General features: G+C 35.5%; 3 protein-coding genes and 2 non-coding genes across 7 annotated transcripts in view; 2 read left to right on the plus strand and 3 right to left on the minus strand.

Moving 5' to 3' along the window:
• Nucleotides 1-34,947: 34,947 nt before the first annotated feature.
• On the plus strand, nt 34,948-40,692 carry LOC113348252 (tocopherol cyclase, chloroplastic-like). Its single transcript, XM_026591959.1, has 10 exons — nt 34,948-35,438; nt 35,584-35,828; nt 35,939-36,018; nt 36,459-36,535; nt 37,354-37,523; nt 37,904-38,001; nt 38,846-38,950; nt 39,265-39,381; nt 39,626-39,775; nt 40,243-40,692. The coding sequence occupies exons 1-10, from the start codon at nt 35,134-35,136 to the stop codon at nt 40,417-40,419; spliced, it is 1,524 nt and encodes a 507-aa protein (XP_026447744.1). The 5' UTR covers nt 34,948-35,133; the 3' UTR covers nt 40,420-40,692.
• Nucleotides 40,693-41,112: 420 nt separating this feature from the next.
• On the minus strand, nt 41,113-41,185 carry TRNAF-GAA. Its single transcript has one exon. It is a non-coding gene; the product is annotated as a tRNA-Phe (tRNA).
• A 409-nt stretch (nt 41,186-41,594) lies between these two features.
• LOC113348253 (bark storage protein A-like) lies at nt 41,595-44,226 on the plus strand. Its single transcript, XM_026591960.1, has 5 exons — nt 41,595-41,939; nt 42,264-42,331; nt 42,420-42,575; nt 42,667-42,921; nt 43,314-44,226. The coding sequence occupies exons 1-5, from the start codon at nt 41,702-41,704 to the stop codon at nt 43,974-43,976; spliced, it is 1,380 nt and encodes a 459-aa protein (XP_026447745.1). The 5' UTR covers nt 41,595-41,701; the 3' UTR covers nt 43,977-44,226.
• TRNAV-CAC lies at nt 42,034-42,107 on the minus strand. The gene has a single exon. It is a non-coding gene; the product is annotated as a tRNA-Val (tRNA).
• A 23,192-nt stretch (nt 44,227-67,418) lies between the features above and the next one.
• LOC113353649 overlaps nt 67,419-72,089 on the minus strand; it is a 7,064-nt gene continuing 2,393 nt past the window's right edge. The window contains exons 1-8 of one of the 3 annotated variants that reach the window (XM_026597181.1): nt 70,554-71,340; nt 70,308-70,367; nt 70,103-70,195; nt 69,473-69,976; nt 69,213-69,365; nt 68,961-69,134; nt 68,369-68,820; nt 67,419-68,244 (exon numbers count right to left, since the gene is read on the minus strand). In XM_026597181.1, the coding sequence (XP_026452966.1) occupies nt 67,549-68,244; nt 68,369-68,820; nt 68,961-69,134; nt 69,213-69,365; nt 69,473-69,976; nt 70,103-70,195; nt 70,308-70,367; nt 70,554-70,785 (2,364 nt within the window). In that variant the 5' untranslated portion in view covers nt 70,786-71,340 and the 3' untranslated portion in view covers nt 67,419-67,548. Of the gene's footprint in view, nt 68,245-68,368; nt 68,821-68,960; nt 69,135-69,212; nt 69,366-69,472; nt 69,977-70,102; nt 70,196-70,307; nt 70,368-70,553; nt 71,341-72,089 lie in introns of those variants that run through there. The other 2 variants (XM_026597182.1, XM_026597184.1) reach the window with 2 other exon arrangements.

Here is a 72,089-nt window from a genome sequence, read left to right on the forward strand (position 1 = left end):
GTATTATTACAAAGCATCAAAGTTCAATTGTATCACAACTATGGTGATATGTATCACTCCCCCTTAGTCAATACTTCATCTCACATGAAAACCACTCCCCCTTACACAATGATCCGTAAACCATATGTATTTGTAGTGTGAACTACACATTAATTCTCCCCCTTTTTGTCAATAAAATTGACAAAGGTACGAAAGCTAGTGGGATCCTAATGAAATTTTCTTGGATATACTTCATGACAAAATTAAAAGCACATATCAACTTTTTGATGCAATCATATAGCCGAGGCTAAATGCATTCATCAAAGAGTTTATAATGATACAAGATAACCGCTATAATATTCCACAGTCGCACTCTCCACAAAGATTTGGCAATTAAGCACAAGATCAATTAAAAAGTCTTCCCCATATAATGTCATTACCGAAAGAACAACAAGAGCGACCTTACTTTCACAAGAAAATAAGGATTTCTTTGGACATTAACAAAACACATAAAAATATGAGTTTGTATCGAAAAAACTCAATTAAATTAACCACAAGAGAACCCATGATTAATTTAATCGGAATACTCAACCAAATTAACCACAAAAGAATTCATGATTAATCTAATCAAAATGCTCACATAAGAAAGAATTACGGGGACACACAATATTCGCATAAAAATGGATCAGGGAAGATAAATACTGCGGAATAAACAAAGATTGATTCTATTTTCATCACTGTTTTCACAATGACATATAATAGACTTAATCTTTGTAAACAAAAATTCATCTTATCTTTCATCAATATTTTCATAATGACATAATAGGCTTAATTTTTGTTTGTCAAAAGTTCATTCAATCTTTTATCACTACTCGCATATCGACATATGAAAGAGATAAATTTTAACCATGTATGGGACAATCATAGTTCACGGACACAAACACACATATCCCATAACACTATGCAATATATAAAACCATAAAGCTTAATACTACAAAATCATCTTCCAAATAAACTTTAGAATTTAAATAAATAAATCTAAAAACATTGCAAGATGAAAATCGTTGAAAATAGCTATGTGTACTCATAATAACGGCTATTCCAAACCCTAGTTATCCTTCTTAAAAACACAAGAATAAAATTCTCATAAGAAGTTTCCTAGACATTAAGACCTTTGAAAAATTCTTTATCCTCCCCGAACTCCTTTGTCGTCAATAGCCATTGGGACATAAGGTTTATGAAGATATGAGTTGATGTCAATAAACCTTCTTGACTGATGTCGAACCAGGGCTTTCTGAATTTCAAGCGTCTTAAACACAAAAGTTTTTATTTGCTGAATATCCTTCCTTGTTTCCTTCAACTCTTCAAGAGCATCAAAAAACTTCTGAGAATTTGAAGGAACAACTCTTGGTTTCCTCACATTCCTTCTTTTTTTCTTCAAAGTTGGAGGTAACGGAGATCTTTCTTTTTCCTTCATGATTGATGGCTTAACAATCATGTTGACATCTTTTCCATCCGAAGACATGATGCTTGGAGTATCCATATGCATATGGGTTTGTGAGAGGAATTCACAATCTAAACTCAACAAGTTGTCTAAGATATAAAGAGTTTTAGAGAAGGAAAAAGGAATGTAGGGTTACGAAACCTTTAAACACAGGTTCCTGCACGCACAACTCACAATCCTATGAAGGGTGGAATTGTCGAGAATAACCCTCTTTTATTGAAAGACCAGGTAAGTCCTTTCCAACATCAATTAGATATGGAAGAATTCCAAACTTGCAAAACACGGCAAAGCTAATTTTTTTTCTTTAAAGCCTGAGGTGTGCACGATCTTGTCTCTTTTGATCAGGCACATGAGGCAAGATGAACCAATCAACACAATCAAGTTGTGCTGTGGTGAAAAACAATCTGTCCACCATAATCTATTTTAAAGGAATTCATAGAATACTGTCTCTCAGAATGTTTAGACCATACTTTCTTCTATAGTTGTCTAGTCTTATCCTTGGAAACTAAAAAATCTTACATACCTCAGAGGTTTTTGAACAAGTTTAAGCTTGTTTGCTAGTCGATTCGCTCTTCGTTGAAGTTTGTTGACATACATCATCTTGTGTTTGTACTTGAAACACTTTGAAAGTTCATGACCCTTGAGTGAAAAATAAGAGCATGTCAATGTGTAAGATGATTCAGAAGCCCGAGATGTGCAATCTTCTAAGCACATAGTGGAACCTGAAAAATTAGACAGAGAGTTTCCAACAAAAAGGTCAATTGTTTCTTCCATATTGGTTGGGTTGTCTTCTGAAAGTATATCAAGATTGATGTATGTATTGCTACAATTATAAAAATCAATATTTTCACAAAGAAGTGCAACACTTGATTTTTCGTCTTCATTAGAATCATAGTTCTCAGACATTTCATCAAAGGTTGCAACAAGACCTTTGTTCCCAGTGTATTTTTTCCGATTTGGACACTCATTTGCAAAATGACGAAAACCTTTACACTTAAAGCACTGAGGTATATTCTCATCATCAGTATCATCATTATCCCTGTTTTTAGGAGGAACACGATTATGGGGTTAAACTGATGAAGTGGGATCATCTCTGGAGAACCGTTTACTTCTCTTCAAAAGAAGATCGCTAAACTGTCTCGTGATCAAGGAGACTGACTTGTCAATATCTTAATCTGATGAATTAGTCTCAGAAAGATCATCTTCAGAGATACAAACACTTTTATTTTTGTCAAGTAACTTAATGTTATTTTGTGCTTTGAAGGCAACACCCTTCCCGGATTTGGATGTATGCTCATGATCAAAGATCTTTAATTTCCCAACCAGAGTATTTCTGGACAGAGTTGCGAGATTATTTCCCTCAATTATGGCATGCTTCTTGGAGTCGTATCTAGATGGCAGCGATCTGAGAATTTTCATCACAATGTCCTTTTCAGGAATAATCTTACCCAATGCAAAAGATGCATTAACAATTTCAGACACTTTGTGACTAAGCTCATCAAATGAATCTTCCTCTACCATGCGAAGGTATTCCTAATCAGAATTTAGGTTTTGAAGCCTAGCTTCTTTCTCACAGGTATTCCCTTCAAATACGGTTTCTAAGATATCCCAGGCTTCTTTAGACTTTGTGCACGTAGTCACATGATGCTGAAGATCTGGGGTAATGACATGTATGATAGCATTTAAGCCGTCAGAATTCTGCATTGCAACAAGGATCTCTTCTGGAAAAGGTACAAAAACTAGTGGGATCTTAATGAAATTTCCACGGAGATGCTTCAAGACCAAAGAAAAGTGCATATCAAATTTGTTTAGATGCAATCATATAGCCGAGGCTAAATGCATTCATCAAGGAGTTTATAAATATACAAGATAACTCCTAAAATATTCCACAGCCGCACTCCCCACAAAGATATGGAAATTAAGCGCAAGTTCAAAAGAACTCTCCCCCATAAAATGTCATTCCTGAAAGAACAACAAGCGCGACCTTACTTTCACAAGAAAATAAGGATTTCTTTGGACACCAAAAATCACAAAGGAAGTGATTTCGTATCCAAAAATATCAACTAAACTAACCACAAGAGAACCCATGATTAATTTAATCGGAATACACAACCAAATTAATCACAAAAGAGTTCATGATTAATCTAGTTGGACATGCTTTCATAAGAGGACTTACGAACCAACACAGTGTATTCAAAAAGAATGGATCAGGGAAGACAAATACTGCGGAATAAACAAAGATTCATTCTATTTTCATCACTATTTTCACAATGACATATAATAGATATAATCTTTGTAAACAAAAATTCATCCTATTTTACATCAATTATTTTCATAACTACATAATAGGTTCAGTTTTTGTATGTCAAAAGTTCATCGATCTTTTATCAATACTTCCATATTGACATACAAATGAGATAAATTTTGACCATGTATGGGACAATCAAAGTTCACGGACGCAAACACACATATCCCATAACACACTGAAATATATAAAATCATAAAGATTAATACTGCAAAATTATCTTCCAAGTAAACTTTAGAATTTAAATAAATCTAAAAACATTGCAAGATGAAAACCGTTGGAAAATAGCTATGTGTAATCACAATAATGGCTATTCCAAACTCTAGTTAACCTTATTAAAATTACAAGAATAAATTCTCATAAGAAGTTTCCTAGATATCAAGACAAACTCGTAATGCACATACCAGATGAATTGTCTTTAGAGGGTAGAATTAATCTTTTTCGCCCGGATTTACACTAAAAATATCTACCAAAGGCGTATAAAAAGATTTTCTTAACAAAGGAGAACATACAAAGTCATTAACGACCATGCACCATAGTTCACATAAGATTATTGTGAACATTCAAGAATTTCATAGCAATGTGTACTACTACCCATTCTCGAACTTCCTTATTTGTGATTCACCAACATCACTCTTGTAAAATCTAAAAATGATCTTAGAATAGGATTACTCCAAAAATCCAAGTGCCCAAGTCCAAGAGAATAGAACAAGTGCAACGAAACGGAGCAAAACACTCAAAAACAAGAGACAGGACAATGAACAATATTAAGTCATAAAAATTTATAAATTCTCATCTCCATTTTGAATAGAATTCAAAGAGGAAGAGAACGCAAAAAGAATGAGGTTATTCCGGGTTCGGACGAAGATGTTACGGCAAAAACAAATTTACCGAATATCGACGTCAAGTATGCATACGGGTTTGCAAACGACTTTCCGTATCCTGGAGCAGTATGCAAAAAGGTATGCGTACTTAAACCCCTGGATTTTGATTTTAAATGATGCTATTCATAACTAGTATGTGTACCATATAGTCCAAACATCCCGAACTACTATTTTCAAACCTAAACATTTAAGAACCTTAAACACAGATCAAGTTAGGTAGAAATGAACGATAAGAAAGGTACGTGGATCATTATATAACTCTCTAAGAAAATAAATAATAGAAACAAATCTTTCTCAAGTTTATAGACATACATTTTTAGATGAATCCAATTGAATTCCACAGCCTTACCAAACGTAATCTGTGCGCCCCAATTTTTGTGCTTCCCTCACCGTATACATAACAGGGCCTTCCTTGGTGAGGATGCACTTACAACACACTCAAGTTGTGTTGAGGTGAAAAATGTCTTGCTCACCACAAGTGACTTTTGAATTATCATGAAAGAGATCACTTTTAGAACCTTTCACATCTAAATCCATCTTTCCAAAGAAATCTTTAAGTTCCAACATCATGGATACTACCTTCTCCATGGTCATGGAATTTTTTGGAAGATCATTCCTTTTCACACTCAAAGCATCGTTCACTTTCTTTGGTATCCACTTCTGAGTGCGTTTAGGAACAACCGGAACCTTCTTCCCGTTACCCTCTTTTAGATTTCTCAAAAGAGAATGGGATTGACTATTCTATTGCAAGTTTGTCTTTTTCCAATTGGGAACATCGGATCTTGTCTTTGTCTTTACGAAGTTATCCTTTTGATAACCATTATGATTGTGAAAAGGATTCATATAACTTTTATAGGAAAATCTAGGTTTATCACAACACTTATTTCTTTGCCTAAAGGTTGGACAATTACAACCTGTAACGTTAAGGGGATTAGCCTTAACATATGATCTTGGTTTCAAAACTTTTTGTGATTCCCAAACAAGAAAATCATGAAGTTTCTCATTCCTTATACGGAAATGACATCTCCATTCCTAGTGACCTTTATTTCCCCAATAGTGGGAAACATGAGGAATGTTCTTACCTCGATATGTGTGTGCTGACTTTGGAGGTTGATATACTTTGCTCTTTTGAACGTTAACTGCATGTGCAGGTATATCACTTTTGCCATTAGTGGAAACCTTTTGTTGAGAAGAATCACCAGCCTTGACAAATTTTACCTATTTGCTAATATTTGGAGCATCTATTCCCTTATAGCCAATCCTCGTGTATCACAATGATTTTTACTTGCTCCTAGCATAGTGGATAACTAGTATTGAACTTTTTAAAGTCATCTTCCAACATCTTGATTTTATCAAGAGCAACAGCTAAATCATCCTCAAGGCATTTTTCACGAGCGAGATACACGCCTTCTTTGCCATCAAAACTTGCTTGCTGAGACTTAATACTTCCTTCAGTTTCTGCAAGTTTCTTTTCCAACAAGAAGTATTTTGGATAACACGATCACATTCAAGTGACTTTATACTCAGGTTTTCTTCGGTATCTTTGAGGACCGATTTGCAAGAGCGATTCTGACTATAAAGACCTACGTAAATCCTTTTCAATTTCTTGTTTTCTCGACAAAGAGGAGTCAGAAGAGGTATGACATGAGAAGTTGTAATATTCTTTATTTTCCACGAATCCAAAAACTTAACATACTCTGAGACTTCCTCATCAACATCTCTATCAATATCTGAATCACCTTCATCAGAAAGTTCATCCAACTGTTCTTATAGGAGTGTTTCCCAGTCAACATTTTTTACATCAGGAGAATGTTTAGATATTGACTTAGATATGACAGTTGTCTCAGGTGAATCCAAGCTTTCAGAATCATCTGGTAGTTTATGAACTGGTACGTTATTATAGATAGACTCGTCCATATTCAGATCGCTACAAACACAGACTTATAAGGTCTTAAACGTGTTTGCCTTCTCTGATACCAATTGAAAATGCGGGGGGTCTAACAACCTCACCCAATATTTCGATTAAAAATCTGTATGGACTAACTCCAATATACTTTTAAGAGAATCAAATAGACAGTCAGACTCAATCTTAATAAAAAGTATATCAAGGAGTTAATATCTCGATCTCTTGAATTAATCTTTACTAAAGCAAATAGATATCTGCGAGTCTTTATTAAATACAAGAGAAATAAACTTGGATGGTACCTGGTAGACACAATTTTTTGCCTAAATTGTCCTCAGTATCTCTATTGCTAGTGCTTGATTTTGTACTTATTATGGTGTTTTTATGTTTGTGTAGGTGTTTTTGGAGAAATACACTTGTGTGGAAAAAATTGCTCAAAAAGTGCTATTTGGACCCCTAGAGGACATTTGCTATACGGATCCCAGATTTGGCTAAGGGGCACTCAAGGTTATGCGTATCCCAAATTCATCCTCAGCACCCATCTGCTATTCGCACCCCAGAACAGGATAGGGGCACTTCATCTTCAACATTTCAAAACTGAATTTTGGCGGGAAAATAAAAACAGAACTGTGTAATTTTTCGATCGATATTTGAAGGAGTTATGGGTCGATTAAAGGGCTGAAATTTGTTGGGTAGTTGTGATATGTCCCAACAAAACTATCATGAGTGATTTAATTGGCTAAATTTGGCTAGATAATTCACGAGAAGAAAACAGGGGAGTTTATTCTCGGAAGAGGATATCACGGGATTTGCACGAGCAGCAGAGGAGTTTGCACGTGTTTGGAAGACCCTAACAACTATTTGGAGTGTGAAGGAGTTAAATATGGCAATTTGGAAGCTTCAGAACGCGTGTAGAGATCAAAAATCTGAATTATTTCCTAAACTGGCCGTGAAGAATAATGGAGAATTATATGAAGTTATTACGTGAGATTTTGCTGTTGCTGGGTTATAAATAGGTGCTGGAATATCATAGAAGGTTTACGAAGAGTTTGGGAGATTATAGAACATCACAGAGTCGAAAAAATCAAGTTCCAGAAATATTCTTCTGCTGCTGCTCATCCGAAGAACACGAAGAACAGACCATCCAAGACAATCGTTTTTCAACAGTGGAAACGACACATCAGCGACAGTACTGTTCTATCGTTCTTTTCAGTTTGTAACACTTATAACTGTTACAAACCCGGTTTTTAATAGTTTTTTCTCCATTTCATCTTTGTAAACACCCTTTGAGCAATAAAAATGAACTTTGAGTGTGTTTCCAACATGATGATGAGCTAATTCTCTCATAACCAAGGAAATAAGGAAGTTATTCACGCATGAATAATGGGTAACTATTTCATTCTCTCTAATTTTTAATTATAATTCACTCAATCACTGCTTTTGCAGAGTTTTAAATTGTTTACATAATGTTCTTAATTACTTGTGATTCAAGTTGATAGATTATACTTTGTTGTATCAATTGATAGTCTATGCTTGGGGAATACAATTAATATTTGAGAATATGTTTGATTAATTGTGAATTAAGAAATAAGGGACTTCAAAGATAATTAGAGTTTTGGATTATTTGCCATAATTTATTCATGTGTGATAGTGGAATCAGTGTCTTGGTTATTCCTAATAATCTTGAATTAATTCTTGTTTGTTTTTAAATTTCATTAAATCTAAAATCTTTTGCTTTCACAAGTCTCAACGAACTTTTTACTACAACAACAACTTGAAATCACATCAGTACCAAAGACCAATATCCAAGGATCAATCAATTTCCAATCAACAACCAAAGGTTGGATTTCACAATTCATGATCGATACAATGCATAACATGTGATACTTCGATTACATAACAATATATAATGTGGAATAGAAATAACACAGACACCAGAAATTTTGTTAAGGAGGAAACCGCAAATGCAGAAAAACCCTGGGACCTAGTCCAGATTGAACACCACACTGTATTAAGACGCTACAAACACTAGCCTACTACAAAATAACTTCGGTCTGGAATGTAGTTCAACCCCAATCAATATCACATTGATTCAAGGTACAATTGTGTTCCTTACGTCTCTGATCCGAGCAGGATGCTTCGCACTTGATTCCTTTTGCTGATCTCACCCACAACCAAGAGTTGCTACGACCCAAAGTCGAAGACTTGAATAAACAAATCTGTATCACACAGAAAAGTCTATGATAATAGGTAAATATGTCTCCCACAGATAAACCTATGAGTTTGTTCTGTCTTTTAATAAAGTCAAGGTAAACAGGAACCAATCGATAACCAGACTTATATTCTCAAAGAACAACCTAGAATTATCAATCACCTCATAATAATATTAATTGTATGGTAGCGAAACAAGATATTGCAGAATCACAAATGATGAGACGAAGATGTTTGTGATTTCTTTTTATCTTTCCTATCGGAGATATAATCTCAAGCAAATCTTACAATTGTACTCCTACGATGGAAACGGCAAGATCAGATCACTAAACTACAGAGAAGTAGTTCGGTCTGGCTTCACAATCCCAATGAAGTCGTTAACCTACAGGGTCTCGAGAAGAAACCTAAGGTTAAAGGAGAATCGATTCTAGATTAACACAACTAGTATCACACAGGATGTGTGGGGAATAAGTTTCCAAGTTGCTAGAGTTCTCCTTTATATAGTTTTCAAATCAGGGTTTGCAATAAATGTTAGCTTAGTTACAAAGCATTCAATATTCACCGTCAGATGAAAACCTGATTAAATACAAGCTAATATCTTTCAACCGTTAGATCAAAACTTAGCTTCTTATACACAAATGAAATCTATTTCATTTAGGTTTGAGTAACCGTACCTAAACGTGTACACTTAGTTGGTTCAACAATAGTTAACCAATGGTTAGCCATATGAGCACTTTCATATCAACCGTATTCATCTTTATCACAACTAGTTCAAATGACTTCAAAATAACTAGTTGAAGAGTTTTTAAATTGCTTAGGTCTTTATGAATAGACACAATTGAAACAAAATCGGTTTAATTCATTTAAATCAATTCATGGACACAATATATCCACGGTTTGCAAAGATTTCATTCCTTATAATTTATTTGTTTTAAGTTCATGAACCACCGGTTTGAGAAAATAACCAGCTTAAGTATGCGTACGCGTATGCGTACTTAAGCAACCATATTGAGTTGGTTTTTGGTTTCCAAACTCATCAGAATTTTTCGGGTAGAAAAGTTCCGGTAGTATGCATACGGTTACGCATACTTTATGTGACTGGTTTAAGAGTTCGTGAACTCCAAACTCAGCAGAAATTCACGGACGTGAACTTCCGCCAGTATGCGTACGGGTACGCATACTTAACCTGTCTCCTTCATCAATTCCGTATGCACACACTTGGTTCCCGGTTTATGGATTTATACACTAATGTGCAAACACACTATATATGCTTATTTCCAAAGATGGTTACATAATCTCAGCTCTACATTTCAATCATTGAAGCATTCTTAGAGGATGTTATATAGTTGTTATTCACAAACTATTTTTCATCAAAGCAATTTTCAAGATATTGAAATGTCATCATGAATTTCGTCACGGGTAAATATGAATTTGGTTAAAGCGAAAGCTTACCAACACATATTTTGAGAAATAGATAGGCGAGATAAACTCGGCTCAAAATAGCAAATTTGTATAAATGAAAACTACATTCATATACGACTTTTGTCTCAAGAGTAGGAGATAGAGTAGATAGACTTTTGAGTGATAAATAAGTTCAAGTATCCACATACATTTTAGTCGGATGAAATTCCACTGGTTCCTTGAGTAGTTTTTCGTCTCCATAATATGATCGCCGTGGAATCTGGAGATCAATTACACTTAACTATCCTAGTCCGAGACTTAGCTATAAGTAGACTAGAAATCAAGACATATAGTTTTGATAACTAAATTTGACAAACAAGCTTGAGATAGAAACGCTTGCGAGTTCGACGGAGCAATGCTCTAAAGCATACTTTTGGTTCCCGGTTTTGGACTTATACAAAAATGTGCGAACACACTATGCTTATATCCAAAGAAGATTACGTATTCTAAACTCTCATTTCAATCATTAAAACTTTCTTAGAGGATGTTATAAAGTTGTTATTCACAAACTATTTTTTATCAAAGCGATTTTCAAGATATTGAAATATCAACATGACTTTCGTCATGAGTAAAGATGAACTTGGCTAAAGCGTAATCTTACCAACACATATTTCGAGAAATAGATAAGCGAGATAAACTCGGCTCGAAATAGCAAATGTGTATAATCGTCGTCTATATAGCAATACGACCTTTGTCTCAAAATAGAAGATATAATAGATAGTCTTTTGAGTGATAGATAAGTTCAAGTCTCCACATACTTTTTGTAGATGAAGTTCCACCATTTCCTTGAGTAGTTCTTCGTCTTTATATGGTGAACCCCGCAGAGTCTAGAGTTCAACTACACTTAACTATCCTAGTCCGAGACTTAGCTATAAATAGATTAGAAATCAAGACTTATAGTTTTGACAACTAAACTTGATAAATAAACTTGAGATATCAGTGCTTGCGAGTTCGACCGAGCATGCTCTAACATTGTGAGAAAAGGAAAACTGAAGGTTTAAGTCGTGATTACAAATGAACAAAAGGACATATTCCTAAGAGATTTAAGGGATTATTATAAATAAGGAAATCAATAATATATAACAAGTCTCAAACATTTCTTTCGGGAAACTAATTTTCTTGTTTCGACTGTCCTCTTTCACCTTCTGGTTTCCATTAGTACCCTACAGGCCTACACCAGTTCACCACTTTCACGGTAAGTGAAATCAATAATAAGAGTATATTACCATTTCTATTCTATAATTGATTTTAAATCTAATCTCTCTATTTTCTGTTAATTTTACTTAATTGTATTTTTAGGATAAAAAAAATTAAGATGAGGGAGCCCGCAATTCAATCAAATTTATGCTCTTCAATGTGTTCTCAAACAGATCAATATTTAAAGTTACATGATGATTATAGAGTCATAATTCGGGGTTGTTTTGAAGATTTTTTTTTTTTTGGTGAGCAATTTTCTTTTTTGCTCGTTGTTAATAAATGTATTCGATCAGTTGCGATATGGATTCGAATGAAAAACAAGCTTCTTGGTGCAGAGAGTTATATATGTCAGTAAATGATGGTAACCCATCTTGCAAACCACCTTATGCTATTAATTACCTTTCTTTTTATTAAAAGGGGCAACATTTTTGCGTCTCTTTGGGGCAGCACAATGTCAGGGCCGGCCATGCATTTATGTTTCTTTATAAATCACTTTAGGATACAAGTCAAAAGTTATTATGCTTTGAAGAAAAATGTGTTATTACAAGTTTTCATTTGACAATCGAACAATTAATAACCCAACATAGTGAGACCAGCTTTATATTTACTTAATTCAATTACTATCAAATAAGTTTTTTAGATTTCACAGAACATAATAATTAATAGAGAAGTGAAACTACTCATAGTAAAACTAAGAAAAAAAAAAGCAAGCAAAGTCCACCATTCTTTACTCATTGTAATCCTAGCATTTTTAGGGCCTACTCAAAAGAAATTAGGGGTCATTCTTTTATTCCCAACCCTTGAAGAGGGTTAAGGTGTGTCTTAAAAAATAGGAAATTCTCAATATCGTTCTTCATCTTTATACTAAATCTAAACCTATATCCTTTATTTTCATAATCATGTCATTTCTCTTCTTCTTCTCTTTTCTACCAATTGAAATTTTTTTCACCGTTTTAATTTTGATTGAAATCAAAGATCGTCGATCAAACTAATTTTGTGATTGATTGTTTAAAATTAAAACACAAAATTCATTGACTTTAAAGTTAAAACTTAGAACATAAAAATAAAAAAAAACGATTTAAACAAACAAAACGGATAGATGATAGTATGATTGTGATCCAAAGTTAGGATTTTATTGCTTGAATCAAAAATTTGATCAGAATTTTTTCTAGCATTTACAGTAGCAGAAACATAATTGGTAGATAATAATCTATTTTACCTACCGATTATGGTTGATGTTCTTTGGAAATGAAGAACATCAACCATAATCGGTAGGTAAATTGTTTGTTATCTACCGATTATGATTGTTTTCTACCGATTATGTTCCTGCTACTGTTTTAAATTTTCTGTACTAAAATTAAACACAATCGGTAAATAATGAGCATAGTTTACTACCGATTATGGTAGTACCACAAATTCCAAAATTGAATATATTCGGAAGTTAACGTAACACAATTTACTACCGATTATGATTAGTACAAAACTCGAAAATTTGAGTTTTTTTTCCAAAATGTGATTTTTGGGCCACTCTATATTCGGAGGTTCGAGTAAAAATTTAAACCTCCGAATATAGTAGTGCCAAGACTCTATACGCCGAGGCTCATGGTGGTTCCAAATCCCTATATGCCAAGGCTCATGGTGGTTCTCATTTGGGAGCCAACACATATTCGGAAGTCAAATGAATTACTTGGTGTTCCGATTATGACTAGTACAAAACTCGAAAATTTGAGTTATTTTCCAAATTCTGATTTTTGGGCCACTCTATATTCGAAGGTTCGAGTAAAAATATAAACCTCCGAATATAGTAGTGTCAAGGCTCTTTATGACGAGGCTGATGGTGGTTCCAAATCCCTATATGCCAAGGCTCATGGTGGTTCTCATTTGGGAGCCAACACATATTCGGAAGAGAAATTTTGTTTTTTCAAAAATTCTGATTTTTGGGCCATTGTACATTCAGAAGTTTATGCAAATGCAATATCTTCCGAATATGCTTGTTGCATAACAAACAATGCCACGACTCTAAGTGGTTCCAAGAGGTGCAAACCTAAGGATTTTTTAAGGTTAGCCAACATAAATTCGGAAGTTTATGCAAATGCAATATCTTCCGATTATTACAAGTTCAAAACCAGAAAATTTTTGGTTTTTGAAAAATTCTGATTTTTGGGCCATCGTATATTCGGGAGTTTATGCAAATGACATATCTTCCGAATACGACTGTGGCAAATCCTACCATGCCATGGCTCTAGGTGGTTTCAAGGGCCATTTTAGAAGGTTAGGCAACATACATTCGGGAGTTTATGTAAATTATATTTCCTCCGATTGTTACAAGTTCAAAATTTGAAAATTTTTGGTTTTTCAAAAATTCTGATTTTTGGGCCATCGTATATTCGGGAGTTTATGCAAATGACATATCTTCTGAATATGTCTGTGGAAGATCCTACCATGCCATATACATTCGGGAGTTTATGTAAATTATATTTCCTCAAATTATTACAAGTTCTAAATTTGAAAAATCTTCGTTTTTCTAAAATTTTGATTTTTGGGCCATCATATATTCGGGAGTTTATTCAAATGATATATCTTCCGAATATGACTGTGGATGATCCTACCATGCCATGGCTATAACTCAAAAATCAAAAGAAATGAAAAATGAAACAAAATTCATTCAAATACTGCACCCACTATATTCGGACGCATGCTTCTTATCTTGTCTACCGAATGCATTCGGAGGATAAAAATAATATATTATCTACCGATTATCTAAGAGAAATTTTGCCATTATGAATTACACGGGATAAGGGATGGCTATATTTTACGTTTGGGTGACCTTTTTTGTTTTATTGTTGTCCCCTAAATCCTTTTCAGTGGCCCCTAAAAAGGCCAGGATTATAATGAATGAACCATGCATCGAAAAAAATAAAATTCATCCTAAGATATAATTTTCAAAACAAAACTTCGCAGAAAAAAAAAAAGTTTGACAGAGGTAGCGTGTAAAAAGGGCTATAAAGCTGTATCAACCAGTTAATGTCTAAAATATCAAGCTTACTAAGTTGCAGGATCACTCTCCAAGATGATATGAAACCAAGATAAAGAAATGATCGATCTTTAAGATAATTCCGAACACAAGAAAAAAATCTACAAGATTTTATAAAAGAGATTTATGTTATTCGTTTAACCTCTACTCGAAAATCGAAACATATGCTTACCTTAATAAAGAGAACCCCGTTCTTTTAAATCTAATATGTATATCACCAAAGTTGAAAATAAACATCATACAATTAGTTACTTGATAAATTTTTTTTAACTAATATAAAACTAAAAGATATATATTGTCATACTTACTTCAACAATGCCCCATACACCCTCGAGACAAATATACAAAGCGACTAAGATAGAGGTCTTCCAATCATAAATGGAAACAACCTCCATATCTCACAACGCTTGTATCCATCTAACGCGTGAGTTGGAGCAAAAAAAATGAAAGTAATCATGAAATAAATACTTTGGAAATTTGTGTACCCGAGGTAAGGTCATATATTCCGAATCAGGGTCGTTATTGTGTAATATCTTATATCCAATTACGTTTAATTTGGAATTAGAAATTCTACCACCTCTTAAGTTAAATGCCTCCGCTCTGTTGTTATTACAAAGTATAATGGAAATTCATATTTATATCTGTCTTTTGGAAACCAACTTTCTTGTTCAAATGAAACACCATCTCCAAAAGCGCAAGGTATCCCATGTCGGAATTATAAATTTAATGATGTTAGTTTTGTAAAAACATCAAAATTGTTAATTTCCTTTACATCTTCGTATTGATTACATGATAAAAATATTTGACATACTTATTTCTAAGTCTTTTGAAATGAAACATGTGTGTAATATACCAACAACGTTCCACCAATACACACAATAATTTATTTTGATTTTTTTTCACATCAATATGGTAAAAAATAAACCAAGGAAATTTATGGACTATAATTTTAAAACCATGATGTAGCTTAAACTTTCGTAACTTCGTACCAACCACCTTTTGGTTTTTGAGCATCATTATCTCGCTACATTTTTGTTGACAGATGGCCTTGAAATCTGTCTAATTCCGGACCAGAAAGTAAACTAGGATTGTTTTCTTCATCTGAACTTGATTGTGTTGTCGACCTAGGTTGACTGGGTTTAGTCCTAGGTAGTAAGTATTTCTTACTCACCTAATATCTTAATATTGATACATTTCATTTGATAATATTTTTAGAAAAGTTGAATAAGGATTATAAGTTTTTCTAGTGGAGAAAAATAATGAAGAAAATTGAATTTAGTGTGAATTGAAAAATTAAATAAGTGTGTTATTTATAGGGTTTGAAAAAGTAGTGGTTTTTCGGATGTTAGAAAATAGCCGTTGTCATAGAATATTGAGATGATCGCCTCAATGTTTTATGACAACAAAAATAAATTGACGGAAACTTTCTCCAAAAATACACAACGTGTGAGATAGATTTTTTTTTTCTAGTATGAAAGGAAATATATTGAAGAAAACAATTATACATCATTATCTCTATGGACACATTATTTTATCCAATCCGGGATATTGTTTGACCATTCTTCAGCTGAAACATTAGCTATACTATGTTTAGCCAGTAAGTGAGCAACATTATTTGCATATCTATGCACATAAGTGCATTTCCAAGTTACAAAGAAATTCAAAATAGTATTAGAATCGATAATTATATTTCTTGTCGTCCACTTGATTGCATCTAGTTCACCATTCAAAGCCTTGATAACATTTTGGTAGTACCCTCCAGATGCAATGCTTGAACTCCTTTACTTTCCCCCAAAGTTTCGTTTCCAATAATTCTTTAGCTTCAGCCTGTTTAGGGTCTATTTCTTTGGTCCTGCAACATCTAACTCCGTCTGTATTATCTGCAAAATTTCTTAGAATTAGACCGACACCAACATCATTGTTTCATCTTTATATGCTGCATCAAAATTCAGTTTAATGTAAGGATTTTCAGGCCTTTTCCAATTTATATTTATTTGGATTATAGTTGGAGTGCTAAGTATAAAATTTATAGTATTCAATCCAATCCAATTTTAATAGTCTAACTATATCTAATGGACTTATTGGTTTATGCCAGATCATAAATCATCAAAAAAAATTCAACATCTTCACTTCTAAACATTCCACATAACAAAACCAAACCAAACCATTTTAACATATTATCTCCTAATCCACTCTGATTGTTCACCTGAAATAAACCACAAAGTCAGTCAGTAAAATTCACATTAGCCAAATTTTGGGCAAAATTAGGATCAGTAGCATTTCAAACAGTCTTAGTGAAACAACAGACTATGGAGTTATGATGCATGCTTTCATTATGCATATTACAAAAAGGGCACACAGGATCAGTATTTTGACAAAATCTAGCTAACTTATCACCTACAGGCAGACAGTTCTGGAGACATTTCCACAAAATATGGAGTACATTGTTAGGAAGATTAGTTTCCCAAAATTGCATCCATGAAACAGGAACATAATTAGTAAAACCAACTGCTTGATTCCTGCTGTTCAAAATTCCTTTATAAGCATATTTTACTGAAATTGACCATTGGAGCTAGGTTGCCATCTAAGATAGTCTTTTCCTTCGTACGGGATCCTTAAATTCAAAATTTGTTCCACAATTGCATTATCAAACAAAGCTTGAATCACCTGCACATTCCAAGTTTTAGTATTAACATCTATTATCTGAGACACAGTTTTCATGTTATAAGATGCAAAATTACAATTAACATTTGAAGGTACTGATGGTATCCATCTACTTTTCCACATATTTATAGAAGTCCCATCTCCCACTTCCCAATAGACATATTTTTTAATAATTTCTAGACCCCTACAAAAACCATTCCATATCCATGACCTGTTAGAGATAATATTATCATATAAAAGATCAAAGTTATGAAAATACTTACTTTCTAAGATTTGAACCCATAAATTAGCAAGTAAAGCACAATTCATTATATCATTTTGTTTTATATTAACCTCCTCCCCCCATATCATTTTGTTTTATATTAAACCTCCCCCAAGCTCTTGGTTCCGCAACTTCCCTCCATTTCTTAAAATAGATACCCCACTTTCATTTTTTTCTTATTCCACCAGAATCTTATCTGGGTGAAGTCCATATTATCAGTTAGATTCTTAGAGCATTTCCTATGGACTCAACAAACTTGAAGTTTGTTGATTTTGCTCCCACTATGGACTCAACAAACATGAAAAATGGATGTACAAATTTGCTGGTTTGTTCATTGAGTTGGATGATCAAGCGCACGCTTGATGTAGAACCGGGCGAGGGAAGCAAAAACGCCAGTGTTTGAGGAACAAACGCTGGCATGTGATGTTTCACCGCCCCTCACTGATGTGATTTTTCAATGATGTTGTAGTAGTAATAGGTTCGTTGAGACTTGTGAAAGCAAAAGATTTTAGACTTATAAAACTTGAAAATAGAAAACTTATTGCAAAATTGATTTCAAGATATTAAAAATAACCAAGACACTGATTCCACTATCATACATGAATAAGTTATGGTAAATAATCCAAAACTCTAATTATCTTCTAAGTCCATTATTTCTTAATTCACAAATAATCAGGCATATTCTCAAACATTAATTGTATTCCCTAAGCATAGATTATCTAAACAAAGTATAACCTATCAAATTGAATCACAAGTAATTAAGAAAATCATGCAAACAATTTAAAACTCTGAAAAGCAGTGATTGGGTGAATTATAAATTATAAATTAGAGAGAATAAAATAGTTACCAATTATTCATGCGTGAATACCTTCCTCATTGCCTTGGTTGTGGGAGAATTAGCTCATCATCATGTTGGAAACACACTCAAAATTCATTTTTATTGCTCAAAGGGTGTTTACAAAGATGAAATGGAGAAAAACTATTAAAAACCGGGTTTGTAACAGTTATAAGTGTTACAAACCGAACTGTTACAGAGAACGATATATGTAAACTGTCACTGATGCTGTAGCATACGATCCTCACCCCTCTGTCGTTGTCACTGTTGATAAACGACTGTCTCTGTGGGTCTTTTGTTCTTCGTGTTCTTCACAGCAGCAGAAATGGTGATTTCTGCAACTTGATTTTCTCGACTCTGTGATGCTCTGTAATCTCCCAAACTCTCCGTCACCCTTCTATGACCACCGAACACTCTTTATATACTCGACAGGGCCTAAAAATCACTGTAATAACTCCATATAATCTTCATTAACTCCGTTTATTCTCTTCTTCCTGTCACGGGAATAATTTCCTTTTGCAGCTCCTACACGCGTCTTCATGTACTCTGTACAGTCCCAACATCATCATACACGCTCCATAAGATTTTTAGCACGCTGAAAATACACACAGACCTTCTCAAATATCACAGAAGTTTCCGAGAATGTGCTTGCCCTGTTTAGTCGAGATTACATGAAATCTTCCCCTCTGATAGAATTCAAAGCACTTACCAATCCTGTTGTGATGTAACAGGTTGGTATATATCCAAATTAAGAGAAAAATCCAATGGAATCTCGTCCGAATCAGTGCCAGAAGAAATCGCAGGTGACTTGGTTAACTCTCCCTGTTTCACTTCGAACGGAATAGCCAGCCAAATCTGATCCAACTAAACACCCATAACACGCCTGTCTGGCCCAAAGGATTAAACCCATTTGATTACAGCTCTTTAATCTCACTGAAACAGGGTCAAATCCCAAACCCTAATATTTTTCTTCCGCTGCCATATTTCCCGCCAAATACAGAATTTGAAATGAAGAAGAAGGTCACCTCTTATCCAACGTCTTGGGTGCCAAATAACCAGTGGGTGCTATAGAAAAATGGGCTACACATAGTTGTGGGTTCCCCTTAGCAAAAGTGGGGGTACGTATATAAATTGTCCTCCGGGGGTACTCCGAGCAACTTTTCGAGCCGAATTTTCCAACAATATTTATTTCCGAAAAAAAAAACCTACAAACACACAAAACACCATAGTAAGTACGAAAACGAGTACTAACAATACGGAACATTGAGGACAAATTAGACACATAAATGCATATATCAAATACCCCCAAACTTATTAATTGCTACTCCTCGAGCAAAACTAATCTAGAAAATAAAATGACTACACTTAGCACGTGCAGCAAGCCGTTAAACCGCTAGGTGGCCCTAGCGGCGGAGTGTTGTCTCCGAAGGGTTTAACAGAGGTGTACCCATAAAACCTTTACTCCAGACCCTAGCTATCTACGCAGAACCTTGGAAGGCACTAAAGAATCTCCTTGGTTGGCATACTCTCATTGACTACAGGAGGAAGTACCCTGATGCGAAATTCCAATTGTTGTACACGAGTTTGCACTCAACAGACTTAAATTCATATATAAGTGACAGAGCTATACTCAGATAGTTTCTGAACATCATAATCGGAGTCAACCAATCACATGGAAATATTAATAAGATGGATAAAGAGAAAAAAATAGATGGTTTAAAGTGAGCGGTGTTTCCCATATCTATCTGAAGGCCTTTGCCAAGATGAACCTATCCTAACGGACTGAGATACCGGTCTGACTAATATCAACACAACTGGCATATACAAGGGCACCAGTGATCGATAAACCTAACTCTAGGTCAACACAACTGGCATATACAAGGTCACCAGTGATCGACTTTATTGAATTTATTCCGGTTGGTCTGATCGTTTGGTCTCAAATTTTTTTTGTATGTCAATCACTCTATTGCACCTGGCAATGGTAACAACTTGAATCGTGTGCCCCACCAAATCACTTAAGAAATAAAAACAAAAGGGATTAGGATTCAACGAGATATGGCGGGACTACCATGTTTTTTTTTTAAAATTCTAACACCTGAGCTCTGTGCTTTTATGAATAGACTCTTTAGATGTTTCCATCTAATCAGATTGGTTCCTCAACTCCTACAACCAAGATCTTCCCATCCACTTAGATTGGTTAGTGCCAACCTTAATAAGCATAAATTTCTAGGCTCTGGAGTTTATTTATTGCAACTAAAAGTTTCTTCCCCACTCCCAAACTTAAATCTAACATTGTCCTCAATGTTTCTAATGAAAGAGCAATACCAAAAAGTAAAGTAATATGAGGAATCAGTAAAGAGAGAAGTCGGAAAGATAGTACCTGGGTGAAGAGAGAAATCAAAAACTAATATACAACATACAATCGCCTCGATGGTCAATCAAGGATAAACAGGAACCTCCAGAGGGACCTCCTCAACATCACCTGTAGGAAAACGATCTAAAAAGGGTTTCAATCTCTGACCGTTAACCTTCGAAGAACTATTACCATCCGGTGTCTCGATCTCAACAGCTCCATGAGGAAAGACAGTGCGAACAATAAAAGGACTCGTCCACCGAGAACGTAACTTCCCAGGTAAAAGATGCAAGCGGGTATCATACAGAAGAACTTTTTGACCTGGAGAAAATGACTTTCTTAAAATATTCTTATCATGAACAAGTTTCATATTGGTCTTATACTCCTTAGCACTATCGTACGCATCTCTACGAATTTCTTCCAACTCATTGAGCTGGAGTTTCCTATGGGCTCCTGCCTTGTCAAGTGAAATTTTTTTTAGCTGCTTAATAGACCAATAAGCTCTATGTTCTAACTCAACAGGTAAATGACATGCCTTGCCATACACAATACGATAAGGCGACATTCCAATGGGGGTCTTAAACGCAGTACGGTAAGCCCATAAGGCATTAGTAAGCCTAGACGATCAGTCTTTCCGATTAGGATTAACTGTTTTCTCTAATATACGTTTTATCTCCCTATTGGAAACCTCTACTTGATCACTAGTCTGTGGATGATATGGGGTAGCTACCTTATGTGTAATACCATATTTCTTCATCAAAAGCCTAAAAGGTCCATTACAAAAGTACGACCCTCCATCACTAATTATAGCACGCGGTGTACCAAAACGTGTAAGTATATTATTTTTCAAGAACTCAATCACAACCCTATGGTCATTGGTTTTACACGCAACCGCCTCAATCCTTTTAAAGATATAGTCTACAACGACAAGGATGTAAAGGTTACCAAAAGAATTAGGAAACGGACCCATAAAGTCAATACCCCACACATCAAAGACCTCAACAACTAAAATAGGGTTCAAGGGCATCATGTTCATACGGGAAATGGTTCCTAATTTCTGGAAACGCTCACAAGTAACACAGTGACTATGGGAGTCTTTAAACAACGAAGGACAATATAATCCACACGGTAATATCTTAGCAGCAGTCTTCTTAGCGCTAAAGTGACCCCCACAAGCATGATCATGACAAAAGGAAATAATACTGGATTGGTCACTCTCAGGTATACATCTCCTAATAATCTAGTCTGGCCAATACTTAAACAAATAAGGATCATCCCAAAAGAAGTGCTTCACCTTTGCTAAAAACCTAGAACGATCTTGTTTACCCTAATGTTGGGGCATTCGACCAATAACAAGATAGTTCACTATATTTGCATACCAAGGTAATTGGGTAACAAAGAACAGTTGTTCATCAGGAAAGATATCCCTTATAAGAAGGGAATCATCAAGGGATTCAACAACTAGCCTAGACAAGTGGTCTGCTACTACATTTTCGCCACCCTTTTTGTCTCTAATGTCTGGAGAAAACTCTTGCAACAAAAGGATCCACCTAATCAATCTAGGTTTCGTATCCTTTTTAGACAGAAGATATTTCAAAGCAGCATGATCAGTATATATTACGATCTTAGAACCTAAGAGATAGGGTCTAAACTTGTCTAAGGCAAACACAATGGCTAACAGTTCCTTCTCGGTAGTGGTATAGTTCAACTGGGAATCATTCAGAGTTTTGCTAGCATAGTAAATCACATGAAGTAATTTGTTTTCTCGCTTACCTAGTGATAAGCATGTAAATGCTACATTTTATACCCATATTTATATTAGCTAGGATACAATATTTTAGTTGATAATACTATTTTAGTGCTTTGTAGAAAGTACAAGTGAATTCGATCATCCAGCGAATAAACAACAAAATGTGAGACTTAATGGTGTTTGCGACGAAAATTGCAAAATGTGGTTGGCATGGTATTTCCATATATCAGCAACCACAATGATGAAATGTGGTTGGCCTGGTATTTCCATATATCAGCAATCACAATGATGAAACGTGGTTGGCCTGGTATTTCCATGTATCAGCAACCACAATGATGAAATGGGGTTGTCCTGGTATTTCCATGTATCAGCAACCACAATGATCAAATATGTTGGCCTGGTATTTCTATATATCAGCAGCACTAATTATGCTGGCCTGGTATTTCTATATATCAGTAACACTTATTATGCTGGCCTGGTATTTCTATATATCAGCAACACTTATTATGTTGGCCTGGTATCTCCATATATATCAACATCATAGAATTATTTCACAGCCGAGGTCACAATGGGTAGACAAGTTTTAATTTGCTCTTCAATAATGCATGGTGAAGCGAGTCGACGTCAACACACTAATGCCACCTAAGATTGGTCAAGAGTGACTTTATTATTGTTAGCATAAGAATGGAAGAATATCACCTCCATGACCACGTGCAAATGAAGTGCAAATGAAGAAAAAGGAAAGATTAACATATCTTGTCCTTACATAAGTTCTCTTGCTATATATATATAAAGAATCTGAAGGAATGTTTGATACCAAATGACGTTATTTGTCCAAATACAGTTAAGGTGGGCCCAACACATGCAAGAAAATATCATGCTTTTTAAAGGAAATTAATTCATTTCCTTGGTGGTTTCATATAATATGGAAAGTGGAGATTCGCTGATACATTACAATATTTCGTTATATTATGACACGCAACACAATATTATTGGGCGGATTGTATTTCATGACATGTGGCAGACTTCTATTGGGAGGTGGTGTGGCGACAACGTGAATTCATCTGTGGGCTATACTTATGTGTTGTTTCAAAATGAAAATGGGGGGTCGGCCATAGTGCCGCTACTAGAGAAGGGTTTTGAAGTTTTGTTTTCTATTCTTCGTTTTTATTAGCTAGAGTTTGATTTATTTATATTGATTTATGGTTTATTGAGAAAACCATGTCTAGTTAATCCATGTTAGGGTGAACAGATGAAGTTGTAGGTGATTTATTTTATGTTCTTGAATAAAGTTGCTACCAAATGAACTTAATGATAATGTTTGTGATTCTCTTTCAATGTTTCACCTTCTAGCTATATTTTTCATGTTCTATGCCATGTATAGTCCATAGTTAGATTAGTAGAAGAACTCATTGAACCTTTGGAATAATTGAATTATGAATTTCATTTGACTATTTATGTCATGTATATCTAGTGCTTAAGAATTCTACATTAAGGTGACAACAAACTACCATTTTGAAAATGATAATTCTTGTCAACGATTCTTAATGAAATATCTTCCGTGTACTAGTAGCTAGGTTTGCTATTTTACATGAGTAAATTATAGATTTTTGTGATTGAATACAAATAACTTTCCTACAACGGATTCCCGAAACCTTAACACTTTCGCATCTTTGGTTACATTTTTATTATTTTGCTATCATTTTGTCCGAATTTCTGAAAACTCTCAAAAGCATCATATTTGATTACTTAGTTTTTTTGGTATTAGTTAGTAGAGTATTTCACACTCCTCGTGGGAACGACCTGTACTTTCCATTGTCTACTAGTTAGACGATGTGCACTTGCAGTATATTATTGTAGGTTTCCGAGCCTACCAAGTTTTTGGCGCCGCTGCCGGGGAGTGGTTGCAAAATACTCTCTAGTTGATATCATTGTATATAGTTTATTTTTAGTTTTTGTACATAGTTTATTTTTCTTTTTATTTTATATTTTCCTTAGATTCTTTTTACGCAATTTGTTTGATTTTTCTTTTAGGTACCTTAGAAAGTGTTGCAAGGCGAGAAAGAAAGTATGCACTCGCAAAGCTTTTGCAAGAGCCACTCGGAAGATCCATTAGAGGTTTGTTTAGCTCATTTTGGGTATGATTTTGATGATGATAGTGTTATTTGTGAAGTCAATGCCTTATTAGACTCCGCACCGCTGCTAGAAACTAATAAATGGAAACCCAAACTAGAACCTCTAGTTTTGTCCGAGTCTCGACTAGTTCCATCAGTCGAGAAAGCTCCGACCATGACCTTTGAGCCATTAAGTTTTGAATTTTTTCGTGACATTAATAATGAAACTGTTTTAGATGATAATGGGTTTATGAGTCGTGATATTGTTGCTCAATTGAGCTCTTGTTCCGCAGATGAATTTGAACCAATATCAGCCACGAAAGTTATTTCTGCTGATTTAGAGCCTGATTTAGGACGTGCACCTCAAGAAGAAGCCATTGAACAATTTTTACCTCTTTGGGTGAATGAATTACTTACCCCGACAATGCATGCATTGATTAATAAGGATTGTTTTTTATGGAGAATAGATTCACATATATGTTTGGATGAATAGAGTATTTGCAGGTTCATATCTTCAGCTGACCGAGTTAGTTGGGTTGATCCCCAACTCTTCAGGATTTATATATATGATTCGCAGCTTATCTTGGGGTATCAACCCCACACTGTTTGATAATGTGCTACTGGAAAACAGGAAAAAAAAATACATTTCGCTTCATGGGAGTCAACCCCTCAGATTTGTTCTCTTTACTTTATCTTTTATTTTATTTTATTTTAAAATCTCCCATCTTGATTTCTACATTGGATGACTCATTACATTGAGGACAATGTAATGTTTAAGTGTGGGGGAGTGGCACTTTCGTTAGGAATTTTGATTAAAAAAATAAAATTGACCAGCTGTGTAGCGGGACTACATTAAAAAAAAAATTGCATCTTATGACCAGTTGTGTAGCGTGTCTAAAAAAAAGATGATCAGCTGTGTAGCGGGTCTTAAAAAAAATTATTATCATTATGATTTTCAGCGTTATGACCAGCTGTGTAGCGGGTCTTGTGTGTGGTATTTGTCATGACCAGCTGTGTAGCGAGTCTTTTGTATGGTATTTTCTATGACTAGCTGTGTAGCGGGTCTTGGTATGGTATTTCAAATTTTCATTTTATGACCAGCTGTGTAGCGGGTCTAACTCTCTCTTATGATATGACCAGCTGTGTAGCGGGTCAATTCTTTGTTTTGCTCGAGGACTAGCAAAATATAAGTGTGGGGGTGTTGATAAGCACGTAAGTGCTACATTTTATGCCTATATTTATATTAGCTAGGACTCGGTGTTTTGACTAATAACACCATTTTAGTGCTTTTGTAGAAAGCACAAGCAAATCTGATCATTGGAGAAATAAACGGCTAAGTAAGAAACTTAATGGCATTTGCAACGAAGATGACAAAATATGGCTGGCCTGGTATCTCCATATATCAGCAACATGGGAATCATTTCACTGCCAGAGGCACTAGAAGAGGCAGGCTCAGCAAATAACTTTGTGGATGCCAAGTTAACCACTTATGTTATCACCACCACCCATGTCATCACAGGGTCATGAGTCATGCCATGAAACAAAGAATTCCATTGTTTACTAAACACCTAAATCCACTGGGGGATGATGATGAGTGTGACGTGGATGCTAAAGAGTACATTCTGGGTTGAATGAAACCAGGAAGGGTGCTGATTTGAGTTCGAGTTTGGACTGAATTTTATGCCGGAAAGTCGACTCAATACTCGTTTTGCTGCAGTAAGTTGTGGCTGTGTGTAGAACATAGCCGAGATGGAGATGGCATCGATCTCTTACTCGAACTGAAATTGATGGAGTTGCTGTGCGTCGATGGAGCAAAGAAGCTAAGTGATTGTTTACATGGGAAATGACAGCAGTGGTGTTTGCCGATTGAATTTGCAATGGAGTTCGACTAAAAAGGTGTTGATCGTCAGTAAGAGAGAAACTGTTGAAGAAATGAGTGGAAGATGGAAGGATCTGTTTGAAGGTGATGGAGACGAAAGATGCTTTTGTATTCAAAGTTTGAGTGTGCTATTGGCTGAAGGGATCGCAAGGCGGTGATGTACGACTGAGAATTTGAACTGAATGGAGATGGATAGGTAGTCGGTCGAGTTGTGGCTGGAATATGACCGAAACAAGTGGGTGTACGATGGAGAAATCACCAGTATTTGGCAACAGAGAAATGAGGTATCCAGACTCAGTGTTTTGGGTGGTGATTTTTGCGAAGTCAGCATTGATTAACTAACTGTGAGCAGGTAGGTGAAGGTTTGAGAAGATGAAAATGAAGGTATTGCTGAGAGCGGGTCTTCATACGTCAAGCTGTTGCAGTTGGTGCTATCGACAAGAAAAAGATGGATCTGAGTTGGTAGGTGTTGAGCCATTGAAAGCAATAACGAGTGAAATGGGTTGAAGCTGTTAACGGGTTGCTGTCGTGAAGAAGACCTTAAATCTGCCAGTAATGACAGGATTTTGTTGAACTTATTTGGTTCTCGGTTATGGACAGTAAACAAAGAGAACTGTTGTGTAAAGGTGGTATGGTACTGTGGTTCAAAGCGAGAATAGAAGTGGCTTGATCGATGGTTCAGTAGGGGTTCTTAGAGAGCGTAAAGTAAAAGGTCCATCTGATGGATGAGTTCATATGTATGGTGTTCTCGGTTCGAATATTTGATTTGTTCCTCAGCCGATGTGTGCCGGGAATTGGCAGACAAAGCAAATTTGTGTCCTGGCCAACTTTGGAAAGAAGTGGATTTGGAAGCCGGTGATGGACTGGGCCATGGCATTGGCAATATCCACTAGGTTTTATTTGTACTTGTAGTTGTCACAGCAGCAGCTAGAGATGAAAAAAAAAAGGAAAAGAAGCAAAAACGAGAGGGAGAGGAGGCCGTTTTTGGGAGTTCTACCTCTTGGGGGTTGCGGCTACAGAGCCAAAACCAGAGGAGAAAGGAGGCGGCTACACTGCCGTTTGGTGAGAGCGGAGCAAGAGGAAGACAACGACGATCCTTTGGGTTTAATTTCTCTATCTTGTCTTATTTGTTTTGATGGATTTTGAGAAATCCGTTGTTAGATGTTTTGTTAGATGTTTTGTAGTTAGGGTTTATGGTTAAAACTACTCGGGTATTAGGCCATTTTTGATTGAATTGAATTATGAAGCATTAGACCATTATGATTTGAATAAATTAATTCTTGATATTGTTTATCGATTTATTGAAAACGAGTTGTTGCATTGCCGGTTCTAGAAAATTGATAATCTTACAAATATTTTTGGTCTCATTATTTAATAATTCATAATTGGGTTAAATTATTTGATGGGTTATGCTTAGAATAGTCAAACAATATTTGTGAATTAATATTTAGTTTCGTATAACTTTCTCGCTGATGCGTTTTGATGGTGCATGCTTGGATTTATTCTTTTGATGCCCTATACTTTGGGTATACCAGTAAGGTTTACGACTCTATGTTTATAATAAGTGATGCCAATATAACAAAAGATAAATACATATTTAGAATTATGTTTCTTATCAGTAATTGAATAGAAATAGTAGTTGATTCCATAAAACCCTAGTTACCGACTCTCACATCCTTGGTTACATTTTTATTATTTTTCTTTCATTGTTTCAAAAACTTCTGAAATAGTGAATTTGATTGGTTACTTTTTGGTATTAGTTAGTAGTAGTATTTTCACACTCCTCGTGGGAACGACCTGTACTTGTCATTGTCTACTAATTAGACACTGTGCACTTGCAGTATTATTATTGTATATTTCCCAACCTACCATTTAGTCCACGAAAGTTTACATATGTTTCTTTTAAGAAAAATAGCCCCCTCAATGTCTATTTATGACTCCAACACTGCTGCCCACCCTCTATATGTTGTTGGACGTAATTTAAATTTTCAATCACAAATATCGTGCATAAAGTTTAGATTGAACAAAAGGTCATCAATTATCATTAATATTCTATTTTGGTTTACAATCTATTTTATTTTAACTTTTAAAAAATCATTAGTTATACGATATGGTACCAAAGATAGTAAGGGTACCATTTGGGTTATCTAACAACAATCATGATTATTTTGTCCTATATGATTTCGTATCATCCATGAAATATATGGTAGATGCCTTTATCAATCGTGCTAAAAACATCCAACCACATGTTTCACAAAATACGATGTTATCTACGTTGTAGCGACACAAAATTAATATTTTCCACCACTATTCACCAGCACCTATCACCACTTCTTCCACCACCACCACCAAGGGAAGAGCCAGTATTTTTAGAAAGGGGGAGCAAAACTTTTTGGCAAGTTGGATACAAATCCAAAATGGACTTTGTAGCCCAATTAATGATAAAAAGACCAAAAATAATTACAATTGGGCTTTGCTCCGCCCTTGACCACCACTAATGTTTCCGCCTCCACTACTTTATAAAAGCCGTCACTGCTTCCACCATGTAATACCACCACTAATGTCTGTTGATATTATTTAAATTTTTATCCAAATTATTTATTAATAAAAATAAATACTTATTAAATTAATTAAAGGAACATCTATAATCAAAAAATTAATAATCATATAACCAAAAAATTAATAACCATTTATTATGAGCAATTAATAAAACACTAATTAATAAAACCATTTATAATAAGAAAAATTTATAGATTATTTATTAGGAGCAGAGCAATTAATGAAAAACTAATTAATAAAGTACTTATAGATTCATTTCCCACCTAGATAAATCTTGGCTACTCTTTATGTAGCCTAACTTAGCCAAGCTTTCTTTTGTATTTTTGATTTTTTATTATTTTTTAATTAGTTAAATGAATAGTGGGACCCAACTCTTATTAGTTTATATTAATAAAATCACTAGTGGGACCCTAAAATATCAATTTTTTTCATTTTTCCTTGGTTTCCCATAGTGCAAAAGCGTGTTTGTTCATCCACGTGGCTCAACAAAAGAAAAAAATTTGTTGATTGCCATCGGAATTGCCCTTGGGAATGGGAAATACAAACATATGATGTGAAGCTTAGATACCCAGAACAAATTGAGTCATAACTATTCTTCCTGGTGTTCTCAAAAATTTCGTTTCCAGGGAGTAAGTTCATCACTGTATCTATCAAGAAGAGAAAAAAATTATTGAATTCTACTCTTTTCAAGAAGCAGGGGAACACCTAAATATGTGTCATTAAGAGCCAGTTTCTTGATGTTTAGAATGGTAGAAATCTCATTCTTTACCTGGTTGGGGAACTTTTTACCATTCTTTACGAGTGAGATAGATACAAGGGCTTATTTTTGCCCATTAATGATCCAAGTGATAGAAAGGCCCGTGATCGTCCGTCAATTTCCCTCCGGATAATCGCCGTGACATCAAATCACGACGAGCGTAAAATCACTCTTAATTTTTTCGTGCCCAAACAAAAATTCTCTTTATATTGTGAAAATCTCCCGAGAAAAATCCCGGGATAAACAACCCGAAAGGATCCCCTTTTTTCTTCAGGTGGGGCTTTCGAGGCTATATCTCCCAGAATCTTCTCTGGAAGATACTAACAACACTTCATTAATGGCAGACATTGTTCTTTTCATTTCATTACAAAATCCAGAATTTTCATTACAGAGTTAATGAGTTGTAGCTTAGTATTAATACAACTCAAATGACCGACATTACTCTATCTAACTAGACTACACAAGTACAAACAGAATGTGTGAATACAAGTCACTCATTAGTCACGTGATAGTAAAGAGGGAAAATTACTTTTCAAAGTTATCCTGTACTGCAACTTGAGTTATCCTTCACCACAACATTACTTGAGCCAATATCCCCCCTCAAGCTCATGGGTGCAGCAACAACTGTGCTTCTCACGAAGCATTTTAAAACGAGGACCATGTAAACCCTTAATGAAGATATCTGCTATCTGATCAAGAGTGTGAACATAAAATACATCCAAAGCTTTTGCCTGCACCAGTTCCCTAACAAAGTGATAATAAAGATGAACATGCTTCATTTTGGAGTGCATAACATGATTTGAAGCAAGGTTGATAGAGCTGATGTTGTCACAACCCAGTTTGGGTGCACCAATAATATCAAAGTGTAAATCCCTGAGCAGAAAACAAATCCAGACAACTTCAGTTGTATTGTTGGCCAATGTTATGTATTCCTCCTCTGTACTTGATATAGAAACAGTTGTTTGCTTCTTGGAGGACCATGGGATAGCATAAGAAGACAAAAGGATGCAATAACCTCCAGTTGAGCGCCTATCATAAGGATAGCCAGCCCAATCAACATCAGAGAAGCCCAAAAGAAAGGAATCTCCTTTAGTAAAGTGAAGATCATAACCAATTGTGCCTTTTATATATCTCAAGATTGTCTTTGTTACAAGAAGATGTGGTGTCCTAGGATGTTGCATATGATGACAAACATCATTCACAGCAAAATATATTTTTGGCCTTGTCCGTGTCAAGTTGTGAATAACACCTACCAAAGATCTGAAATCTGTGGGATTGTCTAATAAGTCACCATATGTCTTGTTAAGTTTCTCAGAAGCTGCAATAGGAGTCTGACAAGGTTTAAAACCTTCCATGTGAAACTTATAAAGAAAATCAACTGCATATTCAGTCTGAGCCAGAAAAAGAGATGTAGAATTCCTTTTAACTTTAAGACCTAAGAAATAATGAAGGGAGCCAAAATCTTTATGGGAAACTGCATTTGAAGATGAGCTATAACAGTCTTAAGAAACTCCCCAGAGCTGCCAGTGAGTAAGATGTCATCAACATAAACTAATGCAACTGAGATCTGAGTACCCACTTTATGAACAAAAAGAGAAGGATCTGAAGGAGAGTTCACAAACTGCAACTTGAGTAAAGCATTATTAACTTCTCATACCTTGCTCTGTGAGCCTGCTTAAGGCCATAGATAGCTTTATGTAAAAGACGCCCATGATTGGGTCTAGACTTATCAACAAAGCCTGGAGGCTGAGACATATATACTTCCTCCATTAAATCACCATGTAGAAAAGAATTACTCACATCAAGTTGATGTATCTTCCAATTGAACTGCACCGATTGAAAGAATGATTCTAATAGTGGTTGGTTTAGCAACTGGACTGAAAGTCTCATCAAATTCAATGCCTTGTTGTTGACGATAACCCTTAGCTACCAACCTAGGTTTGTACTTATAAATGCTTCCATCTGGCTTATACTTGATTCTGAATACCTATTTACATCCAATAACATTATGAATACCAGTAGGATCAACCAAAGACCAAGTACCTGCATAATTAAGAGCTTTGTGTTCCACAGCTGAGGAAATTCTCCAAACTTCTTCTTTGTTATCCTGACTAGTGGGTACTTTGCGGACTTTGGTAAGAAGAGCAACATCCAGAGGATGAAAAGTTCCATAATAAGATTTTGGAGTCTTAATACCATGCTTACCTCTAGTAACCATTGAATGATCATTCACAGTGAATTGAAGAGAGGAAGCAAAATGAGTAGTTAAAGATGCTAACTCAGAATAAGTAGGAGACTCAGTAGAAGAAGCAGACTCAGTTGAAGTGGAAAATAGCTCAGTAGGAGATGGAGATGAAGATGACTACTTGTAGGGAAAAGAATGTTCATCAAAGAAGACATGTCTTGAAACATAGACAGTTCTAGTAATGGGATCTAAACATCTATATCCCTTGTGCTGACAACTGTATCCTAGAAATATGCATTGCTTACTTCTAGGCTCAAGTTTATTGGAGGTAGAAAAGGCTTGAGCCATGGATAACAGGCACACCCAAAAACTTTGAGAAAATCATAATCAGGCAGTTTGTTAATAAGATGTTGAAAAGGAGTAGAAAAATTTATGGACCTAGTAGGAAGTCTATTGATAAGATAGTTTGCAGTACGCAAATCCTCAACCCAATAAGTATGAGGCAAACCTGATTGAGATAAAATAGTTCTAGTGATACCTAACAGATGCTTGTGCTTTACTTCAACAACACCATTTTTTTCTGGTGTATGAGAGAAAGTAAATTGATGAGTAATACCTTTTGTTGCACAAAACTGTTCTAGAAAATTGTTTAAAAATTCACCACAATTGTCAGTTCTAATGGTGATAACAGATTGGGAAAGCAACTTTACAATTCTAGTGATGAATGTAGTAAAATCATGTATAAAATCAGATTTGGCATGTAAAGGAAGAACCCAACAATACTTTGAATAGTCATCAATAATATATTTTCATAGTACAAACTACCAGAAATGAATTCAACATAACAAAGACCCCAAAGATCAATATGTAACAACTCCAGAGGTTGTGTAGATTCATTACATAAAAGTTGAAAAGGTAATTTCTGACTCCTACATAGTTTGCAATCAACACAGGTAAATGGATTATTTGACATATTGGAGAATTTTAGCAGCCTACAGAGCTTTTGTAAGGTCTGGAAAGATGGATGACCAAATCTTCTGTGAAGCAGAACATTGTCAGTTATTGAAGATGTGAGAGCATGAGGTGATGAAGTGATTTTGATGGGATAAAGACCATCCCTATGAGGACCTTGGAAGAGAGTCTTCCCAGAGTTCAGAGCCTTCACAGTAAAACCATGAGAGTCAAGAGTGAAAGAGAAATTGTTATCAGTAGTAAACTTATGAATGGATAAGAGATTGTGAGAGGCTTGAGGAACAACAAGAATATCACTAAGTGTAAAGGAATGATCATTAACAATTTTACTAGACTGTCCTGTGTGAGAAATGGATATACATGCTCCATTTGTTGTCTGTATAAGTTCAGAACCATCATAGGAAGTAGATTCTGAAGAAGCTGAGGCTGAGAAGTGATGTGACAATTAGCTCCACTATCTGCAATCCATTCATCATCATCAAAAATGTCATCATCAGCTAAAATGGCAGTGAGGTAAGGTGGAGGAGATCTTACTTGATAAGAAAAATTGAGCTTCTGAGGACAGTTAGGAGCCAAATGACTTGTAGAGTCACAAAGTCGACAAGGTGGTGGTTTTTCTTGATATGAATCACCTCTACCATTTGGATTTTTGTGAAAGATAGCTGGATTTGGATAACAAGCACTAGTATAACCTCTTCCTCTGTAATTGCCTCTATAATTAGAAGAAGATCCTCTATAATTGGTTCGATTATTATGAGCAACAAAAGCCTTGGCAGACGAGTCAACTTTCTGATTAGCTGCTCTTTCACTAACCACAGTCTCTTCACTGAGTAAGTTGTTTTGTAGCTCAATATAGGATATGAGAGAATTATGGTGTCTCATGGAAGTAACAAATGGAATATAATCAGAGTTTAAAGAATTTAATGTGACAACAACTAATTCCTTATCGGATAAAATTAATCCAGCAGCAGTTAGCTGATCTGATAAAAGTCTTATCTCATTAATCAAAGCAGAAATTGATTTAGTACCTTGAGTAATTGACAGAAGCTTTGTACGCAATTGAATAGAATGAGTTGAGAAAGCTCTTGCAAAACGTTCTTCAATGCTTCTCCATAGTTCATGTGATGTAATTGTGCGAGAGAAATAGGCTATAACCGAGTCAGAAATCATTGAATTGATCCACATAATAATGGTGGAATCCTCATCTATCCAATCTGTATATAATGGATTTTCAATTCCATTAAGTTGATTTCACGGATTTGTATATTGTGGATGGAAAAGATGAGAGCCATCAAGAAATCGCATTAGCTTGAATTTTTGAATTACAGGATTCATGAGATGTTTCCAAGTAATGTAATTATCTTCTTTAGATGAACAAAGTTGTTGAGTTGATTGAGAGGAATATTGGAGAAAGAATTGGAAGTTAGATTTTCCATTAATCAAAGAATCTTGAAACAATCACAGATCTGAGATCGAGAAAGAGTGTAGAAGAAGATTTCAAAAGTGAGAACACAGGATCGAAAAACAGTGATGATGAAGATGATGAGAATACCGAAACAAAAATCCGGATAGGAGAACAAAGAAAACAGATATGGAAATTGTATTTTCTGAACTGCTAAACCGAAATCTGGATCAATGATGTCGGAATATTCAAGATAAGAAATGAAAAGAAAGATCAAAAAATCGAAAGAAGGATCGAAAATTGGAGTTAAAACTAACTCTACCTTGTCTGATACCATAACAACACTTCATCAATGGCAGACATTGTTCTTTTCATTTCATTACAAAATCCAGAATTTTCATTACAGAGTTAATGGGCTATAGCTTAGTATTAATACAACTCTAATTACCTAGTCTGTCTATTTAGACTACACACGCACAGAGAGAATGTGTGATTACAAGTCACTCATTAGTCACGTGATAGTGAAGAGGAAAAATTACTTTTGAAAATTATCCTGCACTGCAACTTGAGTTATCCTTCACCGCAACATTACTTCAGCCAACAGATTCTCACACTCAACGTAGAATTACCCTGCCAAAAATGGTTTTGTCCCTCAAGTATGTTAGTTTCCCTACTGTCCCACTAGACTTGCTCTTTTAGTAACACATCAGCAATATCAGTGAAGCGAAGTCCGAGACTAGGAACTCTTGTCCACCTTCACATCCATTTTAGTTTTTACTGAAAGTGAACTCAGTGACTCTGATGAAGGAATTCTGGTTACAACTTCAAACAACTTGTCAGTAGTACAAAACGGGAACCTTTGCCTTAAAATATCTTTCATTTTTCACGTCAAACTTTCTTTTTCTTCTGTATCAAATTTCTCAATGGATCTCAACATATCTACTCACCGTGTTAATCCTGTCAATGTAATTCCCATTTCTCCTTCTAATCTAGGGTTTCAAACTAATCTATCCAGAAATCTTAAACTTTTTAAGGTTTCTAATGATACGTCCATCTATAAAACATCTAAATTATCTCTTCTAAAGTCTGGGTTTCAATCAAAATCTCGAATTTTTGCGGTTGCGGAACCGATTTCACAGAATATTGATGCAGTGGAAAATAAGGTTTCTTTGAATCCTGCTTATACTAAAACGCCTTCAAATAGAGAATTGCGAACTCCTCACAGTGGGTAAGTCTAATTCTATGCTCAGTTCGCCATTCTTTGTTCTTAGTTTTTGTTAATTGAATCCAAGGATGCTGTAATTTTGTTCTAATGAGTGTTTAGAGTAGGAAAGTTTGTAACCTTGTGCGATTTTTGTGTGTGAACTGTGAAGGTATCATTTTGATGGAACTACAAGGAAATTTTTCGAGGGTTGGTATTTTAAGGTGTCAATTCCAGAAAGAAGGCAAAGTTTCTGTTTTATGTATTCAGTGGAGAATCCTGCATTTCGTAAGAAAATGACTACATTAGAACAGATTTTCAATGGACCTAGATTTACTGGAGTTGGGGCTCAAATACTTGGACCAGATGATAAGTACATTTGTCAATTTTCTGAGGAATCTCAGCACTTTTGGGGAGGTAAGTTACCTGCTTGTCATATTTGGTCCATTTTGTGATTCCCGGAGGTTGGGATGATTCTATTTCTTGTATATGTGATGCTTATTTAACAATCGAGTTTTAATGCATAGGTAGGCATGAATTAACACTAGGGAACACCTTTACAGCTGGGAAAGCCTCGCCTCCCCCAAATAGGGAAGTTCCTCCTCAGGTCCATACCTCTTGAGATTCTAAAATCATTGCATTCAAAGTTTGATTTCGCTTCTTTTTTCCTTCTGGCCATTTAGTTTTTGATTTTTTGATAAAGAATGAGGATATCTATAACCATCAATGTGCTTAGGGAACTATGCTAGTTTCTGTTTGGAACATTCTTATTAGTAGCTAGGTAGTATACATGTAACATGTTTGCTTCACATTTACAAATAGATGAGAGTGAGAAATGTCGATATTCTTTGCTTGGTGCTTTATTGCTGACAAACAAATCACTAGAATGTTGGTCGAATAGTAGCTCCTTAAACTTATGAAATTTAACTTTTGAAAGTGGCCGTTGGTGTTTGTTGCGGATTTTAAAAATAGTTATTAGTGAGCTTGTGGGGTTGATTCTTAAAATGTAGTATCAGCAAATTCCCTTTTTATGGTTTTGTTCCTCAGGAATTTGATGATAAAGTCTCTGAAGGCTTCCAAGTTACCCCACTTTGGAATCAAGGCTTTATCTGTGATGATGGAAGGTATGCCATGGACTGTTTAAAGAAATTAAAGTTTGTTTAATGAATGTATAAGGTCATAGTTTTACGCAGGTACCGGTTTCAATTTTGTTATATTCAGTGCTCAATGGTTTTAATGTTAACTGATTTCATCGGGATCCTACAGTCAGAGTAGGTAAATTTGTATAAGTGTTGTAATCTGGCTGTGGGACTTTCTTATACAAGCTGGTCTATTTCAGTCTTTTCAGTTGTCATTTTAGATCAAATGTGTTAACAACTTGACGGGGGACAAGCATTACCTTCTCTTTCGTCCTTCCCACTTCACGTAGACAAAATACTCTTCGAGAGTCGGAAATTTTAATGCTTGGCATGGTGTTTTGCACTCCAGTCCTTAGGAATACATTATAAGTCAGGTTTTGGAAATGATTGTCGATGTTAAAAGCATGTGTTTAAGTAGTGCAAATGTCTGACACTCATCTCTCGTACCATCCGAATGCATGATTCTCTATAGTTATGCCTTAAGCAGCTAAGAAAGTTGAATTATACTACTTAAACTCAAGCTGAAAATTTGATTGTTGGAGTTTCACCATATGGGGTCTGTAAATGTTAAATTGTGTTTCTTTCCTTATTTCCTTTCATGTCAAATCAAAGTAAAAAGTTCTCCTCAAGGTAAATTTTAAGAAAAGAGTTATGTAAACAACGAAAAAAAGATCTTCCTATTCGGTTGGTTGTTGCTCAAACTACCACAGAAATTATTATTTTCTATTTTATTTGTGTATCCGTGGGTGGTTGGTAACTTGATGATATCTCGCCTAACTTGTCTCTTTTATTCGAGTTGGCAGATCAAGTTACGTGAACACTGTAAAGACTGCGCGATGGAAATATAGTACGCGTCCTGTTTACGGTTGGGGTGATGTTGGCTCGAACCAAAAAGCTACAGCAGGCTGGCTTGCAGCTTTTCCTGTATTTGAGCCTCATTGGCAAGTTTGCATGGCAGGTGGACTGTCCACAGGTATGCGTCAATGTTCTTACTTCTGCCTAGTGAATTTGGATATGATTTGCTCCACATCTAGTTTCTTTGTTACCCATTAATATTAGTCGAGTATGTTATTTCTAATGAGGAAACTACCATTAGGAGGTCGCGAACTTTGCGTGATTTGTGTAAAGACACATAGGATGATGCTGTGCATTCCACAAATTACTTTTCATTTGTGATTGTGATAGCCCAGAGAAAGAAGTAGAGGACACAAGTCACACAAGATAGTATGATCTGTGGGTACTCTTCGAAGCTAACCTTAGCACAACGAGGGACCCACTTAAAAAGTGATTCCACCTGTCTGTGTTTGTTATTGGTAATTGTAAGACATCTCAGATTCTTAACGTTCATTCCAGGCTGGATAGAATGGGACGGCGAACTTTTTGAATTTGAAAATGCACCTTCTTACTCAGAGAAGAATTGGGGTGGAGCGTTCCCAAAGAAATGGTTCTGGGTAAGAATCGAAATGTTTCCATCTACGAATGCTTAGTTCAAATGTAGTTATAACTGTGAGAAAAGGGGTGAAAATAAAATAGTCCAAGTATTCTGAAGTTTGCAGGATGTCAATTGGTGTATTATCTGCAATTGTTCATTTCATTGCCAGTGGCCCAGTGGTTAGCAATTCAGTTCGTTAACATGATTTCTCAGGCTTAAACATGATTATGATTGTACAGTATGCAGAAATGGATGATGTGTTCAATAACGTGGGTTAAACTACAAGCTTGGTGGCAGAAAACAGCTCATACCCTTAGAGATGGAACTGAGTAGAAATACAGAAATATAGCTGTTACTAAGTTTTAGACTTGAACTTCTTCTCTTATCTCCTCATGCCTAGGTGAAGAAGCTAGAAGAGCGTCCATTTGATGCTTAAACATGTTTTTCAACCTTACCACAACAAGATGTAGAGATACCTCACACTAGACATATGGACATTGATGGCGTCATTAAGCTACTGTAGAGTTGATGTAATACTAACCAAGCTGTAGTACATAATTATAAATTCTTATCACACATTAGTATCATCACTGATCCTCTTTTACTCAAACCAGGCATGATTTGTTGCTAAGCCATAAGAAAGCCAATATAAAATTAATCACATTAATTAGTATTATCACTAATCCTGTTTTACTCAAACCAAGAATGATTTGTTGCTAAGCCATTAAAAAGCCATCACCCATAAGTTGCTACTCCAAAATCCATAGTTGACGTGAGGTGTAGTGTATCTGCTGAATCTTTTGATTGATGAATTATTGAGAGTTTTTAGTACTAAGGGATCAATGGTTGGTGTCTTATTGCAGGCTCAATGCAATGTTTTTCAAGGCGGAGAAGGAGAAGTTGCTTTGACTGCTGCCGGTGGTTTAAGGGAACTGCCTGGATTGAACAGCTATGAAAATGCTGCACTGGTACATACTTTATGGGCTTTCCCCCCCAAAGCAATCTTGTTTATCTTCCTCGCAATTGTCAATCTCTTTTACGAAGGATTAGTGCTACTATTATCACTGAATCTGCTAAGTTTACTACCTATCACGTTTAACTAATCATTATTTATTGGGGCAATTTTATGTTTAGGCTTGCAGACCGATTTATTTGTAATTCTTAGATCGCCACACTGTTTAGTTAAGTAGTTGCAAAAACTATTGATCTTTTATGCTCTACTCCTTGCGGATTTTGCAAGTGCTTATGAACTAACCAGATACTTATTATTGTATTTATGCAGATTGGAGTTCATTGTGGAGGAAAATTTTATGAATTTGTTCCATGGAATGGTGTTGTTAATTGGGAAATTGCACCATGGGGGTATTGGCACATGTATGCAGAAAATGGATCATATAAGGTGATCTCTTCATCTAAGTTAACTAAGTTTTGCTCTTTATAATGCTAGATCATAGACCTAACAACATGCGATTGACATCGGTAGGTGGAAGTGTTTATATATATAAATTTATTGTTGAGATAGTCTCCCATTCTCCCCGCTTTAATGTGCATCACTGAGGCATCAATAACTATAGTAATTGTTTGTTTTCTTGCTCTCTTTTTCACTGCATATCACAATTTTTTTATTTTATTTTGATTGACAGGTGGAATTAGAAGGAACTACAAAGGATCCAGGAACTCCGTTGCGAGCTCCTACATCTGAAGCAGGGCTTGCAGTAGCTTGCAGAGATACGTGTTTCGGGGATCTAAGATTACAAATGTGGGAAAAGAGATATGATGGTAGTAAGGGCAAGGTGCGTGATTCTCTTATTTTTAATTCTCTCTTTAATTGCCTTCTCGTTTTCTGTTATAGCCTACATAAAAGACCACATGAAACTATGCATCTGTATACCCCCACATAATCTCCCTATTTCCGTCCTACTGAGATTTCTTACTATCACTAAAAGATTCAATTTGCTGAGACTGTTGGTATCTCTAGAGAGCTACCAAAGAAGTGGCAACGAATTACGCTCGTACTAAGCATAAGTGATAGGTTACTCACAAAATCCACATTGGTCTCCATCAATCAGATTTTCTTGTTACTCGTGATTTCGCATTGCATGCCGATCCTTTTAGATTATAAATAGTTAAGAAAAGCCAAATTTCTCATTTGATTTTTTCTTATTCTATAGCAATTAGCAAGGTTGCTTTAATTGATCTGTTTTTATTGATCTTTTCATTGAACTTCCAATTGAGAACTATCACCCTTGATCGTTTGTAGGTTATTCTAGATGTTACAAGCAATATGGCAGCACTAGAAACTGGTGGAGGGCCTTGGTATACTACATGGAAAGCGAAGACCTCTTCACCTGAGATAATCAATCAAGCGCTCAACTTCCCAGTTGACTTCGAAGAGATTCTTGGAGCTGTTCCCTTTCTTAAACCTCCTGGTCTCTAATTATTTGGTCACATCTCCCACTGCAGTCTCTGGTCGAAAATGCTTTCTTTTCTTTTCTTTTCTTTTCTTGTTGGTGGAAGGAAGCAGAATCTCCTTGCTCGTGATATGAACTTCAAAGAAAGTGTGTACAGTGCATTACTCTCTTAATTTCTGGAAATTCACTTATCTGACTGAACCTGCGCTCTCAAAGTCTGTTTTTAAGTAAGCCAGGGATACATGTGTATATCAACTGAATATGATTAGCTCAGCTTGCTAAGCAGTTTTGGTCCCTGATGAAACCTTAAGACCCCCCCTTTTTTTTTGTTTCTTAGTGAACAGAATCCCTTGGTATTAGTTTGCAAGAGGGGATATGTGCAAAACATATTGTTTCGAATGCGGGTTTACGAGAAGATCAACAAAAGCAGTGTCTATTAGTAATGTGTTCCTTTATATCTTTTTAGGCAAAGAGAAAGTATCACTTTTCCTGGAACAGAGATGGTTAAGCAAAATTAAAGAAGTGAAAGTATCACTTTTTCTAAAAGTGATATAGAAAGTGTTAGCGTTAGCAGAGACTTGGCATGGAAAAGTTGATGAACAAAGAGGCTTTGCGCTTATTTATAACGAAATAGTGAGTAGTCATTAGTAAGAAATTTAGCCAAATCAAGTAGTGCATGCTGCAAGTTACCCAGACTCAACACCAAAAACTATTTAAGATGCGGTGAGCGTGGATTGAACAAGCGACCTTCAGATCTTCAGTCTGACGCTCTCCCAACTGAGCTATCCCCGCAAGATACCATTCCAACAAAAAAGTAGGAACTGCTCACCCATCAGTAATAACCAGCCTGAGAATGCATTGATGAAGTAAAAATGAAATACAGTCCTTCATTTGCACAAGAAAGCCAATAGTATTAATTATAACCTACTCTTTCACAAGTCTCTTCTCTGTTGTTTTTTTATGATTGATTGATTTGGCGACAATGCGCGAGGTTTCTTCGAAATTTCTTAAAAAACTTGTCAAGTTGGCAACCAAGTTCTAGGTTGCAGCTTCATAAATACAAACAAGTGAATAATATTTATACACTACCAATTATTTTAACAAAAATACACTTTAATGTCAAATAATTCAAACTTTTCTCAACAATTTTCAAGTTATAGTGAAAAACCAAAGAAAATTCTAACCTTGCCGTAAGTTTACTTCACTGTGTTTTTATAGCCATGCTACTACTGCAATAGGTTTTGTTATATAAGGTGGATAAACTCTTGAGAGATCATTCATCAAGAATTTCACATTGTAAACACAAAAATGGCTGGTTTACGGGTCGTCATAACAGTCACTCTGCTGATTGTGTTTACAGTGCTATGTTGCAACTTTGAAACATCTGAAGCTGCATTTTCACACCATGATTACAAATTGATCAGTAAGGTTAACAAAGATGGTCCTTACAGTGGTTTACTCGTCTCCAAAAACTCAGAGTTGCAGCCGTTCTTGAAGTCGCCGGGCTTTCACCTCCATAGTAAAATTTCTCATGTAGTATTATCAGGTATAGTTGTTCATTCTCAGTTAAATGGTTTCCCAATTTTATTTGATTTTTCAAAAAAAAAAATTATAATTTTTTCCAAAAAGGGAATTTGTTTTGTCTAAGCCCAGGTTCGAACTGGGGACCTTTAGTGTGTGAGACTAACGTGATAACCAACTACACCACCCAGACATTTTGTTTAAGCTAGCTAATTAAGGCTATATTAACTAAATTAAATACACTTAACCAAGTAAGCTCCTTGACTGGAATCCAGTTTTCATATGCACCTAAGCATTAAACTTGATCAAATGATGCCGAACTGATAATCTTTTCTGGTGTCATGTAAAGGGAGAAGGTTTTACATTGGACATATCGGTGACAGGAAGATGATAGTCGCCGTGACAGGGATGGGCATGGTAAATCAATAGTTACGGAGAGTTATTTATTATTTTGGCCTTCGTATATTTTTTACCTTAGGCTCAAACTGTGTTTTCACTGCGACAGATGAATGCAGCAATTACAACACAAATGTTATGTGGATTGTTCAAAATTAAGCACATTCTTCACTATGGATTAGCGAGTAATGCTGATAGTAAAATGAATATGGGTGACATAGTGATTCCTGAGTATTGGGCTCATACCGGATACTGGAACTGGCAGGTGATTGATTCACATAAATATTGATGCACTTGATTTATTTTTCTGACAACTTTGTTGAACTTTGTTTCTCTTTGTCTTTCGGATTTTTTAGAGGTATGGGTATGGTCCGGACGATGAATTAGCTTTTGAAGAAGAAGGATATTTTTCGAGAGATTATGGTTATTTGAAATTTTCTGATTATTACACAAACAAGACTGGCGGGAAGGACAAAGGTTATTCCTGTAATAATGACCTAAACAACATTTGGTATCAACCCGAAGAAATATTTCATGCTGGTGAAACAAAAGATTCAGTTTTTTGGGTTCCTACTCCATATACGTACTACGAAACAGCAAAGAAACTAGAGGTACAGTATATACTACATATCTAGTTGATTTGGCATCTAAAATCTTGCATGGTTTCTATTCATGTTTCTCGTCAGATTGTGTCTAGCATAAACTATACTATGAATCGCTTAAACTATACTAAGCATCATTGCATCACTTTGGCGAAAAAGTGTTTCTGCCTCGACTAAAATATGTATCCATGCATCATAAGTTGTTAATTCAATTTCGCATAGTCACTTAAAAGTATAAGTGGATCCATGGCTTACAGTGACCTTGATGCACAAAAAACGATTACTAATTTTTTCGGCAATTCTATGGCTTAAAGTGGCCTTAGCCCATATACGTGATTTCTTCGGCAATTCTATGAAAAAAATGATTACTATTTTTTCTTTTTTTTTTTCCCTATTAACAGGTAGTAGCATTAAAAGGATGCACAAAAGAAGGCACATATTGCTTGCAGAAGACACCAAAAGTAGTAACAGTGAATAAAGGGAGCAGTGCCAGTATGTATATAGATAATTATGCATACAAGAACTTCTTAAACTCGAAGTTTCATGTCAGTTCATGCGATATGGAAGGAGCTGCAATTGCGTTGGTCTGTCATCAACATTATATTCCTTTTCTTGGATTTAAAGCTTTACATGATTATTATGATGCTCCTAATCCAGCACAACCTCCCTCTTGTTCTCCCCCGACTCCTCCTACCTCTCCACCTCCCTCGACTCCTCCTACCGCTCCACCCCCCTCGACTCCTCCTACCTCTCCACCTCCCTCCCCGGCCTATCCTCCTACCTCTCCACCTCCCTCTTCTTCTCCCTCTCCCTCTCCGTCCTATCCTCCTCACTACACTCCCCCTTCTTCTCCCTTTCCTTCTTCCTCTTCTTCTCGCTCTCTTTATCCCTCCATTTCCCCCTTTTCTTCTCCCTCTATTCCCGATGGTGACGCTGCCGTCATCGCTGAAGAGAAGAGTAGTATCTACGGTCTCTTGATTGAGAATTGTGTTAAAGTTACACATGAGTTTATTACCAAGTATAGTCATCACATGAGTGATGATGTGTCTGTTAGCTCTTCTTAAAGGTCGTTTTTGGCAAACTGGATTTCTTGCAGCTGAATTTCGGGCTAGTCAAGTCATTGCGTACGTCCAAGGAACAGGAGAAATCAAACTTTGGTGTCTGTGTTGTTAGTCCTTAAGCGTGTGCATGTATTTTTATTTTATTTGTACTGGAATAATATTATATGTGTGGATTTCATTAGTATATATGTAAGAGCTTTGAGATCGAGACTTGTTGAAATATTAATAAGTGATTTGCTATGATCCTTATGTACATCAATGATCATGTGTTATGCCCCAGTGCTCTATATATAGGGCCTTTACCACTATGCCAAGGGAGATGACGTCCGCTTGTATGTTATAAAACTTCACAGCTGCAAAAATATGCATGCAATAAACTTCTGTAGATGCAAAATATTTGTAGCGATATTGTATTCGCAGCAATAATTGTTTGTGTTTTATACGTTGTTATGTGTCACTAAATATCTGCAGCGATTGTTGAGCTAATCTAGCAGGGCTAACTAACGAAACTTGCAAATGAACATTACAAATCTGATAACATACGCTAGTATACTAATAGTTATAGATAGATACAAAATATAACTTGTTCGTTAAAATATAGGGATAACTAGATTTTGGTACTCAGTTTTTGTCCAGGACTAGATTTTGGTCTAATATTTGTCCAACGTTAGGGTTTGTTACCTGAACTGGATGTTGACCCAAGTTGACTCCGCTAAGTCTTGACTTCTGTTAAAAAATTAATTAAAATTATATTAAGGTTATTAAACAGATTACAATTGTACCCTAAGTTCCTAACATTCATCTACATCGTTCAGAATACTCATTTAAAATCTTGACAACATCAGAATCATACTCAGGCCATACATCCCAGCTCAAACACAAATTCTTCCTTGCAATCTTCTAAACTCAGCAACTTCAACACTCCAATTAACATTAACTTGTGGCACTAACCGTCTAGCTGCAATTCATCCGCTACATCAACTCGGCACCACCACCTTGCCTGCAGTTCAACCACAAACCCAATCTGCCAATTTCAATTCAAAGTCTTCTGGCACCCTTTTATACACAATAATAGCAGCAGTACTCCATTATCTCACTCACCTTCCCATCACAACCCATCCGAGATTAATTTCTCATCTTAAAAGCAACACCACCAACACTTTCTTAGTGCGATTTTGTATTCGCAACAATATTTGTTGGTGTTCTATATGTTGTTAAACGTGACACTAAATATCTGCAGCGATTGTTGAGCTAGTCTAGCAGCGATGACTAATGAAACTTGCAAATGAACATTACAAATTTGATAACAAACACTATATAATAATAGTTATATATAACTTGTTTGTTAAGATATAAATACACAAATTCACTGAAGAATGAAATGAAATGAAATGCACTAAGAAATTGCATCTTAGTAACTTAGTTAGCACTTACAAATAGAAAAGAGCGATGCAAATCATTTCGTTACACCTTTCAAGTAGATAAACATAATAGAATTGGTAGGAACTGTTTTTCATTAAGGTAGAAAGAAAACAGACGGAGTCTTTTATACAGACACAGGACAAGCAGAAGGAAATAGAATTACTACAGCACATGACAGGTTGTACTCTAGCTAGACCAATACAAACTAAACATGTTAGTTGGACACTGATTAAAATACAGACACAAAAAATAACTGCTACCGTACACAGAGTGTAACAAGAGTGTTACTGATAGAATTAAGAGAGATTACTCTCTACTAGTCTCCCTCAAACTGAAAGGGAGAAACCACGTTCAACTTGTTTTTTAGAAAAGCAAACCGTGGTCATGCAAGTCCCTTTGTAAAGATATCAGCCAGTTGTTGAATAGTAGAGACATAAGAAACCTTCAAATAATTGTACTCAACTAATTCTCTGATAAAATGATAATCTATAGCTAGAGGCTTCATTTTGCTCTGTAGAACAAGATTTGAAGCAAGAGATACCGAGCTTCTGTTATCACAGAGCAGTTGTGGTGAAGAAGGTAGAAAAATGTATAAATCTTTGAGATGTTGATAAATCCATAAAATATCTGAAGCGTTGGGGGATAAACATTTGTACTCATCTTCTGTAGATCTTCTAGATATAGTTCATTGCTTTTTAGCAGACCAAGATATTGGATTATTACCAAAAAACAAACAGAAACCACTTATGGACCTTCTAGTGTTTGGATCTCCTCCCCAATCAACATCAGTGTAACCGGATACAACATTAACGCCCTTAGTGAATAATATGTCATGTCCTAAAGTACCTTTAATATATCTAAGTATTATCTTTGCTGCTGATAGATGAGTTGTAGTAGGTGAGTGCATCGATTGACATACCTGATTCACATAGTAGGCAATTTATGGTCTGGACCAAGTAAGATATTGCAAAGCTCCAACAAGTGATCTGTACTCAATTGGATTTTAAAGTAATTCACCATCTTTGGTACTCAGTTTAGCACCTGGTGGACAAGGAGAACTGCAAGGTTTTGCACCTACCATGTTGCATTTTTGAAGAAGATAAAGACTATACTAGTTTGGTGTAGAAAAATACCAGAACTGCTTCTCCTTACTTGCATGCCCAAGAAGTAGTTGAGAGATCCTAAATCCTTTACAATGAAGAATTTGTTGAAGCAAGAGATCATTTCATCGCAGTAAGTAGAAGAACTACCTATAATAAGTATGTCATCAAGTAATTCTTGAACCCATTTTTTAAAAAATAGTGAAGTATAACCCAAGGATGGTTTGAAACCCAATTGAACAAGCACATCTAACGATTTCTCATACTAGGCCCTTGGTGACTGTTTGAGTCCATAGATAGACGTATGTAATTTGCATACATAGTCAAGATGATTTTTGTCTTGAAATCCAAGTGGATGCATCATATAAACTGTTAGAGAATTTCTCGGTCGAACTCGCATGCTTTGCTATCTCAAGCATGTTTGTCAATGTTAGTGATCCAAACTATAAGTCTTTATTTCTAGTCTACTATAGCTAAGTCTCGGACTAGGATAAAGTTGAGCTCAAGGACTCATGGCGATTCATCATACAAGAAGCAGAACTACTCAAGGAACCGGTGGAACTTGTCGACAAAAAGGTATGTGAAGACTTGAACTTATCTGTCACTCAAAATTCTATCTACTCTATCTCCTACTTCTTGAGACAAAAAGTCGTATGCTATATATAGACTTACATTATACACATTTAGTATTTAGAGCCGAGTATACCTCTCCTATCTATATCTTTAAGTATGTGTTAGTAAGTGTTTCACTTAGACCATGTTTATCTTTACTTAGTGACATAAGTCATGATATGTTTCAATCACTTTGAAAATTTCTTTGATGAGAAATGGTGTAACAACTATATAACGTCCTCTAAGAATGTTTCAATGGTTGGAATGAGAGTTTAGATTACATAACCAATGATGGACATAAGTATTGTTGTGGAAACACATATGTGCATAAGTCCTATCCTTTGAACCAAAGTTTGCGAACTTTGTTGATCAAGAGAAACCGGAAGAATGGCTTGTTGCCAAGTCCGCAAACTGCCGAACTTCTCATCCCGAGAAATTCTGCTGGAGTTGTAAAACTTGTTACATGAGTACCAGTCTACGAACCCAGTCCACGAATCGGCGGAAAGTCTTTACCGAGATTTTCTGCTGGAGTTTGTAAACTCTGCCCGGTTGCTTAAGTCCGCGAACCTAGTGAGCGAACTTATGAAGGTTATATATCTGAAGATGATTTCTGAACTTAAACTTATAAAGACTAAGGAATGCAATTTGCAAACCGTGTCTATAAAGTTCATGAACCGATTCGAGTGAATCAAATCATCTTTGCTTTAATTGTGTCTTGTGTAGTACATAAGATTTCCTTGCAATTGAACAACTCTCTAACTAGTTCATTTGAGTCATTTGAACTAGTTATGGTGAAGAAGAATATGGTTGGTATGAAATTCTCATATGCCTAACCTTTTGGTTAACTATTGTTGAAGCAACAATGTACACATTTGGGTACGGTTAACAAACCTAGCAGCATGCATTTCATTTGTGTAAAACAAGCTAAGTTTTCGATCTAACGGTTGATAAATATTAGCTTGAATCCAAATCAGGTTTTCATCTAACGATGGATATTGTTTGCTTTGTGACCAAGACGAAACCCTTATTTGAAAGACTATATAAGGGGACATCTAGCAACTCTGCAAAACTAATCCTCACACTTCACGTGTGATACTAGTTTTCGTGCTAGAGTCGTGTCTCCTTTAACCTTTGGTTTTCTTCTTCTAAAACCAAGTTAACGACATAAAGACTTCATTGGGATTGTGAAGCCAGACCGATACTACTTTTATCGTAGTTGTGTGATCTGATCTTGGATCTTCTATCGTACGAGTACAATTAGATTGATTGGCTTGAGATTAATATCTCTGATAGGCAAGATATAAAAAGTAGTCACAAACATCTTCGTCTCATTGTTTGTGATTCCGCAACATCTTGTTTCCTTATCATACGATTAAGATTGTTGTGAGATGATCGATTTATCTAGCTGTTCTTCGGGAATATAAGACCGGATTTACAATTGGTTTCTGTTCACCTTGATTATTATCAAAAGACGGAACAAAAACTTTAGGGTTTTTCTGTGGGAGACAGATTGATCCTTTGATAGGCTTGTCTGTGTGAGACAAATTTGTTTATTATCAAAGCCTGCGATTTTGGGTCGTAGCAACTCTTAGTTGTGGCTGAGATCAGCTAAGGGAATCAAGTGCGCAGTATCCTGCTGGGATCAGAGGCGTAGGGAGTACAACTGTACCTTGGATCAGTGGGAGACTGATTGGGGTTCAACTACAGTCCAGTCCGAAGTTAGCTTGGAGTAGGCTAGTGTCTGTAGCGACTTAATACTATGTTAATCAATCTGGACTAGGTCCCGTGGTTTTTCTGCATTTTCGGTTTCCTCGTTAACAAAATTTTTGGTGTCTGTGTTATTTCAATTTTAACATCATATTGTTTTATCTTTATAATTGAAATAATACAGGTTGTGCGTTAGATCATCATTTAGAGTAATCCAACCTTTGGTTGTTGATTGTCATTGATTGATCCTTGGATATTGGTCTTTGATACCATCCAAGTTATTCCTTATATTTGATTAGTACTCGCAGTTTCTGTTTGAGGAAATAAAATCAAGAGAGAGAGATATAAACTTGTTGATGTACTTTTAATTGATTGAGTCTTGTTGATTCTCTTAAAAGTATATTCGAGTTTGTCCATACAGATTGCTAAGAGAAATATTGGGTGGTGTTGTTAGACCCCTGCTTTTTCAATTGGTATCAGAGCAGGAAAACACGTTCAAGATATTAGAAGTCTGTGTTTGTAGCGATATGACTCTATGGACAAGAGTATTATCTCTGATAAACTCTTTACCAGAAATAAAAGTTTTATCTCGTCTAACTCTACTAAAGAGAAGGGTTATATAATCTCGAATATAGATGAACCTTCTGTACTGACGAGACAGACTAACACTGACATGTGTACTTCCGATTACCCTTCAAATGTGAGCCTCTCCATTAATGAACGGGATTCGGCTGAAGAGAGTGAATTGATTCTAAATCTTGTTAGAATCCAAGATGATAGATTCAATCGGTTGAAGCACCATGTCAATGTTCTACTTGGTGTAATAAGAGATTGAAAATCCAAAGGTAATACTGAATTTCATTCTTCATGTATGTCTCTTGAAGCTAGCCTTAGAAGAGATGCCTTGGAAATTGAACATCGTCTGAGTAAGCTCTCTATTCAAGGATGCTCAAAGAAATCTAATATGCCAAGTACTTCTGACACAGCTAAAGATGGTTCATGCTCAGAAATAAAAACTAAAGTCCCTTCTAGTAAAACGAATGTTCCTGAAGTCACCATCACTCAAGGATGTTGAACATCAAATGGAGGGACGAAATCTTCTAACGATGATATTAAGACTGTACTATCTAATCATTCTGATAATCAGAAAGTATGTCTTGTCTGTGAGACAAAGAGTTCTGTTAAACGAAAGGGAACCTCTAGGTTGAAGAAAAACTCATTGGTTCAACTTCAACACACCTTAGATTTAATTCTTAAAGGTGTAACTGACATTCGTATGACTAAACCAATCGGTTTTTGTACCTACCTTGTGTATGTTACAAGGAAAGTCAGTTCAATGAGTTCCTCGAACACTCAAGAACAAAACAGACGTCTTAATAAACATCGTCTAAAAGAAAATCGTGTCGTGGTCTCTGGAAACAACGCTGCTCCTGCTGAGAAAGGAAGTTCAGAAGAAAGAAGAAAAATTAATGAAATGAGAGATAATATGAAAAAGATAATTGAAGGGTATAAAGAATTTGTCAACATGTTGTCTTCCTCCTCAAACCAAAAATCTTCTGGTAAGAGCTCAAACTATATCTCGTATTTTGATAAAAGTAAGTTTTATGATAATTTCTTACATAAAAAGGAGTCCCTCTCTAGATTCAGGAGGAAAAAGAGACTTGACCATTAACACAAATCTCTTGATGAGCTTGTGGCTCATACTTGTGCTAATTAATCACAAGGGTTGAATAGCTTACTCATAAAAACCCTGTTGAGTAAGATGTGTTAATTTTCAGGTATACTTTTGCCATTTGCATCTGTTAAAGTGAGCTATCTTATTATCGCCCATAGCTAAGCTTTTTAATTGCAAACTTACTATGCTTAAAGTATTGTTTGTGTCTAAAGTGTCTTCTCATTTTCGTTAGGAAGTCGTCTTTTGATTTTATTTTATTTTGCTACAACTTTTCTCAAAATTGCCTTCCTGAGTTATGGAATTTTTCGAGTCTTTTGTTGCGAAAATCCCTGCTGGACTTTATTTTTGGGGGTCAGGTTGTACTCGAACGGATATCTGTGTTCTGAGACGAGTCAACTGTTTAAGAAAACCCTAGAATCCCTTCCCTAAGAGACCCTTAAATATCAACCTATTGAGTTGCAAAAGTCACGTATACATACTCTAGGTTGGTTTCTGGGTTGTCAAGAATGTCTTCTTCTTCATCTTGCTATGGTAGTTTTGCAAGAGGATTCCTTAATAAAGGTGTTGTTGAGTCCAAGAAGAAAAGAACCCTTTTAGATGAAGATCATCCTAATGCTTCATGTTATTTTTCCTATGTTCATGAGGATGCTGAAAAGGATGATATGATTTCTGCTGAAGTTGTTCATGATTTTATTAAGTACTTTGGGGAAGAAAAACAAGAGCTCATTGCTACTCTGAAAAGTGTTGATGTGTTGAAAACTGAGTTGGAAAAGGTTGGTATCATAAAATCTCACATCAATGATTTTCGTAAAGAGAATCACCTCTCTGATGATGCAATGGATGCTGTCAATCGCAAGCTCAAAGGCCAGTTGTCTCATGAGGAGTCTGAACCGTTCATATGACCTTAGTCTGTGTTCAGAATAGCATTGGAGTCTGTTTTCCTTTAGCTTGTTTTATTTGTTGCCTAGTAAATCTTCTTTTTGGCTTTGTTGGAAGAATAACTAGTGCTTGAATAACAATGATTGTGACTACACACAGCTATTATTTTTCATCTTCTTGTTCTTTTTTAGGTTTATTGGGTACTAAATTCTAAAAATATTTGGAGGATGATGGTTTGTAGTATTTAATCTTTATGATTTTTTATATTGCAATTTTTTATGGGATATTGATGTTTACGTCCGTGAACTATGTTGTCCCATATTTTTTCAAAAGTAAAGTCGTTCATGATCAGTATTCATGTATTGATTTAAGGATGAATAGACTTTTGATATATACAAAAGTTAAGCCTATATTGTCAATTCTTTGATGGAAAATAGGTTAAAATCTTTTGTGTTCAAGGATTATGTCTATTAAATATCGTTATGCAAATAGTGATGGAAGATAGAATGAATCCTTATGTATTCCACATTTTTGATCTTCACTGATCCATATATTTATGTAATACTGTGAGGCTCCATAATGTGTCTTATGTTGAGCACGATACAACCAAGTTGATTAATTTTTGATTAGCTTTGTTGGTTGTTCTGTAAAGTACTTTATGTTGAGCATTCTTGAACTAAATTAATCATCTTGTTTGGTTATTTAGTTATTGCTCCATAAGTCTTATGTCGAGCAAAACAAATGAAAATTAAATTGATTACTTTTGTAATTAGTTTGGTTGTGTATTTCAATTAGATTAATTATGGGTTCTCTTGTAATTAATCTAGTTGAGTATTTTCATACTCCGTAAGTTTCCTCTTATGTGGAGTATATGAACGACTATCCTATTCATTTTCTAAGGGTTATGTTAGTCGTATGCTCCGTAAGTTCTCTTATGTCGAGCATAATCAATTAAGTTGATCACTTTTGTGTTTAATTTGATTGCGTATTCCGATTAAATCAATCATGGGTTTACTTGTGATTAATTGGATTGAGTTTTTGGATATAGAAAATCATTCTCATGGTTTTTGGTGTCCAATCAAAATCCTTCTTTTCTTTTGAAATTAAGGTCGCTCTTGTTGTTCCCTTGGGAATGACATCAAATGGGGGAGAGTTCTTTTGAACTTGTGCTTAATGGTCATATCTTGAGGGGTGTGCGGCTGTGGAATTTTAAAGGGGTTATCTTGTATCTTTAAACTCCTTGATGAATGTTGTTAGCTCCGGCTATATGATTACATCTAAATTAGATGGTATGTACTTTCTTTTAGTCATGAAATGTCTCTTACAGAAATTTCATTATGATCCCATTCTTGTACCTTTTCCAATCTTATTGACAAAAAGGGGGAAAATTAATATGTTGTTAACACTACAAATACATATGGTTTTCGGATCATTGTGTAAGGGGGAGTGGTTTCCATGTGAGATGGAGTATTGACTAAGGGGGAGTGATACATATCACCATAGTATTATTGTTGAAGTTGTGATACAATTGAACTTTGACACTGTGTAATAATACTATGATACTGTATAATAATGATCGAGACTGATGCTTTCTCATTGTTATATCTACGGATCTTCAACAATGGTGATGCTAAGCTTACAACCTTTGGGATCATTGGAGTACTTGGAAGTGACAAAGATTTCGAGGAATATTGAAGATTAGACATGTGGAATAGGAGCTACTAAAGTTTCTTTATCTTTTTTGTATTCCATATGTATTGATAGTTTTGTCACTAAAATTGACAAAGGGGAGATTGTTAGATCATTGCTCGGTCGAACTCGCATCCGTTGCTATTTCAAGCATGTTTGTCAATGTTAGTGATCAAAACTATAAGTATTGATTTCTAGTTTAGTATAGCTAAGTCTCAGACTAGGATAGAAAGTGTAGTTGAGCTCAAGGACTTCATGGCGATTCATCATACAAGAAGAAGAACTACTAAAGGAACCGATGGAACTTCTCGATAAAAAGGTATGTGAAGACTTGAACTTATCTGTCATTCAAAAGTCTATCTACTCTATCTCCTACTTCTTGAGACAAAAAGTCGTACGCTATATATAGACTTAGATTATATATATTTGGTATTTCGAGCCGAGTATACCTCGCCTATCTATATCTCGAAATATGTGTTGGTAAGCGTTTCGCTTCGACCATGTTTATATTTACCTAGTGACATAAGTCATGATATGTTTCAATCACTTTGAAAATTGCTTTGACGAGAAATGGTGTAACAACTATATAACGTCCTCTAAGAATGTTTCAATGGTTGGAATGAGAGTTTAGATTACATAACCAATGATGTGCATAAATCCTATCCCTTGAACCAAAGTTTGCGAACTTTGTTCATCAAGACAAACCGGAAGAATGGCTTGTTTCCAAGTCTGCGAACTGCCGAACTACTCATCCCGAGAAATTCTGCTGGAGTTGACAAACTTGTTGCGTGAGTACCAGTCCGCGAACCCAGTACGCGAACCGGCGGAAAGTCTTTGCCGAGATTTTTTGCTGGAGTTTCTAAACTCTGCCTGGTTACTTAAGTCCGCGAACCTAGTGTGCGAACTTAAAAAGGTTATATATCTGAAGATGATTTCTGAACTTAAACTTACAAAGACTAAGGAATGCAATTTTCAAACCGTGTCTATAAAGTTCATGAACCGATTCGAGTGAATCAAATCATTTTTGCTTCAATTGTGTCTTGTGTAGTACATAAGATTTCCTTGCAATTGAGCAACTCTTTAACTAGTTCATTTGAGTCATTTGAACTAGTTATGGTGAAGAAGAATATGGTTGGTATAAAATGCTCATATGGCTAACCTTTTGTTTAACTATTGTTGAACCAACAATGTACACATTTGGGTACGGTTAACAAACCTAGAAGTGTGCATTTCATTTGTGTATAACAAGCTAAGTTTTCGATCTAACGGTTAAGAAATATTAGTTTGAATCTAAATCAGGTTTTCATCTAACGATGGATATTGTTTTCTTTGTGACCAAGGCGAAACCCTGATTTGAAAGACTATATAAGGGGACATCTATCAACTCTGCAAAACTAATCCCCACACTTCATGTGTGATACTGATTTGCGTGCTAGAGTCGTTTCTCTTTTAACCTTTGGTTTTCTTCTTTTAAAACCACGTTAACGACTTAAAGACTTCATTGGGATTGTGAAGCCAGACCGATACTACTTTTATCGTAGTTGTGTGATCAGATCTTGCATCTTCTATCGTACGAGTACAATCAAATTGATTGGTTTGAGATTAATATCTTCGATAGGTAAGATATAAAAAGTAGTCACAAACATCTTCGTCTCATTGTTTGTGATTCCGCAACATCTTGTTTCGCTACCATTATATTAAGATTGTTGTGAGGTGATTGATTTATCTAGGCTGTTCTTCGGGAATATAAGACCGGATTATCAATTGGTTCCTGTTCACCTTGATTATTATCAAAAGACGGAATAAAAACTTTAAGGTTTCTCTGTGGGAGACCGATTGATCCTTTGATAGACTTGTCTGTGTGAGACAGATTTGTTTATTGTCAAAGCCTGCGATTTTGGGTCGTAGCAACTCTTAGTTGTGGGTGAGATCATCTAAGGGAATCAAGTGCGCAGTATTCTGCTGGGATCAGAGGCGTAGGGAGTACAACTATACCTTGGATCAGTGGGAGATTGATTTGGGTTCAACTACAGTCCAGTACGAAGTTATCTTGTAGTAGGCTAGTGTCTGTAGCGGCTTAATACAGTGTGTGTTCAATCTGGACTAGGTCCCGGGGTTTTTCTGCATTTGCAGTTTCCTTAAAAAAAAAATCTGGTGTCTGTGTTATTTCAATTTCCGCATTATATTGTTTATCTTTATAATTGAAATAATACAGGTTGTGTGTTAGATCATCATTTAGAGTAATCCAACCTTTGGTTGTTGATTGTCATTGATTGATCCTTGGATATTGGTCTTTGGTACCATCCAAATTATTCCTTGTATTTGATTAGTACTCGCAGTTTCTGTTTGAGGAAATCAAATCAAGAGAGAGAGATATAAATTTGTTGATGTACTTTTAATTGATTGAGTCTTGTTGATTCTATTAAAAGTATATTCGAGTTTGTCCATACAGATTGCTAAGCGAAATATTGGGTGGTGTTGTTAGACCCCCGCTTTTTCATAAACTTTCTCTTGTAAGTCTCCATGCAGAAATGAGTTATTTACATCTATCTGTTTTATGTCCCAATTAAGGTTAACTGCTAAGGAGATAACTATCTTAATTATTGTTGGTTTAATGACTGGACCGAAAGTTTCAGTGCAGTCCAAACCCTCCACTTGATGAAAGCCTTTTGGCAACTAGTATGGATTTATACTTATCAACAGTACCATCTGGTTTATATTTAAGTCTGAAAATCCATTTACAACCAACCACATTTTGAGATGGATGTGGTGAAACCTTGGTCCATGTATTTGCTTGTACCAAAGCTTCATGTTCAACAAACATTGAATTCCTCAACTTTGGATGTTTGTTAGCCTGTGTAAAGCAAGTTGGAACTGGTGGTGACACTTCAGTGAGTAAAGATGCATGCAAAACATGTTTAGTGGCAAACAATGCTTTTGGTTTAAAAATACCATGTTTACCCCTTGTTGTTGTTAGAGAACTGCTCGGTCGAACTCGCAAGCGTTGCTATCTCAAGCTTGTTTGTCAAGTTTAGTTGCCAAAACTATAAGTCTTGATTTCTAGTCTACTTATAGCTAAGTCTCGGCTTAGGATAGAAAGTGTAGTTGAGTTGTAGACTTCACGGCGTTCATCGAATGGAGACGAAAAACTATTCAAGGGAACTTGTGTGACTTCATCAACAAAAGGTATGTGGATACTTGAACTCATATATCACTCAAAAGTCTATCTACTCTATCTCCTATTTGAGACAAAAAGTCGTATTGCTATATAAATTTCAATTATACAAATTTGGTATTTCGAGCGGAGTTTATCTCGCTTATTTATTTCTCGAAATATGTGTTGGTAAGCTTTCGCTTTAACCAAGTTCATCTTTTATTCTTGACGAAAGTCAAAAGATGATCATGTGAAAATCGCCTTGTAACATCTTACAAGATCTGTATGAGACAGTCATTTGACGTAGACTCGGAATGTTTCATATTGATCATTCGATCACTTGAAAATTGCTTTGAAGCTAATAGTTTGTGTGAGACAGCTGTTGTCGTCTTCCAAGAATGTTTCAATGATTGAAATGAGGATTTAGAACATGTAACCATGATTGGATATAAACATAGATTCACATTTGTGTAAAGTCCAAAACCAGGAACCATGGTATGCATACCCGTATGCGTACTGGTTGGTTGTTGGAAGTCCGAAAACTAAGTATGCGTACCCATACGCGTACTAGCGGAAGTTCAAGTTCCGTGAATTTCTACTGGATTTTGGAAGAGTAAAGTGGTATGCGTACCCGTACGCGTACCGGCGTAACCAAACTCAGTCCGGCTACTTAGGTATGCGTACCAGTTTGCGTACTTAAGTAGGTTATGTCCTTAAATGGGTTTGTTCATGAACTAATACAGTTATATAATAAGGAATGCAATCTTTTGCAAACCATGGTTATAATGTTCATGAAATGATTCGAGTGAATCAAAATTGATTTTGCTTCAATTGTGTCTTGTTTACTTCTATGATAATTTGAACAATTGAACAACTCTCTAACTAGTTTCGTTTGAGTCATATTAACTAGTTATGATAAAGATGAATAAGGTTTATATGAAAGTGCTCATATGGCTAACCTTTGGTTAACTATTGTTGAACCAACTAAGTGCACACGTTTAGGTATAGTTACCTTTATCAAAATGACGGTACATTTCATTTGTGTATAACAAGCTAAGTTCGATCTAACGGTTGAAAGATATTAGCTTGAATCTAATCAGGTTTTCATCTAACGGTGAATATTTAATTCTTTGTTACCAAGGTGACATTGATTGCAAATCCTGATTTAAAGACTGTATAAAGGAGAACTCTAGCAACTAGGAAACCTAATCTCCACACCTCATGTGTGATACTAGTTGTGACTATAGTCGATTCTCCTTTAACCTTAGGTTTTTCACGAAACCATGTAGGTTAACGACTTAAAGACTTCATTGGGATCGTGAAGCCATACCCAACTATTTTCTCTGTAGTTGTGTGTTCTGATCTTATTGTTTTATATCGTGATTGAGAACTATCTTCTTTAAGATTTGATCGATATTTATTCTCGAGATTTATTTTATGATAGGCAAGATTGAAAAGTAGTCACAAACATCTTCGTCTAATCGTTTGCGATTCCACAATATCTTGTTTCGTTAATCGATTAAGATTATTATAAGGTGATTGATAATACTAAGCTTTTCTTCGGGAATATAAGTTCGGTTTATCAATTGGTTCATGTTCACCTTGATTTATCAAAATACAGAACAAAACTGATAGGTATATCTGTGGGAGACAGGTTTATCTATATAATAGAATTTTCTGTGTGATACATATTTGTTTATCAAGTCTTCGACTTTGGGTCGTAGCAACTCTTAGTTGTGGTTAAGATCAGCTAAGGGAATCAAGTGCGTAGAGTCATGCTGGGATTCAGAGACGTAAGGAGCGCAATTGTACCTTGATCAGTGTGAGATTTATTAAGGCTCAACTACATTCCATTCCGAAGTTAACTTGGAGTAGGATAGTCTCTGTAGAGGCTTAATACAGTGTGGTGTTCAAATCTGGACTAGGACCCGGGGTTTTTCTGCATTTGCGGTATCCTCGTTAACAAAACTTCTGATGTCTGTGTTATTTCTTTTCCACATTATATTTTGTTATATAAATAGAAATATCACAGGTTGTGCGTTGAATCGATCAATTGGTAAATCCAAACTTTGGTTGTTGATTGAAATGGATCGATCCTTGAACAGTGGTCTTTGGTACCATTCAAGTTATTTCTCTTATATTCAATTGGGCTCACAAATTCCTATTTGTTTGATTGCAGATTAAATTAAGAAATTGAGATACAACTCTTGGATATACTTTTCTTGAGATTGAGTCTGAGTGTCTAGTTGATTCTCTCGGAAGTATATTGAAATTTGTGTATACATATTGCTAAGTGAAATTGGGTGTGGTTGTTAGACCCCCGCTTTTTCAATTGGTATCTAAGCAGGCAAACACATTTAAGACCTCATAAGTCTGTGTTTGTAGCGATCTGACTCTATGGACAATAGTGTTATCTCTGAAAATCGCATCACCAAAAATAAAAGTTTTGTTTCTATGGAATTTATTAAACATAAAGATTTTTCAATCTCAAATATAGATGAAACTAGTGTTTCAACGAAACATACATGCACTGACAAGTGTTATCCCGATTACCTTTCAAACGAGTCTGACTCTGTTAATGAAAGGGAGGCAGCCAAAGAGAGTAAACTGATTCTAAATCTTGTTAGAATCCAGGCTGATAGAATCAATCGGTTGAAAAACAATGTTAATGTTCTTCTCGGTATAGTGAAAGATCATGACTCTAAAATAAAGGGTCTTGGAAAGGAATTCGCCGATGTTCGCTCATCACGAACTTACTCGAAGTGAACCTCAAAAAGGATGCTTTGGAAATTGAATATCTTTTGAGTAAACTCTCTATTCAAGGATGTTCCAAAGAGTCCACTATACCAACTGCTTCTGTCTCAACTGTAAGAAATTCAATTCCAGAGGTAAAATAGGAATCCCTTCCTATTGGAAAAGATGTGCTTGTATGTTCCTCTAATCAAGGGGTTTCCACATCACATGGATGAAGGGAATCTCCTAACAACGGTGTTAAATCTGTTCACTCTAATCACTCGTGTGATCGGAAAGTGTGTCTCTTTTGTGATTCAAAAAGACATGTTGAACGGAAAAGCAAGTCTAGGTTGAATAACAATACTCTTGTTGAACTTCAACACACCTTGGACTTAATACTCAAAGGGGTAACTGACATTCAGATGTCTAAATCTATTGGTTTTAGTACTCACCCTGTGAATTCTTCCAGGAAATTCAGTTCTACTTGCTCATCGAATGTTCGTCCAAATTGTAACTTCAATTCAATTGGGTCAAGGAGATTTCAGAAAGGTTCCTCTCAACCTAATGTGAAGAATGATGTACAAGATATGAAAAAGACTCCATTAGGTAGAAGAAAAAGTGGAGACGTGAAGGACAACCTTAATCTGATAATTGAAGGATACAAGGATCTTATCAGCAAGCTGTCAAAATCCTCCACACAAATCTCTTCTGGTAAGGATTCTAACTTTGTATCATAAAAAAGGATTCTTTCCTAGAATTGGAAGGAAAAAGAGACTCAACCATGAACATCGTTCATTTAATGAGCTTAAAGCTCATACTCGTGCTAATTAAATCACAAGTTTGAATTCTTACTCACAAAAATCCTTGTTGAGTGAGATATGGTCAGGTATACTTATTAGTATTTGCTTTGTAATTATTTAATCTATATTCTTATCGTCCATAGATAAACTATTCTTTAGACATCGCTGCCTAAGTATTGTTTGTGTCTCAAGAAGTTCTTCGTTTTTTTTTTTGTTTTAATTTCGAAGAAGTTTTCGTTGCAACTAAGTTTCCTGCTACTCTTGTGCTCTAAATTGCTTCCCTGTGGAGATATAAAATTTAAAGAGACAAAAAATCATGTAGCAAAAGTAATGTCGAGTCTTAAGGTTTTGCTTCAGTTTTATTCTTCTTTTGGGTTCGGATTGTGTTTGTACCAGTACCCGTATCTTACTTGTCACGAACTATCTTTAGAAACCCTAAAAGTTACATTTCCTATGAAACAATTTAAATACCAAACCTATTGAGTCATGTACACGTACTCTATGTTATTGTCTGTTTGTCAAGAATGTCTTCACCTTCTCGCACTGGTGGTTTTGCAAGAGGTTTTCTTGATAAAGGTATTGGTTTCGAGTCAAAAGTAAGGAAAAAAAGAAACCTAGTAGAAGATGATGATCAAAATCCTAAAGCCTCATGCTACTATGCCTATGCTCATCAGGGTGTTGAGAATGATGATATGGTTTCTGCTGAAGTGGTTCATGATTTTCTTAAATACTTTGAGGAAGAAAAACTGCAACTCGTTGATACTCTGAAGGATCTTGATGTGTTGATAACTGAGTCGAAAAAAGTTAATTCATACCTTGTTCTCATGAAGACACATGTTAAAGATCTTCTCAATGAGGATATGTTCTCTGAAGAAGCAGTGGATGCTGTCGATCACAAGCTCAAAGGACTCAAGACTCATGGAGATTCCGGAAGTGGTCTTTGATTTCTGTTCATGTTCGGATTTGACGGATTAAGCGTATTTATTTGTTTCTTAGCTTGTCGATTTCTTTTTGTCTTGAAAACTTCTTATGAGAATTTATTCTTGTGTTTTAAGATGGATAACTAGGGTTTGGAATAAACAATATTGTGAGTACACATATCTATTTCCAACGATTTTCATCTTGCAATGTTTTTAGATTTGTTTATTTAAATTCTAAAGTTTATTTGGAAGATGATTTTGCAGTATTAATCTTTATGGTTTCATATATTGCAACTTCTTATGGGATATGTGTGTTTGCTTCCGTTAACTATGATTGTCCCATACGTGGTCAAAATTAAAGTCTTTCGTATGTCATTATGCAAATATTGATAAAAGATTGAATGAACTTTTGACAAACAAAAGTTAAGCCTATTATGTCATTATGCAAATATTGATGGAAGATAGGATGAACTTTTGTTTACAAAGATTAAGTCTATTATATGTCTCTATGCAAATATTGACGAAAAATAGAATGATTTGAATGTTCCACAGTATTGGTTTTCATGATCCACATATTTGTGTAAATACTGTGTGACTCTGTAAGTTTTCTTATGTTGAGCATTTCCAATTAAATTAATCATGGGTTCTCTTATGGTTAATTTAATTGAGTTTTTTGGATACAAATTCATATTTCATGTGATTTTTTAATGTCCAAAGAAATCCTTCTTTTCTTGTGAAAGTAAGGTCGCTCTTGTTGTTCTTTCGATAATGACATTTTATGGGGGAGAGTTCTTATTTGAACTTGTGCTTAATTTCCATATCTTTTTAGGGAGTTCGGCTGTGGAATATTATAGGGGTTATCTTGTATCTTTATAAACTCCTTGATGAATGCATTTAGCTTTCGCTATATGATTGCGTCTAAACAAAGTTGATATGTGGTTCTCTTTTGGTCATGAAGTATCTCTATGGAAATTTCATTAGGATCCCACTAGTTTTCGTACCTTTGCCAATTTATATTGACAAAAAGGGGGAGAATTAATGTGTAGTTCACACTACAAATACATATGGTTTACGGATCATTATGTAAGGGGGAGTGGTTTTCATGTGAGATGAAGTATTGAATAAGGGGGAGTGATACATATCACCATAGTATTGTTTTCAAAGTTGTGATACAATTGAACTTTGATGCTGTGTAATAATACTATGACATTGTATACCAATGATTGAGATCTAGTGTTTTCTCATTGTTATAGCTACGGATATTCAAAAACTATGATGCTGAGTTGAACACATTTAAAATCATTGGAGCACTTGGAAGTGACGAAGATTTCGAGTAATGTTGAAGAACCTAAGATACCAAGCATTTGGATGAGAACCTACAAAGTTTATCTATTTTTTAATCCATATGTATTGATAGTTTTGTCACTAAAATTGACAAAGCAGGAGATTGTTAGAGCACTGTTCGGTCGAACTCGCAAGCATTGCTATCTCAAGCTTGTTTGTCAAGTTTAGTTGCAAAACTATAAGTCTTGATTTCAAATCTACTTATAGCTAAGTCTCGGATTAGGATAGAAAGTGTAGTTGATTTTTAGACTTCACGTCGTTTATCAAATGAAGACGAAGAACTATTCAAGGGAACTTGTGGAACTTCATAAACAAAAGGTATGTGGAGACTTGAACTCATCTATCGCTCAAAAGTCTATCTACTTTATCTCCTATTTGAGACAAAAAGTCGTATTGATATATAAACTTCAATTATACACATTTGGCATTTCGAGCGAGTTTATCTCGCTTATCTATTTCTCGAAATATGTGTTAGTAAGCTTTTGCTTTAACCAAGTTCATCTTTTATTCTTGTCGAAAGTCAAAAGATGATCATGTGAAAATCTCCTTGTAACATCTTACATGATTTGTGTGAGACATTCATTTGATGTAAACTCGGAATGTTTCGTATTGATCATTCGATCACTTGAAAATTTCTTTGAAGCTAATAGTTTGTGTGAGACAGTTATTGTCGTCTTCCAAGAGCGTTTTAATGATTTGAAATGAGGGTTTAGAACATGTAACCATGATTGGATATAAAAATAATGTGTATTCACATTTTTGTAAAGTCCAAAATCGGGAACCATGGTATGTGTACCCGTACGCGTACTGGTTAGTTGTTGGAAGTCCGAAAACTAAGTATGCGCACTCGTACGCGTATTGGCGAAAGTTCAAGTTTCGTGAATTTCTGCTGGAGTTTGGAAGAGTAAAGTGGTATGTGTGCCCGTATGCGTACTGGCGTAACCAAACTCAGTCCGGCTACTTAGGTATGCGTACCTGTTTGCATACTTAAGTAGGTTATGTTCTGAAATCGGTTTGTTCACGAACTAATACATTTATATAATAAGTGATGCAATCTTTTGCAAACCATGGATACAATGTTCATGAAATGATTCGAGTGAATCAAAATCGATTTTGCTTCAATTGTGTCTTGTATACTTCTATGAGAATTTAAATAATTGAACAACTCTCTAACTAGTTTCATTTGAGTCATTTGAACTGGTTATGATAAAGATGAATAAGGTTGATATGAAAGTGCTCATATGGTTAACCTTTGGTTAACTATTGTTGAACCAAATAAGTGTACACGTTTAGGTACGGTTACCTTTATCTAAAAGACGGTACATTTCATTTGTGTATAACAAGATAAGTTCGATCTAACGGTTGAAAGATATTATCTTGAATCTAATCAGGTTTTCATCTAACGGTGAATATTGAATGCTTTGTTACCAAGGTAACATTGATTGCAAATCTTGATTTAAAGACTATATAAAGGACAACTCTAGCAACAGGGAAACCGAATCCCCACTCCTCCTGTGTGATTCTAGTTGCGACTAGAGTCGATTATCCTTTAATCTTAGGTTTTTCACGAAACCCTGTAGGTTAACGACTTAAAGACTTCATTGGGATTGTGAAGCCAGATCCAACTATTTTCTCGGTAGTTGCGTGTTCTGATCTTGCTGTTTTCTTTAAGATTTGATCGAGATTTATTCTCTAATAGGCAAGATTGAAAAGTAGTCACAAACATCTTTGTCTCATCGTTTGCGATTCCACAATATCTTGTTTCATTAATAGATTAATATTATTGTGAGGTGACTGATAATACTAGGTTGTTCTTCGGGAATATAAGTCTGGTTTATCAATTGGTTCCTGTTCACCTTGATTTATCAAAAGATGGAACAAAACTCATAGGTATATCTGTGGGAGACAGATTTATCTATACAATAGACTTTTCTCTGTGATACATATTTGTTTATCAAGTCTTCGACTTTGGATCGTATCAACTCTTAGTTGTGGGTGAGATCAGTTAAGGGAATCAAGTGCATAAAGTCCTGCTGGGATTCAGATACGTAAGGAGCGCAATTGTACCTTGATCAGTGTGAGATTGATTAGGGCTCAACTACATTCCATTCTGAAGTTAAATTGGAGTAGGCTAGTGTCTGTAGCGGCTTAACATAGGGTGATATTCAAATATGGACTAGGTCCCGGGGTTTTTCTGCATTTGCGGGTTCCTCGTTAACAAAACTTCTGGTGTCTGTGTTATTTTTTTTCTGAATTGTATTTTGTCATATAATAGAAATATTATAGGTTGTGCGTAGAATCGATCAATTGGTAAATCCAACCTTTGGTTGTTGATTGAAATTGATTGATCCTTGAACATTGGTTTTTGGTATCGTTCAAGTTATTTCTCTTAATTTCAATCGGGCTTGCAAATTCCTATTTGTTTGATTGCAGATTGAATTGAGAAATTGAGATACAACTCTTGGATAAAATTTTCTTGAGATTGAGTCTGATTGTTTAGTTGATTCTCTCGAAAGTATATTGGATTTTGTCCATACAGATTGCTAAGATAAATACTGGGTGTGGTTGTTAGACCCCCGCTTTTTCAGTAGTCATAGGATGTGTAGAAGTATCTGTAGCAACTGTTGTTGCTGAAGTAAGTACATAAGTATCAGAAGTAAATTCAGTAGATGAAGTAGTTGAAGCTGAAATAGTATGACTAGAAGTATTAACAATGTCTGGTGCATTGGTAACCGAGGAAGCATGAGAAGAACTAGAAGTAGTTACTTGAGTATCTGGTAGAGCTGATCGACATTATTTATATGGATAATTATGTTCCAAAGGAAAACATTGTTCATTGAATATCACATGTTTGGATATGTAAACTCTTCCAGTGCTATAATCCAAACATCTATCTCCTTTATGGTTTGACTGTATCCTAAAAAGATATAAGAAATACTTCTAGGATGTAGTTTGTTTGTTGTGTAAGGTTTTAACCAGTGAAAGCACAGATACCCAAAAAAATTCAAGAACTTATAATCAGTTGGTTTCTTATAAATTAAAACCTCAAACGGAGATATAAACTGAAGTAGTTTTGTTGGTAGTATATTTATCACATAGTCCGTTGTTTGTAAAGCATCAACCCAATAATATTCTGAAAATCCTGATTGAATTAAGAAAGTTTTAATTATTTCTAACAAAATGTTTGTGGTTAGATTCATCAACCCCATTCTGCTCAGGGGTATGAGGGCACATTAGTTCATGACTGATACCAGTTGTATTAAGAATATCACCAATTCATTATTAACAAATTATCCTCCACCATTAGTTCCTATAACTGAAATATGTGCGGAAAATAGATTTTCAGCAAATGACTTAAAACACTGAAATATAACTTTAAAGTCAGTTTTATTCTTTAGTGGATAAACCCAATAGAACCTTGAAAAATTATTTACTACGTTAACATAATATTTGTATCCAATTATAGAATTGATAGGAGCAAGTCCCCATATATCCATGTGTAAAAGCAGTAAATGATAAGTGGATATAGAAAGAAAAAACAACTAAAAATGGTTGTTTATGACTCCTAGTTAACTGACAATCATTGCAGAATAAAAGTTTATTAACTGCATTATTCAAACCTAAAGATTTACAGACTTTGGACATAGACTCAAATGGGGGATGAGCAAGTCTTCTATGCAATAGTTCAGCTGAGGTGCTGATAGTTGATAAAGCTGTAATAGTTGTTGAATCAGGTGACCGGTGATGATTTGAACTATTACAATATAAGGGATATATACCATTCTCAGTTGGACCTTGAAATATAGTCTTCCCCAACTTGAGATCCTTAATAGAATAACCAGTTGAATCGAAAGTTAATGGACAAGTATTATCACTAGCAAACTTGTGCAAAAAAAAAAAAAAATACTAGAGGACTTAGGCACATGAAGTATGTTGTTCGGTTCAAATTCATAGTTAGGAATAACAATATATGAACTACCACAATGAGAAATTGACACACATTCACCTGAAGCAGTATTAATCTTGTCAGAACCATTTTAAGGAGCAGATGTATGTAAGTTGTTCATGTTTGCAGTCAAATGATTTGTTGTACCAGTGTCAAAGTACCAAGGACTCTCTCCAAGAATATCAGCACTATAAGGACCATAAACCATCATTGCAAAAAGATTTTGAGAAGCAACATGTCCCTGATAAGAAAAAATTGCCTTGTGACGACACTCTGCAGCTGAATCTGACATGTAGGTCGATCATTTATCATTATTGGATACGAATTACATACATGATAACCATAATTTCCAGTGAAAGACTGAGAACGACCACCACCTCTACCTGAATTGTAACCTCTACTTCTACCACCACGAAAATCATTATTTGCACCACCACGAGAATGCAGTTCTAATTGTTGTTGTGGAGAATTAGAAGTAACAGAACTCAAACTTGCAAGAAATGCTTTAGAATTAGCATCAGACACAATAATTTGTTTAGGTTAAGGGATGTTGATTTCCTCACTTAGTAATAAATTGTGTAAATTCCTAAAAGAGACAGCTGGATGTCTGATTCTAATTGAAATGCAAGAAGAAGAGTATTCGGAAGGTAGTTCTTTTAGAACAGAGACAAGCAATTAACTATCACTAATAGTATATCCACAAGCAACAAGAGAATGCGGATATTGCTTATTTCAAATATGTATGTAGTTAAAAAGAAGTACCTAATTTGATGTTTTGAAGCTTTGTTCTCAATTGAACAACATGAGTTGATGACGAAGATCCAAATCTTTCACTAAAAGCATCCAATAATTCTTTAGAAGTTATAGAACCAGCAAGAGATTACATTTGGAGAAATTGAGTTATTAAGAAGTAAAAGAATTGTAGTATTAATATCTTTCCAAGAAGTATAGAGAGGATTGATTGTTTGAGTGGTTCTTGTCACCATGGAAACAAATGCATCTGGGCACGGAATTTCACCAGTAACATAGCCAAGAATGTGGAGTTTCTTTAACACATGAGTGATTAGAGTTTTCCATGTTAAAAAATTGCCTTATTGAAGTTCAAGCGGTATGATATTAGACAAAGTATGAAGAGGAATTGATGTGTTTGAGTTTATTTGGTTTTCTTGATTGCTTACCATTGATGCAGATATGGAAAAAAGAAAATGAAGATGAAAATTGAAGAAAGAATTTACAGAGAACTAGTGGCGGAAAGCGGAATCTGAATGGATTGAAAACCCTAGGTTTTGTATGATACGATAGTAGAATTGGTAAAAATTATTTTGTTTATTAAGGAAGAAAGAAAACAGACAGAATCTTTTTATAAACACAAGACAAGCAGAAGGAAAGAGAATTACGTCACATGACAAGTTGTACTCTAGATATAACAATACAAAGTGAACACGTCAGTTGGACACATTGAAATATAGACACCAAAAATGATTGCTAACGTACAAAGAGCGTAACAAGAGTGTTACTGATAGAAATAAGAGAGATTAATCTCTACTGAAACAACAAAGAAATTATGTGACGTCTCAAAATATCCATTGTTTAATCATAGTGACCAGAAAGACCTGACCCGAGTTACTATGTTTTCTTTCTTTTTGTTGTGGTTCTTCTTAATTCTAGGATCGATATATCTGTGATTCCGAAATAGGCTAACCCAATATGTAGAACGAAGCATTTCATAAAACAATGGTAATTCCAACCATACAAACAAGGCCGTAGGAGCACAACCAAGCAATGCTATAGGAACTAGCTCTTGCGGGAACTTCTCTCCAACCACGATATACAACGATGCACCAAAAGCTGCAAGTATTGAGGCCATCGAAATGAAAAGTGTTGAAAGCCCAATAATTAACTTTTGTGGTAGAGACAGAAGGAAGTCCATTTCCGAATATCTCGATGTATATATCGCTAAGAACATGAGCACCGATGTTATAGAAGAGAATAAAGCTAAGGCATCAGCTACCACAAACACCAAAAATGACACCCGTCCCAAGAAAACTGGGGCACCATTCTTAGTGCTATCCAAGTCACTAATAAGACCTCCTGGTACAGTGAAAGCAGCTGCAAATGCTACTGTAGCAATGAGGGCACCCACTATCATGCACGATCCGGAGGTATCTTTCATCCAAACCTCCCCTTCGTTTAGTAGGTCTTTGTGTTCTTTTGTAAATACAACTTGAGCCGTATCTCCTTCCTTATTTCTTTTGAACTTATCGTTTCTTGGCATAATACTTTCTACCCCCTGCACCGGAGAATATATTTATATTTGATATCATAAAAGATTTGCTTCTCCTGTTAAGAAAATAAAAACATGAAAGTACTGTGGCATATTATAATAAAAACATGATCTTCGTACCCTTAATTACCTTATACCACTGTAATTCTCGTTGAATCTGAAGAGCTACACCAGACACCAAATCGAGTTGAACAGGAGGTGCTAACTTGGCAGCATAATGCAAGATGGTATTCTCGTCACCATCTGTTTCAGAAAGCAGGCTAAACTTTTCTCCGTATGTGTCACCAAAATCGCATAGCATGCTCACTATTATGTCGTTACGCTCTGCTATAGCCATTTGTATCATTGTTTGATTTGCTATCTTCTGCCAAACCAGGTAATCGAACTGTTCAAGACACTCGGCTACAAATTCTATGATTCCATGCTTTATAGATATCTTCATGATGTCGGGTTTAGATTGGAAAAAATTTATTATCTCAGGAGTACTGTTTGCATTACGAAGTTCCACCAACATTTGTTTGAGCAACACAGTTGCTTGTAGGTGCATCAACTTATGGTTGTATGATTTTTTAAGATGAGGCACTGAAATAAGAGTCAAAAAAGCAAACCACCATGCATTAAGATGAAATCTCTATAGTCTGCGACAATTCATATGGTTTCCAGAATGTCAAGTGGCATTTGAATGTATCTGGCTAGCTATTTCAAGAAAAGAAAAGAAAAACCTCGTGTTAAGCAAAGCATGAGGATTCTTGTATGTCTGGTTAAGGAAAAGCTCTCCTCTGCTTGGGTATACTCTGGAGGGTTCTCGTTATCTCTTTCACTGAATTCCGAGGAGTACTGGCAAGTGTTTGGCTCGGCCAGATGGACGTATGTCATATTCATGTCCACATGAATTACTGTTGCATTTTGAAAATTTTAATTAACAACAAACATATGGATATCCACAACATGGAGGAGGATTATGACAAACTAACATGAATAGATGCGGGTCTGCCACCATGTCAGCTTAGTCCCGCTTGGAAACGCAAACGGCTTTCGAACCAACAACTCTAATCCACACATACCATGTTGTGGTGAATTCTCCATAACCAATTTCGGAAATCGTTTGACAAGACAAAATGCCAAATCTACAAACAAAACATACATTTAGTTTTCGCGCATCATAGAGTATTTAAGCTAAGTTAAAAAATAAGAAGAAAGAGTTTCAATAACTTAATTAATTTTGATTACTCACCATAGAAATTAGCATCAATTGCGCTGCATATTAACCTAGCACCATCAGGACCCGAGAACGGACTGTTAGGCTCCTCGTTTCTTGTTACTGAGTAAAGATACTCAACTATTTCCTTCTGCCCAGATGTAACAAAAAAAAGAGCATATTCGAGTGGTGTTCTTCCGTCGTGATTGCGTATCTGAGTCAACTTGGAGTTCTTATGCACCATCATTACAGCAGCTTTAATGATTCCACGGCTGGCAGCAGTGTGAAGTGCAGTGTTACCATTAGTACATATTTTATATTCAAGTACTTTAGGTGTCATCAGTTTCACAATCTCCTCTACAAATATTGTCTTTCTATTCCAATATACCGCCAAATGCAATGTTGTGCCCAAGTCATGTGTGATTGCTTGATTAATCGCGTCAGGATTGTTCTTAAGAAACTCCGTGGCCTGATCCAAGTCATCGACTCTTAGTGCTTCGTATAGTTGGTCGTTTCTACCAGGAACATAAATTGCCTCGTCTAGTTCATAACACGAGACGCAGCAGAAGTGTGAAAACGATTAATAAATATCGAAATTAAGAAATAAAAATTTAACATGTGTGTGCTGTGTGCATAAACATAGTGAGTATATGTATAGGTCATTACCAACTTCAGAGGGCTGCCTGTATTCCTCATCATCACCACCAAGTACCTGTGCAATCTCTTGTTTACCAGAACTACTGTTCGCATTATTTTTTCCTGATATCATTAGGTTAATGATATGACAATTAGGCACGTGCATATATATATATGCACGCTAATTCAAGAAATTTGGACTAAAGAATTTTATCTTAATTACACAATAATTTACCAATTGGCAGTGACGGAGGCAGGATCGTAGGCAAGAAGGGGCAATAAAAAAAAGTTCCCACTGCACGGGGGAAAAAATGAACAGAAGAGCAAATGTTGGAACTTATTTTTTTGGTACAAATACGCATAAAAAAACTCTTTAGTAATAACTAGTAGATTGCTCTCCGCCCCTGCCAATTGGTTAGTGTTCAATTAACGTTGGATATCCTTCGCACCCCCACCGGAACGATTAATTAATATTACTTACCTTTCTGTTTTTGATGATTGGATGCTGGTGGTGGTGGGTTTTCGACAACTTTGTCTTTTCCTTTATCAGTTTTAGAATGACTAGTACTGCTTCTTAGGATCTCCATCATCTCATTTCGAGTATTAGTATGAGATTCAATGAGTACTTTAAGTAACATTTTAATATCTATAATTTCTTCGTCAGGAGATCGATTATCATGACCACCACCAATACTTAATTCTCTAGCAGACATGGTGGTGGAGGAAATTTTCTAAGATGAAGATTGAACAGTGAGTGAGTGAAAATCAGGTATGATAAGGGGTCTAATATACATGCATGGGGGAATATACTTTCCTTCTTGGGGTGAGAAAAGCTTTCATGTAAGTTCTCTGACATAAAATTCTTGTTTCCATATACGGGACTCTCAAGTCACGCCATACCCTAATGAGGCAAGCCAAAAAAAGGCCTTATTCCTTCCCTTGGTGCAGTGTTTTACAAGGGGCAGTGTAGAAATACTCGAGTCAGTGTTACGTTTCCTAAACCATGCGTAAATTTCCCAGCTGTACGCATCCCTGTGTGGCCATTTCAAAAGTGAGGATTTGGAATACTCTGACATACGGAGTATATATATCCTTTCAGTTTGTATAAAGGGTTACTTTGGCGCTCCAATTCTCCGCTTTAATTAGGAATTTTTTATGCAAAGCAAATTTTATTAGCAAAAGCTACTTTAATTAGTACTTGGAACTAGTTAATTGCCTTAACTAGCAAAAAGCTCCATTTTCTCACTGTTTACTGGATTTTGTCTTCCTAGCATACACTATTTAGTTACCCTTTATTACGTATTCTATTAGCAAAAGCTACTTTACATTAGTACTTGGATCTGGTCAGTTAATTGCCTTTAATTTATCAAGACTAATGTTCTAAACTATAATTACATATTGTGTGAGATCGACATGCTTAGAGTTGTTTTGATAAAAATAAATATATTAATTAATTAATTAATTAATTTGGAGAAGAAAGGTTGATGACAATCAATATTTCTAAATGTTGAAAAGATCTGTAAAGTAAAAGAAATAATACTATACTTAAACCAACTCTGAGGTGAAAGATAAAGTTGGGTTCTCTTTTGTGTCAAGCTACTAACCTTGTAATCCTCTCTTTTTAAAGAAAATACTTGAAGCCACTTGCAATCAATAAACGACCAAAATTCCCTTTGTGTGCCCGGAGCCTGAAGTTTTGGGTGGGTATGGGGACACGATGGAAAATAAAAGACCATGCATCTTAAGGTCCCTAACTACATGAATTATATAGGGGATACCATTTTGGGGACTGATACCATTTGGACGATCCAATGGTCTCGATCTGTTAAGATTTCTTTGTCTTATATGCAATGGTATTAGCCCACCGGAAGTCCTGATATCCCCTTTATCAATCTTGCCTAACTAGTCATGTTCTTTCAAAGGAACATTTTTTGGGGCACCATGAAAATTTTGAAGGGGACCATTTTCTTTTTTTCTGGTAGTTTATTTGGAAATAAAACTCAGCATCTCTTATCCA

The sequence above is a fragment of the Papaver somniferum genome, chromosome 2 (genome assembly GCF_003573695.1).
Source record: "Papaver somniferum cultivar HN1 chromosome 2, ASM357369v1, whole genome shotgun sequence".
NCBI classification, from domain to species: Eukaryota; Viridiplantae; Streptophyta; class Magnoliopsida; order Ranunculales; family Papaveraceae; genus Papaver; species Papaver somniferum.

Coding starts and splice junctions, on each gene's coding strand:
- LOC113348252 (XM_026591959.1), top strand. CDS start 35,134: ATGGATCTCAACATATCTACTCACCGTGTTAATCCTGTCAATGTAATT. Junction 35,829..35,938: donor ATCTCAGCACTTTTGGGGAG/GTAAGTTACCTG, acceptor TTTAATGCATAG/GTAGGCATGAATTAACACTA. Junction 37,524..37,903: donor GGCAGGTGGACTGTCCACAG/GTATGCGTCAAT, acceptor CGTTCATTCCAG/GCTGGATAGAATGGGACGGC.
- LOC113348253 (XM_026591960.1), top strand. CDS start 41,702: ATGGCTGGTTTACGGGTCGTCATAACAGTCACTCTGCTGATTGTGTTT. Junction 41,940..42,263: donor TTCTCATGTAGTATTATCAG/GTATAGTTGTTC, acceptor TGTCATGTAAAG/GGAGAAGGTTTTACATTGGA. Junction 42,332..42,419: donor CCGTGACAGGGATGGGCATG/GTAAATCAATAG, acceptor TCACTGCGACAG/ATGAATGCAGCAATTACAAC.